The sequence below is a fragment of the Heloderma suspectum genome, chromosome 2, assembly GCF_057233095.1.
Source record: "Heloderma suspectum isolate Gila_16-S chromosome 2, 16-S_ref, whole genome shotgun sequence".
Lineage (NCBI taxonomy): Eukaryota > Metazoa > Chordata > Lepidosauria > Squamata > Helodermatidae > Heloderma > Heloderma suspectum.
The window spans coordinates 86,271,696-86,343,784 of NC_139459.1; the positions used below are offsets into that span (position 1 = coordinate 86,271,696).

General features: G+C 42.7%; 1 protein-coding gene across 1 annotated transcript; it reads left to right on the plus strand.

Annotated features, from left to right (window-relative positions):
* The first annotated feature begins 5,562 nt into the window (after window positions 1-5,562).
* Window positions 5,563-34,823, plus strand: DIRAS2 (DIRAS family GTPase 2). Its single transcript, XM_084832108.1, has 2 exons — window positions 5,563-5,893; window positions 32,770-34,823. The coding sequence occupies exon 2, from the start codon at window positions 32,809-32,811 to the stop codon at window positions 33,406-33,408; it is 600 nt and encodes a 199-aa protein (XP_084688234.1). The 5' UTR covers window positions 5,563-5,893; window positions 32,770-32,808; the 3' UTR covers window positions 33,409-34,823.
* Window positions 34,824-72,089: the final 37,266 nt, after the last annotated feature.

Consider the following 72,089-nt stretch of genomic DNA (forward strand, 5'->3'; position numbering starts at 1 on the left):
GAAACTGTTCACAAGGGACGGATGCTAGAGAAAGGAGGAATGATTTCCCATTGCTAGAGCAACTGGTCAAAGCTCCATCACATTGGGTGGGGCCAGCGTCAAGGTAGACATGGTTGGATACCTGCTGAATGCCACAGCCTAGCGGGGGCCCACTGAAAAGAACCCCCATTGCAATCTTCTTGTTCACCTGCCTCTTGCTTTGGCCTAGACAAAGGTGGTGAGAAGGAGGCATGAGCAGCTGTAGCTACTGCCTACTTGCTCACTGGCTCTCTGCCTGTCAAGCAAGCAAGCAAGCAAGCAAGCAAGCGGTAGCAGTGATGAGAAAGAGGATGAGGAGCAAGAGCTGCTGGTGACAATGGCGGTGAGAAGGTCGACTCACTGAAGGAGGAGAGCCATTGAGGGCTACTTGCCCAAGGGCCCTCAAAACCTTGGAGCTGGCACTGATATTGGGATGGACATCCAAACATGCATTCACTTGAAAAGAAGCAAAGGTAGGTCCTTGAGGCTCATCAGATCCTGCAGAGTCAGGGGTCATGTAACCTTCCTGTCTCATGAAGCTTTATCTGGATGTTCAAGATGTTTAATTTGACTGCATTTCCATAGAACATCCTGTTGTTCATATGTACTTATATTCATTGTTATGCAAGGCAGAAAACACTATTTGATAGGCTTTGTGGAGTTTACTGGTGTTGCATCACAGTTCTGCTGCAAAAAATGATGTTTGGGGGTACAAAAATCTTCACAGGAGGACCTACCTGCCACACATTTTATTCAGACGTGTTTGCATCCTTTAGTCCCCTGATCTGCTGCTGCTTTGGGGCAGGAGGGAACTCACCCCTGTTGCTGAGGCAACTGGGACCACACACTGGGATAAGCATCTTACTGCACATCCCACTGAAAATAATGCAGAGGAATTCTATCCATATTCAAAGATGACTATTTGACCATTGATTAAATTTAAATAAATATACAGGCAGGGGCAGAAATACTGGAACAAGGATAACTGTTTTGGCAGTGGGCCTCTGAACACCACCACATTGAAGTTGAAAGGAAAGACAACCAGATGGGAGCGAAGTCAGGACTTTCAGCTGTAATTCAAGGGGTTTGACAAAAGTGGGGTACTAACCATTCAGGAAGTATAGCTAGTGGCATACACCCCCCCCCCATCGTTGGTGGCTCATAAGTAATGGAACAAACCAACATCGTTTCACACTTAAGGATCGCCTTTAATACCTGGATGAAAATCCTTTGCAGTCAATGACTGCCTGAAGTCTGCAACCCATGGACAGGACCAAATGTTGAGTTTTCTCCCTCGAGATGTTTTGCCAGGCCTTTACTGCAGCTGTCTTCAGCTGCTGCTTGTTTGTGGGTCTTTCTGCCTTCAGTCTTGTCTTCAGTAAGTGAAAAGCATGCTCTATTGGGTTGAGATCAGGTGACTGACTTGGCCATTGCAGAACATCCCACTTCTTTGCCTTGAGAAACTCTTGGGTAGCTTTTGCTGTATGTTTTGGGTAGGGATGGATGAAAGTCACTTACCTGATCCCGAAGCTTGCTTCGCGGTGGGGGGGAGGCACTCCGTCCCTCCCCCTGAAATTCTGGGCAGGGGGGAGGCGCCCCGTCCCTCTCCACCGAAATTCTGGCTGAGGGGAAGGCGCCCCATCCCTCCCCGCCGAAATTCTGGCCGGGGGGAGCGCCCCGCCTCTCTGGCCGTGAAAGTTCTTCTCTTGCCGGGATATAAATGGCGGCGGCCATAGCCGCCGCCGTTTGCGTCCCTGGCCTGCAGTCAGCAGTGATAGGCTACGTAAATGTTTACGTAGCCTATCACGGCTGACTTTGGGAGAAAAAAAAAAGTGCGTACGCAAATGGCGGCGCCCATGGGCGTCGCCATTTGCATTCCTTATTTTGGCACAGGTAGTCTACATAAATATTTACGTAGACTACCCGTGCCAAAATAAGGAACGCAAATGGCGACGCCCATGGGCGCCGCCATTTGCGTACGCGCTTTTTTTTTCTCCCAAAGTCAGCCGTGATAGGCTACGTAAACATTTACGTAGCCTATCATGGTGTTTTTTGAAAATCTAGCCGTGATAGGCTATGTAAATCTTTACGTAGCCTATCACGTTTGTTGTTGTTTTTTTAAAACTTGGAAATGGCGGTGGCGGCAGAACTGCTGCCAAACCACCGCCGGGAGCTGCCGCCGCCGCCAGGGACATTCGCTGAAGGTAAGTCCCATCCCGGGGGGGGGTGGCGGACCATTTCTCCACCAATTTCGGGGGGCCGAATGCGTTGGCATTCGGCCTCCCGGAGATTCGTGGAGAAATTCTCCGACATCCCTAGTTTTGGGTCATTATCCATCTGCATTATGAAGCGGTGTCCTATCAGTTTGGCAGCGTTCGGCTGAATCTGAGCAGAACGTATAGCCCTATACACTTCAGAATTCATCCTGCTGCTTTGATCAGCAGTCAGGTCATCAATAAACATCAGTGACCCAGTTCCATTGGCAGCCATACATGCCCATGCCATAACACTGCCTCCACCATGTTTGACAGATGATGTGGTATGCTTTGGATCATAAGTTGATCCTTTCCTTCTCCATACTTTTCTGTTCCCATCATTCTGGTACAAGTTAATTTTGGTTTCATCAGTCCAAAGAATCTTATTCCAGAACTGGGCAGGCTTTTTTAGGTGTTTGCTGGCAAAGGCTAATCTGGCCTTTCTGTTCTTGAGCATAACCAGTGGTTTGCACCTTGTTGTGAAGTCTCTGTATTTACATTCATAAAGCTGTCTCTTGACTGTAGATGTTGACAATGACATGCCTACCTCCACAAGAGTGTTCTTGACCTGGCTAGATGTTGTGAAAGGGTTCCTCTTCACCATGAGCAGAATTCTGCAGTCATCCACTTTAGTTGTCTTCCGTGGTCTTCCAGGCCTTTTGCTGTTGCTGAGCTTGCCAGTTAATTCCTTCTTTTTCAGGATGTTCTAAACTGTTGCATTGGCCACTCCCACTGTTTTTGCTATCTCTCTGATGGGTTCATTTGGTTTCCTCAGCCTAATGATGGCCTCCTTCACTCGCATGGACATCTCTTTGGACCTCATGTTGGGAGTTCCAGTGAACAGCCACCAAATGCAAATGCAACACTCAGAACCACTCCCAGGCCTTTTATCTGCTTGATTGGTCATGGAGTACCCAGGAAGCAGGCCACACCTGGCCATGCAGCTGCTTGTCAGCCATTCATTCCATTACTTATGAGCCACCAACGATGGGAGGGTGTGTATGCCACTGACTGTACTTCCTGAATGGTTAGTGCCCCACTTTTGTCAAATTCCTTGAATTACAGCTGGAAGTCCTGACTTCGCTCCCATCTGAGTGTGTTTCCTTTCAACTTCAATGTGGTGGTGTACAGAGGCCAACTGCCAAAACAGCTGTCCTTGTTCCAATATTTCTGGCCCTGATTGTACATGTTATTAAAACTTTCATAGGTGCCATTTCGAAACATTGAAGAAAGAGTGATAACTTATAATTTAATAAAGAGAACTACTACTTATGGTCCCTGTTCTCATTCCCTTTTGTAGTAACACGCCAAAAACTAAAATAATCTCTAGAAAGAAGCGTATTTCCTTTACTCTCAGCCTCACCAATTAAAATTGGGAGCTTAACAATTAACCAACTAAATCTTTTTTGATTCGTTTACTAAGTAAACCAATTAAAGTTTGCAGCCCTCATGAAACAATCCTGAGCAATCTTGCTTAAGGTGTATCACAGGACAGAATTTCAGAGAATGCCAGATCAATTATCTTGTTCCCCTAGGCATACTGAACTTTCTTGCAGGTTGCTGTGCTTACATGGTGAGATTCATCCCTTTGAGCCTCTCATGTTCTATTTATGTACCTCTTGTTCTACTTATGTACATGTTGGATGTTGTTTGTGTGGGACAGAAAACAAAAGAGCTATTTTAAAATTGCACATACATTCTAAGAACATAAAAACATAAGATGAGCTATGCTGAATCAGACCAAAGGCCTATCTAACACAGCAGTCTGTTCACATAGTGGCCAACCAGCTGCCTGCCAGAAGCGCATAAGTAGGACATGCATGCAGTGGCACCCTGCGTTGTGTTCCCAGCAATGGGTATACAGAGGCATGCTGCCTTCTATAAATGCCCCCCAACCCGGTGCCCTGCAGATGTGTTGACTGCAACCTCCATCATCCCCAGCAAGCATGGTGCGACTGGCTGGGCATGACGGGAGTTGTAGTCCAACATATCTGGAAGGCCTCAGGTTGGGGAAGGCTGCTCTAGGTCATATAAGTATTACATTTGAAATTAAAACAACAACAATTCAAGCATCATATGTGAAAATGGCAGTAATGTTACCAGATCCATTTCTGTGTACATTTTATAGATTAATATTTTTGATACTGATTATTTTGATATAGATTAATATTTTTTAGATACTGAAAACTAATTTTCACTTATGGCAACATCACCAATTATGTGTTTGAGTACATGTGGGGTAATAGCAAAAACAGGAGTACTCCTGAGTATATCCAGAGTTTTTCTTCACCATTGAGAAAATAGAGCTAGCTTCCATACATCTGGGATTAAGGGGATGGATTTCCAGGTTAGAGTGTACCATTTGCATGCAGACCACAGCTCCAGTAACCTCCACTTAGTACAGTAATCACTCATAATTTAAACATAGTTTTTGCTTTTGATCGACTTTCTTATCCTGCCTTCTTTTCTGTTAAAGCTAGTCTGTGTGGTAGAGAATGACTTTAGACCACCAACATTCTTTCAGCATCACATTAATCATATTCATAGATTCTATGTAATTTTTAATAGGGGCAAGCAGAAGGAAGATCTCCTGGTAGAACTCTGGGTTATTTGTAGTAGATCACCCAGGATTTCTGACTTCCAGTTTTTAAACTATAGAAGCAACAAAATGAAAACCCCCTCTCTCTTTCACCCTCTTCCTCTCTGTCTTTCTCTCACACATGCACACACACGCACTTATCCTGCTAAAATGAAGAAAGCTTTATGTAACCAGGAAAGGATTTTTGTGCTCAAGGAAGAACTGTGAGCTCCATTCAGCTCTGGTATTTAGAATTTTTTAATCCTAATTGAATGACGTTTGCGCCCAAAGTAGAAAAGAAAAAACAAGGTAGATTCCACAGTCCTGAAGTCTGCCCACCCCTGACTGATATAGCCATGAAAGCAGCCCATAATGGACTGTGTGGAAGCTATCAGGCTAAAGATACAAAACTCCTACTGGGTGTAATTAAAGATGTGTATGGAGCATTTGTTCTAAAAAAACCAGAACACCATCGCCGCCACCAACACGTAGTTTTGAGCTACGAGAGACTAATCGCATGGCAGAAATTAGTTCCTACCTTTCTAAAGTGTCCAGAAATAAATAAAACAAGAAATCAAGACAAAACCCTAGCCCCTTCTGAAAGCTGTGAATCCCTCATTTATTCAGTAGGTGGCAGTTAAAAGCTTAGATGAGATTCGCAGTCGCCATTTAGGCACTAATAGCAGCTGAAGCAGAAGCTAAAGCTGGTCCACCACAGAGAGGAGAGAGAGAGAAAGGGAAAGAGAGTGTAACCGGAGGGCGCTTGTCACTCACTAACACACAAGCATTAACCTGACCACGGCCCAAGCACCCAAAGAGGAAAAGAGAAGGTGAGCATCCGAGAGATTGAAGCACACGTAAAACAAGGAGCATCTCAGAACAGCTGCCAACTGGACACAAAAGGAGAAGAAAAGGGAGCTGAGATATACAGCTCGGTAGAAATAAAAACAGCCAGCCCTCAGCCACAGTAGAAAAAAGGCTGTACCTTGACTACTATGACAGGCAAAAACTGAAGCATATTTATCAGACTTATCTTCCCCAGGTAAGCCTCTTCTGTTGTTTTTGTTTTAATTTATACACTCTACGTATGCATGTTGTTACATAATGAACAGGACATACATTGTAACAATGGTTGAAGGCTCTCATTTTCATCAAATTAAATGCATGTGTGAGGAATGTTTGGGTCCCATCTTCATCTTGGAAGAAGGATGTAAATAATAAATGATTTGAAAAGAAGGCGGGATGAGAATGTATTTTGGAATGAAAAGGGATGCTGGTGAGAGAGAACTTTATATTATACCTCAGCATCTTTCAGAAGGTTCAAGAAACATATTTATTATGGGCTAGATTCTGTCCCATGTGCCTTCTCTAGTTCTGAAAAGGTGATTAAACCATGGCAAATGTATTTGAACAAATTTAGAAAGTGGGGGCTTGATAAGTTTTAAACAAATAGTCTCTAACATGTTTAGAGATGGAAAACTTTAGAGATGGGCTGCTGATTGTGGGTTGATTTTCCTCATTTTAATAGCCTGAATAATTATTAGCCCCCCAATTAATTAAAATAAAGGGCTGATTGAAAACTCACAGTTGGTGATTCTTATTTTGTTTCTCATTTTTCCATAATATATTCAGCAGAATATGTTAAGAAGTTAAGTATCATATGATGTTTTCTTCATACTTTTGCATGTTTATGTACTTATTTTGAATGTAAGTGCATATATTTACATAAATGAGTATTTATGTTTGTTTTCCATATATCCACACAGTTTTCACAGTTGTTTCCTGGATTAAACTTGTTTCATTAAAAGAAAAAGAAAAAAAAGGAACATTGATTGATGTTAACATTTATCCCTGAGAATATTTCTTCCCTCCTCTTCCACCCCACAAGTAATTTGAAAGCCTTTACTGCCTTGCAATTTACTGTGCAAACCTAGAAATGTATACTCAGAAGGAATCCTTACTGTACTCAGTACAGATATAGATAGTTAAGATAGATTTTAAAAATAACAATGATGATGGTTTGGGAACTGTCATTCCTCAAATTCTGTAAAATATATAAGCCATCACATTATATAAGATTGTTAGCACATATTAGCACACATGGAGCAAAGATCAGTGGAGGCTGGTGTCTCCGATTTCAGTGGGGTTGTAGATTCATTCCGGCTTTCAGTCAGAATCAGCAAGAACTCTAAAAAAGATATCCAAGGTGCTGAAACTATTTTGGGGATAGGGTTCAGGGCCTTGGATGGCTCCTTTAGAGTTATGGCTGGTTGTGACTGAAACCAGGAATGGATACACAGCCCCACCAACATCGGAGCCACCAGCCTCCACTGGTAAGGATCCCTGGTGATGTACAGATATCAGGATGATAACTCTATTCAGCAGAGGAGGAATTGTATTTACACTGATGAATTTGATTTCAGTGCCAAAAAGGAGATAAGTCTTACCATTATTGTATTGAACTTAGCTATCCTGGCATCTGTTCTCATACTCCTGCTTAGTGTAAGACTTAGGTCCACATAAGTTATGAATGTGGCATGATTTGAAAATAAATTTGCCTGGAAAACACTGTGGTTTGAGAAATTCTACAGCTCTATCTTCTATGCTCATAAAAAATAATAACTTCTCCAGTCTTTTACCGAGCACGACCTAATAAAAGAAACACAATAATTTGTGCAAAAATAATCCAGCTTGATCATTTTTGCCGAGCCACTCACTCTGCAGAAATCTTTCCAACGGTATGAACTATTCCTGATTTCTATGGCAGTCATTAATTAATTGTATTTATTTATCATGAAGCTGCCCCACTTTCATCATAAAACAACCCCAAAGTGGAGATGGTCCTTAATGCCTCTCATTTGTATTTATTTAAAATATTTCTAAGCCACCTTTCAGGGCATGAGGCCTCCCAAGGCAGCATACAGCAATGAAATTCATAGAATAAAATGTATATCGTAAACCCCCGATGTGGTAATAAAAACAGCAAAAGTTCCAAGAAACAGCAAACACCAGCATCATACAGAACCTAGAACACAATTGCAGCTATGGAGTGGAGAAAGTGGATAGAGAGACATTTTTCTCCCTCTCTCATAATACTAGAACCCGGGGTCATCCCATGAAGCTGACTGGTGGGAAATTCTGGATAATTAAAAGGAAACACATCTTCACACATCACATAGTTAAACTAGGGAATTTGCTGCCACACGATGTAGTGATGGCCACCAATTTGGATGGCTTTAAAAGGGGATTGGACAAAATCCTGGAGGGACAGGCTATTGATGGCTACTAGTCCTGATGGCTATATACTAGTCCTGATGGCTATATATTGTCACTGATACTGGATGGCTCCAGTATCAGTGACAGTATACCAATGTGGACCAGTTGCTGGGGAACATGGGTGGGAGGGGGCTGTTGCACTCATGTCCTCTTTGTGGGTTTCCTGTGAGCAGCTGGTTTGCCACTGTGTGAACAGAATGCTGGATGAGATGGACCTCTGGTCTGATCTAGCAGCAGAGCTCCTTTTATATTCTTAACCCAGTCTGATGAAACATAATCAGGGATGTGATTCATTTAATTCACAACTGATGTGAAAGACCTCTACCCAAGACCCTGGAGCACAACTGCCAGTCAGAGCAGACAATATTGGCCTTACCTGACAAATAGTCTGACTTGGTATAGGGAGTTCCTTCATATTAGCTGCCCCCCTTCCCCTTCTCAGCCCTGGTGGGCCTCCTGATACGGAACCCGCTTTTTACTGAATATGCCTATGTCTTTCTCCCTTTCAAAAATGTGTTTTCTTTTCTTGTTCAATGGTGGTGTGGAAATATTATTTAGAGCAGCCTTCTCCAACCTGGTGCCCTCCAGACGTGTTGGATTGCAACTGCAACTTCCATCATTCCTACAATCCCACATTTCCGTTTCTGGGATTCCATTTAATTCCTTTTTAACTGAGCCTCACAAAGATAGGAATTAATGTTCCTGTAGGTTAGAAAAGTGAATCCTGTACATTGCCATGACTGCTTTTATGCACAGGGGATGCTGGAGGCTGCAGCTCAAAATGTAAGTATAATGAAGGGTACAATCTACCAGCCACCACTGCAGGGTGTAACCTCCTTTGGGTTTAATGCAGCATGCATGACTGACTTCTGGAAGCCCCACTGAAAGAAATGGAGGTCACATAGCAGGACAGCTTGACAGATAGCGCCTGATGTTGTGGACTAGTTCCAGGGGGGAAAGCCATCATGGGCACACTAGTAATGGCTACTTGAATGCAAAACAACACCCATTTCTTTCCACCTGGCCTACTGCAACATCTATGACAGTAAACTGATTCAGCAAGCAATTCTAATGATTTGGGCAAACATTTAGCTGTTTTCTAGCATCCCAATACAGCTTTCTCTGTGGGTGCATGGGTGACTGAAATTCCAATTGCTAGAAATAGTGAGTAAAAACTACTGCGTATTTAACCTAAATTGAGCCACTGCTCAATCATTTTGTTTGATCGAACAAAATCCTCAAAACCTTGAATATAGTATGAAGGGGAAAGATGGAAATCACAAGTGTGTGCAAGAGTACCATAATGCAAAGGATGATCCAGGTTTTCTTGTACCTGATGTACTTTACATTTGGAACAATGCCTCAATCAGAAGCCAAGGAATAGTAAGCATTAGTGAAATTTGGGAAGGAGATACAAGAATCCATCTTCTAAATTTCTTCACTGGGAGACAGGTCAGCACATTCTTTAAATTCTTTTAACTCAATAGAGTAGACATTGCATTAAAGCTGCAGGAAGAGATTTTATGTTCGCGTGACTAGCAAATACTACAGCGCTAGCATCCTGCCCTGTTCTTAAGATGGATGTTCTGTAAAGCAACAGCATGGGTAAAAGCACATCAATTTCCAGGTTGTATAAGGTCCTTTCCTCTAATGTTCTGCAGCTCAGACTAAAAATCAATACCAGGCAGTAATGAGACTCTGAATTGCATTGTTTCTTAATTTTTCCTCCTTAAAGGAAACTTTGCCATGGGAAAATGATGATAATTTTTGTGGTAAAACCTCACTGCACAATTTTTTTTAAAAAAATGTTCTATTCTTCAAAAGAATCAATTATGATCAAAATGAGTAGGAATATTTCACAGTTTATCACCCCCACATTCCAAGTATCTTCATTCTGAACATGAAGGAAACAAGCAATTTTTTTTTTAAAAAAAGAATAAATATTTTCTGTTTCAAAATGACAAGAAGTCCAACAAAAGCAAATTGATTTTTTTAATTTATCAAAATTAATGAATATCAAAATAAATGGATATTTATTAATAATATTTATTATTATTATATTTATTAGTAAATATTAATAAATATCAAAATTAATACAAATAATCAAAGGTGATTATTTATGAATCACCTTTCTGCCCCCAAGGCAACATAACACTTCATATATCCATTTAATAAACAGATCTGAAATTAAAGTATTTGAGGTATTTTCAAGTACATAAAAGTTATAAATAGATGGATTACAGAAAAACATTTTTGAACAATCTGAACCCTCCTTCGAAAATCCCCCTACTGTTTAGAAACCTACCAAATGTCATGGAGACCAAACACAATAGTAGCCCAGTGGTCGGTCAAGGAGTACCGGTGCTGCACTGGTATACAAACTAAGCAAATGTGCACCTGATCAGTGTGAGGATGGGAGACCGTTAGGGAATAAGACCAGTGGAGGCTGGTGGCTCCCATTTCAGTGGGGCAATAAATCCACCCAGGATTTCAGTCCGAACCAGTCAGAACTCTAAAGGAGCCACCCCACATGCTGAACTCTGTACCCAAAATGGTTTCAGCACCTTGGATAGCTCCTTCAGAGTTCTGAATAGCTCTGAGGGAAACCCAGAGCAGATCCACTGCCCCAGTGAAATAGGCATCACCAGCCTCCACTGAGTAAGACACTCCAGTGTCGGCTGTTCCATCGAGGTGGCAGATGCTGGCAGGAAGGAAGTAGCCAAGCAGAGGGATTACTGATGCAGCAGCAAGGTACTGGAGGACATACTTGTGTGTCATGCGGCCTCCCTGCACCCTCTAAAAAAGCCTGCTGACCTCCATCCCCACAGTAAGATTCATTTACCAGTCTGATTTACCAGTTCTATCTATAGAAGAGGAGAGAGACATCTTGTCCTTCCCCTCAGGTAGCATCATGTCTTGAGCCTGCTGTGTATTTATTTATTTATTTATGAGAATTTCTATATCATTTTTCATTTTTAAAAACATCCAAAGCAGTCTACAAGATAAAATCATGATAAAACATTATAAAATCAATCATACAAACAATAAAGCAGTGATAGAACAATACAATCTAATTAAAATAACCTGGTATAGCTGGCAATACTAGCAGTCAGGGAAAAGCCTGGACAAACAAACATGTCTTAAGTTGTTGGTGGAAGCACTCCACACTAGGAGCCCATCTGATCTCAATGGGGAGATCATTCCACATGGTAGTTGACACAGCTGAGAAGGCCCTCCTCATTCCATGGCCAAATGAACCTCAGTAGGCCACAGCATGGTAAGCCAGGCCTCCCCTGCAGAACCTAGATACTGTGGCATCCTATATGGGAGAAGGTGGTCTCTTAGTGTTTCAAGCCTTGGATGAATAAGATGTAAGTTCAATAAATAAAATAGGAGAATATAGTCATGTAGGTTTTATGAACTGGGTCAAGAAGAGAATTTCAAGAGGCACAATTGTGGCAGATTAAGCAAATCTTCAATATTTGCATCATCTTGAAGGCTCAATTAGGAAATTCTATAATCAAATTCCTCCAAGAGAATTCTGGAATTAAAAATGAGATTCCAATGCCTAATACCACCCGCCTAGCCTTCTGACCCAGGAGTAATAAAAATGTCTCATATCTGAGGTTTGCCAGATGAGAGACAATTGAACCAGGCCATTAGAAATACATCATTAAAAAGGTAAAGGTGTCCCCAACCAGTCGTGTCTGACTCTAGGGTGCGGTGCTCATCCCCGTTTCTAAGCCGAAGAGCCAGCGCTGTCCGAAGACACTTCCGTGGTCATGTGGCCGGCATGACTGAACACCGAGGTGCACGGAAAGCTGTCACCTTTCCCGCCGAGGCGGTACCTGTTTATCTACTTGCAATTTCTTGCTTTCGAACTGCTAGGTTGGCAGGAGCTGGGACTGAAGACGGGAGCTCACTCTGTCACGCGGCACTCGGGCCTTGAACTGCTGACCTGCTGACCTTCCAGTCTGCAGTTCAACGTCTTAACCACTAAGCCACCACGGCCCTCATTAGCACCCTTTTACTGATTAGAAAGGAATCCAGATAAAGAGGTGTCAGTGTTACATTGAGGTTATGACTTTCACTTAGCAGGGTATCATAAAAGAAGAAAGCCAGATGGACCATCAGATAAGTGACTAAGGGAACAATCCTATGGCCACTAGTCAGTGGCTAGATGGCCATAGGATATGTCAGTTTCCTACCTTCCCCCACTCCCACTCTGCCTCGCAGGCAGCTCAGAACAGCTCCGTGCTCAGAAGAGGAGTGTGGAGCGGTGAAAACGGGGTGTTCTGGGCAGCATTCCAGGGCAGGAAAGGTGCAAACGCCAGTATGACACATCTTATGTCATTCAGCAGCCGCCTCCCAACTCTGCCTTCCTGTGGCTAGACAGCCGAAATTGGCTGTCTAGCTGCAAATGCAGGGTCGCTGAAGTGTGGAGGGGACAATCCCCTCCATGCTTCTCCTGCCCTGTATTGGATAGACAGTCACCTCCGAGTTTGGAGGTGGCCACCTATCCCCATTGGATTGTGCCCTAAGAGGCCTCATTCCAGACCATAAATATGTAAGAAAAACAAGCTCACAAGACAGGATGACATCAAGGAAATATGTTTGTGTCAAAAACATACCTATAACATGTCAAAGAAAGCTAAAATGTTTGCATAAGTATGTTGGTATGTGCATTAATCTTGATAAGAAGCTTGAACATTCAATAATGTTATTTAGACATATGAAGATTTAAAGTAGAAAGGTTATCTTTTGAATTCTTGGATAAGAAATATAAACTGTAGTAAAAATAGTTTGGACATATTTTATAGCATCCAAAAAGTATATGAAGGAGACTCAGAAGATGCAACAGTGAAAGCTATCCTTTAGGATCAGCTTTCCTTAACATGTTGCCTGTAGAATCAATCTGGTAAACTTGATATTGATTACCACTGGGAACTAGCAAATGTACTTGACGCTTAGAAGCCTTGTTTAAGAATGATGCTAGATGTTTCATGTGTTTGAATTTATGCATGCACAAGCTCTTGTATTTAGTAGTACTGTGCTCATACTTTGTAGTAAAAAGACAAAAAGACAAATCTTGTCTGAGAGAGCATTTCTTAAGAAATGGAATTCTGTATCACCCATATTAAGAGTGAAGTACTGAGATTACTTTTAGGTGGGATCTGGTTTTAGGAGAAATCTGACTGTATGCACAGTAAACAGGTAATCAGAGGTTGCCAACATACTGACAATATAGTTTGAGAGAACCTCTGAACCAGAGCATATGCCACCCAGTTTGTCACATCATAATGTGAACAGCTGCTGGAATTCTATCATCTGCATAATTAGTGATGGGTGAATTCCCTTAAACTCAATTCAGAACTGAAATAAACAAGCCAGGCTATCTCCACCCCCACCCCCCCATCAATAGAAAGCTATTATTTTTTATCTCCAAGCCCAATTCTGCATTTGGGACGGGTATCATCATACTGCTGATCAGGGATGTTACTAAGTTTTTAAAAGATCCAGGCCACAGGCCCATAACACAAATTTGCATCTATCTATCTATCTATCTATCTATCTATCTATCTATCTATCATCTATCTATCTATCTATCATCTCCAAAGTCTAAGTGGACCTTGTGTGTGTGTGTGTGTGTGTGTGTGTGTGTGTTGGGTACATGTGATGCGCTTGTGTGTGTGTATGGGAGGGCTTCTGCCCTGAAAGGCGGCCAAGAAATATTTTAAATAAATAAATAAATAAATAAAATGCATGTGTCTACATTACTTACATACATACATACATACATATGCAGGGTTTACTTTCTGATTTTCTTTTAAAGGGAACTGCCAATAACATTTTCATTCCTTTGAAGAATTGGATAAAAATTTCAGGATTCATTGCCCCATCAGAGGAGATCATGTCTGCCTCATTTCAGAATGACAGGGAAGAAGCAGGCTTGTATTAAGCAGGGCTGTGCACTGCTCCGGATCTGAATTCCAAACTGAAGCAGGGTGTTTGGACCAAATCAGTCCAGATCCAAAGTGGGTCTGGATCCGTCCAAAATGGGTCGGATCAGTTTGAATCACTTCAGATTGCTTCAGATTATTCTGAAGCCCACACAGCCTGTCTGGGAAATGTAACAATTTCCTTAAGATTAGGAGGGGAAGAGGAGGAGTTGGGAGGGGGGAATTGAGCCTCTTGGCAAGTGACATCTCGCTGCCAATAGGGCTGAACTTTTAACCCAGCAGTCTCCAGTCACAGTGGGGTGACTGAGAGTGGGGTGCAATCACTCCTTGGAAAGGCTTCAATGTTTGGGCTATTTAATTTAGAAGAATCATGGCAAGTAAGAGGGAGGTTTATAAAATTATATGGAGTAGTGGAAGTGGAGCAGTGCAATAAATAAGCTGAGTTCAGTGTGACTTTCCCAGGTAACGTGTATTGCAGCCAGAGATGTTTAACTTTTTTCTTCCATTAATGAGGAGCCTCAGGGCATCCAGTGAATGTGAATAGTGGCAGATTCAGGACAGACAAAAGGAAAGTAATATTTGCACTTCAAAAAAACTACACCAGAGATTAGGGGTAGTGCCCTCATAATGGTCACCTTAAACACCTTCTGATTAGGGTCTCTAATCCCCTGTGTGGCTTGACAGTTTTTACTTTTTGTTTTAGTCTTTGAGAAAAGGAAATTTTATGCATGGCTAGCACAAAAGCCACTGGACCTAACTGTCTGAACTTTGGCAGGTTCAGTCAGCTCCATAGGGGCTGCCAGGTCCTCAAATTTCATGCACCTATGAATTAAAGACCTTGGAAAATGAAAAGGGTTTCACCTGGCATCAAAAGGAAGGAAGTCAAATGCTGTGCAAGCTGAGCATCCCTCCACACCAGGCAAAATTTCCAAAATCCGAGTCCCTTCTTTCTTGTCATCACCCACTTCCTGGGCTGGCCATACCATTAGGTAGAGTGGGGCAGCTGCTTCAAGTGGCAGATGCTTCTGGTAGGGGTGGGCGGCAGCAGCAGCAAAGCAGAGTGCTTAGTGAGCAGCAGCAAGGTGGAGGACGCAACTGGGTGTGCCACACAGCCTGACCTGCATGATCTAAGCTAACCTTCTACCTTCAGGTGCAGGAGCAGACACTGTCCCATCACCAGAGTTGAAGTAAGCCAATCGCCAGTCCAGTCAGCTTCTGTACATGGAATGGTGGGGAGGAAGAAGTGCTATCTTACCTTTTGCTTCAGGCAGCAAAATGTCTTGGGCTAGCCCTGGCCCATCATCTCTGATGGTGGCATGTCTCTGAGGAAAATCCTGAGGAGTGTCTCTGAGGAAAACCTTAATATTTCGCTTGATCAAGGTGGGACAAATGGGTATTCCCTTAAGTACATTGGACCCAAATTGGGAAAGGCTACCTGGTCAAAAGCAGAATCTTGAACTGTGTTGAGAAGTCTACAGAAAGTTAATACAAAACAAAGGCCAGTGTAATATATTCACAATGCACCACCCACATCATGTATACCAGTGGATGTGTCTAAAGCTCTGAACGTTGTTCAAGAATGAGTTCACAGATGGAAGTAAAATGAAGTGGCTTCCTTGCAATAGAAACCTCAGCTTCTTGGAAGAGAGGATAACATTTGCCTGAGCTTGTAACTAGAACACATGTTATTGTTAATGCAACATGTAAACATACTGTATAATATTTTCTTGATGCATTTAAGCATCAAATGCAGTATTTCCTATAGGATCGTGTAGGATTTTAATGTGGTTTTAAAGAGGGCAGGTTCGGATGTTGTCTTTACTAGGGATATGAATGCTTTTTCCTCTGTAATTAAACTTAGCTCAGCTGAAATTCAAAGGACCAGAACTGATTGTTCTCTGGCTGTTTAGGCCTTCAAAATAGCAAAATTAATGACTGCTCATTGAAAACATGCCAGTTCCATTGCTTAATCAGAAACATAACCTTGAGATCAATGAATGATGGACTGGCTGGCTCGGCCTCCCTGGCATTTGTATGTGGAAACACAATGTGGCTCTAAGAAAAAGCTGCTCTCAGTACTTATTGGTAAGGTTGTGATATATTTTACAGAATCAAATAAGAAGATTCTCAAAATTCACCCTCACCTCATTGTCCTGCATCAGGTCATCCTTACAACTGAGCATCCCAACAGGTGCTCCATGAGCCCTTCTTCAAAAGCCTCTAAAGGCCAAATTAGACATGATGTTAATGGCATTAATGCAAACAATACGTAGTAGATGATGATGATGATTGCATTTATGCAGTTGACTTTATGAATGCAATCAACAGGCACATTTTTGTTATGTAAATAGCAGCCATGTCTGAGAAGCCTTATGACCAAGGGGAAGGGGAAGGGAGAATTTAACTCAAATTGCCTCCTCAAAGCTGCTATTTGCTTTTCAATAGAAGCTTCCATTGCAATGCAGCTTCCCCATAGCAGGAACTTGCCTTCCCCAACCCAGCCCTATGTTCCCAAGGCAGCTACCTGATGAAAACAGTGCACGTTAATTGCATCCATGCAATTAACATCTTATCTATGTAAGGAGATTTCTCTGTAAGTGCCTTGTTGCAGGGTTGAATTATCATCTTATAGTTCAGTGTTTCGTGTAATCTTTGCTCCTTGACCTATCCTTAACAGAAAGGATGAATTGTTCTTGTCCCTCTTCTGAGAGCTGCAAAAGACCACCAGAACAGCCAGCCACTGAGGGCTGGGCAAAGCAACCTGCTTCAGGCAGCACGATGCAGGAATGTTAGATAAAGGCAGAAACTGGTGTCTGAATCATTGCATCAATGCCTTGAAAAAGCATTGGCTCTACCAAGAGAATTGATTAGGACTTTACTTCAGGCAGCAAAACATGATAGGACTCATTACAGTGTATTTGGTTCATCAATCCTATAGTAACATTTTACACTTATCCCTATTAAGTTTATTTTGGCTGCAGTGCTAAACCTGGGAGTACATCTCATTGAACTCAATGGGGCTTACTTCTGAGTAAACATGCACAGGTTTGCACTGTTAGTTACTTTCTTCCAATTATCTCAAATTTACTGAAATTATTTTGAACATTTAACCTATTCTGTAAAGTATTTGATATTCCTTCTCGTTCTATACCTTGTGCAACTGTGATCATTGGTCTTCCAGATATGCATCATTGATGAAGATATTTAACAATTAAGAAACCAAAAAAGTGACCTCACTTTGCAAATAGTGTGACCACATAGGAATCACTAAAAAGGAGAAAAGTTGACCATGATTTGTATAACATTTACATATGCTAATTTATATGTATAGATGCAAATTTAGAAATAGTTATTATAATTTAAACAGAAATACAGTACATAGTGTGGAATACTGTGGCCAGGTGACCTGTGTGCCTGCCTGCTCAGCCTGCTGTTGATGGGCAGCAGTTCTTATGGTTCTTTATCTTTAAACTTGAATTGGACAGGATATCCTTCAAATAAAGGATTGTCCTCTGTAAAAGAGGACACTTAGCCAGCCCTTTGATAGTAATTGTTTCTAGTCCACATTTCTTGAGATTCCATACAAGAGATTGTATCAAAAAGGGTCAAAATCCTTGCAGATTTTGATATACTGTATCAACTATAGTCTCCGTATCTACTTTATTCAAGGAGAAAAGGTTGGTCTTGCATGATAATTTCTTACCCTGTAAAACCATGTTGACTGCTAGCAACCACTCCATGTTCTTCTGGGGGCTTACCAGTTGATTATATTTGTTATCGTTTGATTTAACAAGGCTCAGAAGTCAAACTAACAACACTAATCCCTTGATGACCTCTATTCTTCAGTGCCATCCTGCATGTATATGTTCCTTACTTTAATCCACGTTGCCTTAAAAAGCACAGCCATTTTATGAAAATTTACAACTTGTACTTGCAGCCACTGTAAATAGCCATAAGTGATCATCATATTATGTCATATGTTGGCCCAAGAACACATTTCTACCTAAGATACCACTTTGGGCACCTTTGCAAGCATCTAAGCTGTCTTGCGCTCCTAGTTTTGAGTGTTGCCAGCCATTATATCTTTGGCTATCTATTTAAAAATGAGACGTGAGTTAGTAAAATCTCCTAACATGTTAGGTCGTGACTGTAAGTGCACCTCCAGACAGTTCCAATTTTGGAGATTGGCAGAAGCATTATGACACCCACCCCCAATTTTCTTTATAGCACTTAGAGGTATTCTGCCACAAGTCTGTACCTACATATTGAGATTACTCAGTGAGACTCTTAAAATCTAAAAGCAAGGGCTGGCCTGACTATTCTGCAATTTTTAAAAGAGAATCATTGATGCAATAAGACTAGGGGAATGTACGTTCTTTTAAAGTGCTACGCTGTCCAAAATCCATTAGGAAACGTCTGTAGAAATCTCAAGTTGACTAGCTATTTAGCACCAAACAGAACAAAATAACCATATAGCTTTAAAATTCCTCCTCAGAGTATAATGTAGCCATTGTTGCTGTACTCTGTGCTATGTAGCAAGAGATCACCACTTCTGATCTATTATAAGCACTCCTGCAAACAGCAGACATCCCTACTCTGTAGTGTCAACTTTACATCCATTCAGAGTAGCTTTAAAACTATGTGGGAAATTAACACTCTCTAATACTTATTAAATTGCTTATGAATTCACCTCTTCTAAAAATACCAAGGCAACTAGCCAGAAAAAGGAGGGGGCAATGGGAAGAACAATGCTAAGTGGAGTTGCGGGGGGAGTGAAGTGGCAGGTCGCCCGCCACCTCCAAAGCCCTGCTGCCTTGTGCCAACCAGGACAGGCACTGGGGGAGGCAGACTTCCTTTCCCACTTCCTGGTATCCCCCACCCCTCAGCTACCCATTTCCCTCCTGTTGATTCCAATTAACTTTTGCTAGCTTGCGACCAGTCAACTCTGGGGCCAGACAGGGGAATGGCAGGGACTTGGATCCAGCTGATCCAAAGCCACTCACATCCCCCAGAACACCCAATTTCAGGACAGCAGTAGATTTATGCCTGCGGAGCTTTCTGTGAGCCTATCAGTCATCTTCTTGGCAGATGTAACTCCTTCCCACTGCTGGCGGAGTTCTTCTCTGCCAGTGGAGGGGCGTCCTAGCCCTGCTTGGATGAACAAGGAAGGTTAGGACCACACTGAAGGGACCTTATTAAAGAAGGTGCAGTGTGGAGCAGAAAAGAGGTTAAAAAAAATGGTTTTCTCAGGAAAGAACTCAGAGGAGAATTTTTGTTACATTTCATTAAATCTGTCACCTTGTGCTCCACAGCTAAATTTGTGCTCCAGGACTGTACTTAAAATGATTCAGAAAATTGTTTTTGAATTATTAATCCTCCTGACTGAAATTCCAGTTGAACATGCAGCTCCTTTACTTCAAAATATAAAAATGGCAAAAGATCCACAAGCTAGAACCTCACAGATATATGTCTGTTTACACAGCAAAAGCTATGCTTTGCTTATTGCATTCTAAATCTCCTATGTCTTTTAGCCTTGGGATGGGCACAATTGATCCATGATGGAAATGCAAGGATCAGTGTTTTCCTATCAGGTGAGAAGTGGTCCTCTGTGGTTTCTACTCAGTACAGGTAGATCTCTTCTTCAGTAAGCCCACAACAGGGCTGCAATGTTTAATTTATTACATTGGTAAGATTAATAATTAAAATCTTTTAAACTAATAAAAATGTCCCCTTGTTATTATGGCAACAATTTAAAAAAATATTTTAAATACAAGTACTTATTAAAAAATGCAAATGGTAAACACCATCGAAAAACAGGCAAGGCTCTTTACACTCACATAGGAAGGAATGCCTAACCTAAAATTATTCCTTCTGTAATGCTACATGTGCATTATTAAAAATTAAAGTCTGCTTCTCAATTTTTAAATATTATTGTCCATATTCAAACTTAATTGATAGATTAATCAATTAAATGACTAAAACTCATATGATAGAAAGATGACAACCCCTTTGATACTGCTGTTTCCAGTATAATTGACAATTGCAAAGATTGTAGGACTAGAGCACTCGACTGATGGTCCCTTGAAAGGAATCTGGTGGGATTGGGCCCACCAGATTAGCTGTTAGATTTAAGGGATTAGACCTGATAGACAGAGTGCCTGAGGAACTATGGACGGAGGTCCGTAACATTGTTCAGGAGGCAGCAACTCAATCCATCCCAAAGAAAAAGAAATGCAAGAAAGCAAAGTGGCTGTCTGATGAGGCTTTACAAGTAGCTGAGGAAAGAAGGGAAGTGAAAAGCAAGGGAGAAAGGGGAAGATATACGCAACTGAATGCAGATTTCCAGAGAATAGCAAGGAGAGACAAGAAGGCCTTCTTAAATGAACAGTGCAAAGAAATTGAAGAAAACAATAGAATGGGAAAGACTAAAGATCTCGTCAAGAAAATCGGAGATATCAAGGGAACGTTTTGTGCAAAGATGGGCATGATAAAGGACAAAGAAGGCAGGGATTTAACAGAAGCAGATGAGATTAAGAAGAGGTGGCAAGAATACACAGAAGAACTATACAGGAAAGATCTTAATGTCCCTGACAGCCATGATAGTGCGGTCACTGAACTTGAGCCGGACATCCTCGAGAGTGAAGTCAAGTGGGCCTTAGGAAGCATTAGTAACAACAAAGCTAGCAGAGATGACAGTATTCCAGCTGAGCTATTTAAGATCCTAAAAGATGATGCTGTTAAAGTGCTGCACTCAATATGCCAACAAACTTGGAATACTCAGCATTAGCCACAAGACTGGAAAAGGTCAGTTTACATTCCAATTCCAAAGAAGGGCAACGCCAAAGAGTGTTCAAACTACCGTACAATTGTGCTCATTTCACATGCCAGCAAGGTGATGCTCAAAATCCTACAAGCTAGGCTTCAGCAGTATGTGAACCGAGAACTACCGGAAGTACAAGCTGGGTTTCGAAGAGACAGAGGAACTAGAGATCAAATCACCAACATTCGCTGGATCATGGAGAAAGCAAGAGAATTCCAGAAAAATGTCTATTTCTGCTTCATTGACTATGCTAAAGCCTTTGATTGTGTGGATCACAACAAACTGTGGCAAATTCTTAATGAGATGGGAGCACCAGACCACCTTACCTGTCTCCTGAGAAACCTGTACGAGGGTCAAGAAGCAACAGTAAGAACCGGACATGGAACAACCAATTGGTTCAAAATTGGGAAAGGAGTATGACAAGGTCTCATCTGGTCCAGGGACTACAGAAGCAGGCAAGCTCCCAGAGAGCGAGCGAACAGGGGGAGCAAACAGGAGTTGGCCAGGGGAGTTCAGCAGGGGAGGTCAAGGGGGAGGCCCCTAACATTTTTTTTTATTTTTTTTTACTAACTTTTTTTCATTTATTTGTCTTGTAACACACACTTCCACACCAGTGGGACTCTGCTTTTAACCTCTACTGAGTAGAGGAGCAGGCACAGGCTAGTCTAGAACAATCACAAAGCTAGACACAAAAAGGGAAAAGAGGCTATGGAAGGACAAGACTCTCCAGTGGTGGTGACCTGCAAGGTGTGTGCAATGTTTGTTTTCTTGCCTGAGAACAACATGGCCTACACCTGCAACAAGTGCAAGTTGATCATGCTGCTGGAGGAAAAAGTAAGTGGACTGGAGCGGCGACTGTCAACCCTCCGGGGAATAAGAGAACACGAAGAGTTCTTGGACAGAATGGGGGAACTACAGCAGCAAAGGGCAGACCAGAAGCTTGAAGAGCAACAGCAAGATGAGGCAGAAGTGGGAAATGCTGAGGAGAAGAAAAATGGAGTAGAGGATACTCCTTGGAAAACGGTGACAGTTAGGAGAAGAAGAACTAGACGCCACTCTGCACCAGTGGAAGCGGTGGAGCTGTGGAACCGATTCCAGGTACTTGCAGATGAGACTGGAGGACAGCCTGCAGAGGAAGAATCACAGGGGAACCTGCATGAGAGTGAGCAAGAGGCTAAAGGTCAGTCAAACAGAGGCGATGAAACCCAGGCCTACAAGAAGAAGAAGAGAAGAGTGGTAGTAGTGGGAGACTCCTTGCTGCGTGGGATCGAGACCCAAGTATGTCGCGAAGTCCCGTGGACTCGCCAGGTATGTTGTCTCCCGGGAGGACAGATTAGAGACGTGACTGAAAGGTTGCCTGCACTCATAAAGCCCACTGACAGGTATCCCTTTCTTCTCATCCATGTGGGAACAAATGATACCGCCAAGCGGAGCTACGAAGAGATCACGTCAGACTTTGAAGCTTTGGGAAGGAAACTCAAGAACTCTGGGGCCCAGATAGTTTTCTCATCCATCCTTCCAGTAGTTAGAAGAGGGATAGAAAGGGAACGAAAAATACTCCGGGTGAATGACTGGCTACGAAGGTGGTGCCGACGAGAGAGATTTGGATTCTGGGACCACGGGCTATACTTCCTGGAAGATGGGCTGTTGGCTAGGGATGGGTTGCACCTCACAAAGGCTGGGAAGAATGTGTTTGGCCACAGCATGAAGAACTTCATCAGGAGGGCTTTAAACTGAATCCTACGGGGAAGGGAGATGTAATGTTGGGGGTAACAATGGACGTAGGCGCATGCACTGCAATGGAGAGAACAGCTCTGATAGCGCCCAATAATAGTCTTCAGACACAGGTAGGAAGAAAGCCAGACTATGAAGCACATGGTCTTCGATGTCTATATACTAATGCCCAGAGTATGGGAAACAAACAGAACGAACTTGAACTCTTAATACAGGAGGGAAATTATGACTTGATAGGTATAACTGAGACTTGGTGGGATGACTCTCATGACTGGAATACAGCAGTTGAAGGATATAACTTGTTCAAAAAGAACAGGAGGAACAGAAAGGGAGGCGGGGTTGCACTGTATGTGAAAAATACATATCTCTGCACAGAATTACAGGAGGAGGAGCTTGGTAGCCCCATCGAGAGCATCTGGGTTGAAATAAATGGAGCAAAGAATAAAAGGAACCTGGTGGTCGGAGTCTACTACCGGCCACCCAATCAAGGAGAAGACAAGGATGAAACTTTTGAAAAGCAAATAGCCAATGTTTTAAGGAAGCATGATGTAGTAGTAATGGGGGACTTCAATTTCCCCGATATTTGTTGGGAGACAAATTCTGCAAAACATGGCCCCTCCAGGAAATTCCTGACTTGTGTGGCGGATAACTTCCTCCTACAGAAAGTAGAGGAAGGAACTAGAGGATCGGCTATCCTTGACTTGATCCTAACCAACAGAGATGACTTAGTGGATAAAGTAGCAGTTACAGGAACTCTGGGGGAAAGCGACCATGTTGTACTTGAGTTCTTGGTTCTAAGGGAAGCAAAAGCCGAGTGTACTCAAATGCGTACCCTGGATTTTAGGAAAGCTGATTTTAATAAACTCAGAACAATGATCAGTAAGGTCCCATGGCAAGCAATGCTAGCGAGAAAAGGAGTCCAAGATGGGTGGGAACTTTTAAAAAAGGAAATTCTCAAGGCACAATCACAAACAATTCCAACAAGAAGAAAAGGTGGAAGACAACAGAAGAAGCCAATGTGGCTTCACAAAAAGCTTAGGGATGACCTGAAAACAAAAAAGGACACATATAGGAAGTGGAAAGAAGGCCAAGTAACAAAGGAAGAGTACAGGCAGGTAGCACAGAATTGCAGGGATGGCGTCAGGAAGGCTAAAGCGGAGAACGAGGTGAGGTTAGCGAGGGATGCTAAAAACAACAAAAAGGCTTTCTTCAGCTACGTGCATAGTAAAAGGCAGAGGAAAGAAATGGTGGTTCAGCTATTAAATAAGGATGGCAAAATGATAACAGAGGACAAAGAAAAGGCAGAGGTGCTCAATTCCTACTTTGGCTCAGTCTTCTCCCAAAAGAGGGTCTATGACCCCCCTGGCAAAGGCGAAGTACAGGCTGAAGGGGCAGGATTGCAGCTTGAGATCGACAGGCATATGGTCAAGGAACACCTCATTTCTTTGAATGAGTTCAAATCTCCAGGGCCAGATGAACTGCATCCTAGAGTCATAAAGGAACTGGCAGAAGAACTCTCAGAACCGCTGTCTATTCTCTTTGAGAAATCATGGAGGACCGGGGAAGTGCCAGATGACTGGAGGAGGGCTAACGTTGTCCCTATCTTCAAAAAGGGTAAAAAGGAGGAACCTGGAAACTACAGACCAGTCAGTCTGACATCAATTCCTGGGAAAATTCTGGAGCAGATCATAAAGCAATCCATCTGGAAGCACCTTGACAACAATGCAGTGATGACTCGAAGCCAACATGGATTTGTCAAAAACAAGTCCTGCCAGACAAATCTGATCTCATTTTTTGATCAAGTCACCTCCCTTGTAGACCGTGGGAATGCTGTAGACATCATATACCTCGACTTCAGCAAAGCTTCCGACAAAGTGCCCCATGATATCCTGATGAGCAAACTAGCTCGAAGTGGGCTAAATGAAACAACGATCATGTGGATCCACAGTTGGCTACAGAATCGGACTCAAAGAGTGCTTATCAATGGGACCTTCTCAAGCTGGGGAGAGGTAACGAGTGGGGTACCGCAGGGCTCAGTCCTGGGCCCGGTGCTCTTCAACATTTTTATTAATGACTTGGAGGAGGAGGTGCAGGGAATGCTGATCAAATTTGCAGATGACACAAAATTGGGAGGGATAGCTAATACTTTGGAAGACAGAAACAAAATTCAAAGTGATCTGGATAGACTGGAGTGCTGGGCAGAAAACAACAGAATGGCATTTAATAGGGACAAATGCCAAGTTCTGCACCTAGGAAAAAGAAACCAAATGCACAGTTACAAGATGGGGGATACGTGGCTCAACCACACTACGAGCGAGAAGGATCTTGGAATTGTCGTCGATCACAAGCTGAATATGAGCCAACAATGTGATGTGGCTGCAAAAAAGGCAAATGCTCTTTTGGGCTGCATTCATAGAAGCATCGCTTCCAAATCCCGGGAAGTACTAGTTCCCCTCTACTCAGCACTGGTTAGGCCTCATCTGGAGTACTGTGTCCAGTTCTGGGCACCACACTTTAAGAAGGATGCAGACAAGCTGGAGAGGGTTCAAAGGAGGGCAACAAAGATGATCAGGGGACTGGAAACAAAGCCCTATGAAGAGAGACTGAAAGAACTGGGCATGTTTAGCCTTGAGAAGAGAAGACTGAGGGGAGATATGATAGCACTCTTCAAGTACTTGAAAGGTTGTCACAGAGAAGAAGGCCAGGATCTCTTCTTGATCATCCCAGAGTGCAGGACACGGAATAATGGGCTCAAGTTACAGGAAGCCAGATTCCGACTGAACATCAGGAAAAACTTCCTGAGTGTCAGAGCAATACGGCAATGGAACCAATTACCTGGGGAGGTGGTGGGCTCTCCCACACTGGAGGCCTTCAAGACGAGGCTGGACAGCCATTTGTCAGGGATGCTCTGACTTGGATTCCTGCATTGAGCAGGGGGTTGGACTCGATGGCCTTGTAGGCCCCTTCCAACCCTACTATTCTATGATTCTATGAAGGCTGTATATTGTCGCCCTGCTTATTTAATTTATATGCAGACTACATCATGGGAAACGCCAGGTTGGATGAATCACAGGTAGGGATGGCGGAGAATTTCTCCACGAATCTCAGGGAGGCTGAATGCCAACACATTCAGCCCCCCGAAATTGGTGGTGAAATTCTCTGCCCCCCCCCCGGGATGGGACTTACCTCCCTTGAATGTCCCTCTCGGCGGCGGGTCCCGGCAGTGGTTTGGCAGTGGTTCGGCGGGGGCAGCAGCCGGTCTTCCGACCGGCTGCCGCCACCACCATTACAAAGTGAATGTAAAACAACAACAACACACACATGTGATAGGCTACGTAACGATTTACGTAGCCTATCACGGCTAGATTTCCAAAGTCAGCCGTGATAGGCCACGTAAATCATTACGTAGCCTATCACGTGTGTGTGTGTGTGTTTTTTAACATTCACTTTTTTATTTCATGGCTGGGGAGACGGGGCGCTTCTCCCCGGCCTGAATTTCAGCCGGGCGAGGCGGGGCGCCTCCCCCCCCCGGCCTGAGCTTTGGGGGGAGAACCGAAGCGCCTCCCCCCACTGCGAAGCAAGCTGCGGGACCAGGTAAGTGACTTTCGTACATCCCTTATCACAGGTCAGAATTAAGATCGCCAGGAGAATTATCAACAACCTCAGATACGCAGATGATACCACCCTAATAGCAGAAAGTGAAGAGGATCTAAAGAGCCTCTTGTTGAGGGTGAAAGTGGAGAGTGCAAAAGCTGGTTTGAAACTCAACATTAAAAAAACTAAGATCATGGCATCTGGCCCCATCACTTCCTGGCATATAGAAGGGGAAGAAATGGAAGCAGTGACAGATTTTACTTTCTTTGGCTCCAAGATCACCGCAGACGGTTTCTGTAGCCATGAAATTAAAAGACGCTTGCTCCTTGGGAGGAAAGCTATGGCAAACCTAGACAGCATAGTAAGAAGCAGAGATATCACATTGCCGACAAAGGTTTGTATAATCAAAGCTATGGTTACCCAGCAGCAACGTATGGCTGTGAGAGCTGGACTATAAGGAAGGCTGACCGCCCAAGAATCGATGCTTTCGAACTGTGGTGCTGGAGAAGACTCTTACGAGTCCCCTGGACTGCAAGGAGGTCAAATCAGTCAATCCTAAAGGAAATCAACCCTGAGTGCTCATTGGAAGGACAGATCCTGAAGCTGAAGCTCAAATATTTTGGCCACCTAATGCGAAGAGAAAACTCCCTGGAAAAGTCCCTGATGCTGGGAAAAATTGAAAGCAAAAGGAGAAGGGGACGGCAGAGGATGAGATGGCTAGATAGCATCACCGATGCAATGAATATGGACTTGAGCACACTCTGGGAGAGAGCGCAGGACAGGAAGGCCTGGCATGCTATGGTCCATGGGGTCACGAAGAGTCGGACACGACTGAACGACTGAACAAGAACAACAAATGAAGTGGGTTTTTGTTGTAGGCCTTCAGTTGTATAAGTTGCCTCTTAGCCTTGGTACGTGCATTTGGACCTGGAGAATTACATCTCTGTATGCCCATTTCCACACTTTATCTTAATGCTGTAAACCTGCTGTACCCAGTTTTGTTGAGGTATGGAGATTTATTTATTTATTTTATTTAACACATTTCGTGGCCGCCTTTCAGGCCAGAAGGCCCCCCAAGCAGTAGCGTAGTGGCAAATCCAGAAGTGCAGGGTCCCTTCGTGACAGTCACAGCCACGTCCCCTCACAGTCACGCCCCTTCTAAGATTGTACAACCTTGTAAGATACACAGCCTTTAACTGGAATCCAAAAACAGTGCAGCTGAGAGTAAGGAAGGTATTTCAATTGGATGTCTGAGAAATGTCTCACTCAAACACAAACATTTTAGGTTTTCAGAATATGATACTCTGTGGAAGCTTCACCCTCTCAACTTAGCCCTCATGGACAGATCCCTTCTCATTTAAACAACCCCCTTGCACACTCCCTTAGCGCCCCAACATTACCCATTAGCCTTTCCTAAGCTCCTTCATTATATCTCTCCCATCCCTCAACAGAAGTCCACACACTCAGCTGGATTGAACCACACACACACACACACACACACACACACACACCTATCTTCTTTCTCCTCTCCCCCCAAGTGATTTTTTTCTGTTTCCCTTCCCTCCACCAAGGTTTCTTTGCCCAGATACATGCCAACCTTGTACCAAAAAGTGTAGCTGACAGAGCAGGTTGCATTTGGCAATTCCGCTTACTGTAGAAATTAATCATGTTCAAGAATTAACAGTGCAATCCAATGGGTGCTTATTTCAAATTAAATTTACAGAGATCTTGGGAAGGCAGCTAAAGCTGCAGTCCTGCGTACACTTACCTGGGAGAAAGCCCAATTGGCAATTGAGCATAGTGGGACTGACTTCAGAGTAAACTTGCATAGGATTGTGTGATAAATCCTAAAAACTGGCACAAACCAGCCACCTGCCCTGCCCCATAAGTAAATAATGGTGACAGCCCCCCCCCCCCCCGCTGCTGCTGTGGCCAGCAGCAGCAGGCCTGAATGGGTGGGTGGCCGGTATTGCAGGAGGTGATGGCAGCACCGGGCGCACAGGCACGGAGCAGGGACGAGTTGAGAAGCCAAGAGCTGAGGAGGAGAAGGGAGGTGAGAGGAGGCTGCAGAGCTCCCTCAGGCTCCCTCTCTTGCTCGCTCCCTTTGTCTGGCTGGCTCTGCAGAGTAGAAGCAGCCAAGAGGCAGCCGCCCACACTCCCTCTGCTCCCTCCGCCTTCCCTAGCAGACTGAGACCCGGCTGGGAGCTGGCTAGTGGCTTCAAAAAAAGTGCCGGAGCAAAGCCCCGGCACAACCTGCAACCACTACACCGCTGCTCCCAAGGTGGCATACAACAATAAAATACATAAGAACAGTAAAATATTAAAAGTGACAAAACATTAAAAATTACAATAAAAATGGCAGTAAAAGCCAACCATAAACCAGCACAACCAACAACAGCAATAACAGCAACTGTTCCATCTGCCTTGTTCTTTTAGTTATAATCCTGACTACAACATTAATAGTCCTCACAGTTGTTATTTCCTGCTCTGTCTAAACCAGAAACTTGGTAAGCAGCTGTCTCATGGGTTTAGTCAGTGTTATCTTCTTGGGGAAATGTCTTTCTAACTGCCTCCGGTCTTGTTTCTTCCTGTAGGCTGCGTCGTGACATGAACTAGACGCCTACATTCTCTTTGCCTTCTAGAGTCTTTCTTATACTCTCTTAGCATTTTCTCAGCCCACTCATCTGTAAAATACTCCAGGGAGTTCACACTTCTATTGGAAATGAGAAACTATAATGCCATCCCTGGTTCTCCACATTACGTTGCGCTGTAGTCCCACTCCAGTGGCGCAACTAGGCAGCATGTTGCCATTTAGTGTCCACTTAGCTTCCAGCCCAGAAGCCCCTCCCCCCAATACCTGGCAGCTTTTCTTTGGATGGGTAGTGACAGCATGTTCTTATCTGGAAAGTAGGGATGGAAGGATCAACTCGCCTCCCCCGCATGCTGTTACTTTATTATTCCATGGATTCTATCTGCATTCTACTTCTCCTGAATTCTGGTTAATTTGGAGAATTTCTAAAATTAAAGACAGCATTGGAGCATGTGCAGTCTGCTGCTGTTTCAGTTCCTTCATTTTATTTGCATGTGTTCCCCACCCCACCCCCATGTTATCAACATGCATGTGTGCATGGATCAAGCACTGCAATAAAGGAATGCTTAATGTGGCCATAACTATTTCTGTTTGTGTGGTATTTTTTCTGGTGCACACATGTGCTCTTGTGCATTAGTATAACCACACACACACACACACACACACACTTGATACAACCATACATACAGTCATATGAAATGTGCTTTTTGGGGTGGCATTTAATGCACTTAAATGCACACAGGCTTTTTGCGGTGCTTTCTCAATGTGCACACTGGCATCAGTAATGGAGAGGTGGGGAAAGAAACAAATGGACTGAAGGAACTGAAGCTGCAGCAAACTGCACATTCACTTTTTCTGTACAAATTTCAGGAATGAATATATATATATATATATATATATATTACTGATGCATTTGGAAATATACACACACACACACACACACACACACCCCTAATGCATCAGTTCCACTTCAGAAAGAGAATCAGATAATTCACAACTCCAAAATCTGGGGAGAAATTTAGCTGAGAATTTCAGAAGCATCACTGATGACAAGTTCACCAAATCCTGCTAAGATCAAAGGCAACATCATATTGCATTTTCTTAAAAAGGTTGCGTAAGATAGCTTCAGCTATTGGGTGGTATAGAAATGAAAATAAATAAACAAACAAACAAATAAATAAATAAATATTGTGATTATATTTAGAAGGTTGCCCAAGAGAAGAAAGGCAGTGAACTTCAGCATTCTAAAGCCCTTGTTTCAGGCACGTGGCCTCCCTGGCCTTTTGTGTACCCTCCCCCACTGCTCCCCATTGCCACCAAATTTGCTACAGTGGTAACAAAAAAACATTGGCAATTTTGCTGTAAAAACAAGGCATGTGGGAAGTATGTTTTAAAGTAAAATTGCACGCCCAGAAACCTCCAGAAAGCATAACTTTGCTTTAAAACTAGGTGCACACTCCCCACAGATCTTGTTTTATAGCAAAATTGGGGTGGGAGGAGTTGCTACCACCATCCTGTGATGCCAAATTTCAGCAGCAGATTCTGTGGTGAGGCAGCGGAGGGTAGGGATGTGGCCCCTGGTGGATCCAGGGGGGAACTGGCCCTCTGATCCACAGAAGTTGCCTAACTCATCCTTATTTACAAACCATCTCTGAATTACAGCAAATGTGATGCCATGTGTTTGGCTTTAAACAGATACCATAAATTGTATTAGAACGTGTCTGAAACTAGGATAGTATTAACAGTGCAAACCTATACATGTCTACTCAGAAGTAAGCCCTGTTGAGCTCAATGAGACTTACTCCTAGGTAAGTGTGTATAGGATTGCAACCTAAAGAAGATAGTGAACATGTCATAACACACACATACCCACAACTACCCATAATCCTCAGTAGGCTGGTCTAGTTATTAGAATCAGGCATCCATTATTACTTCTTCCTTACCAGATTTGTTTGGTTGTAAAATATTTACATGGTAAGCCTGAAAAGTCCGCTTTTTATCATTCCTATAAAAATGCATATATAATCTAATTTTGACAAATGGCTCATTTCTCCATGGCAATATTTGTTTGATGTACTACCTAAAAAACTACATATTTCACAGAGCTAAATATATTCAGTCAATAAACAGTGTTTCTCAAAATGAAAATAAAAATGTGGGAGTAAAGAACAAGGAAAAACATACAGCAATGTATAACTTCTAAAAAGGATATTCTGTACAGTGGAACATCAGAGCAAAAGAAGATCCCTTGTGGATCAGACCAAGGGTCCATCTAGTTCAGTATCCTTTTTCCAAAAGTGGTCAGGTAAATGCTTTTGAGAAGTCCACACCCAGGGTAAGGATGGCTCAAGCCCCACCCTGCTCAGCTCTGTGACATCAGGGCTGTGCAAGCATGTTCTTTGAGCACCCACAAAGAACTTAGGTGGTTTGCTGGATGCTCAACAGGCATGCTCAGAAAATCCTGATGGGTTTGTGATCCCTCCCTTCTCTCGCCAATTTTTTTTTTAAAAAAAGCTTGCTGAGTATACTGTATTTTTAATGGTTTTTAATCTTTGTTAATCTTTGTAAACCGCCCAGAGAGTTTCAACTATGGGGTGGTAAAGAAATGTTATAAATGAATAAAAGTAATAATACAGATCACCATTAGGGATGGATGAATTGGTCTCCAGCAAATGATTTTCAATAAGTTCTTTCCATCCCAAATATGAAGAAATTTGCAAATTTTGACAAATTCTTATTAAAACTGAACTGAAATGAAATTCTCACCCATCTGCACTGGCCAGATTCAATAGGTACAGCTATTTCCAACATGGAGAGGGCCTTGTTGTACTGGCCTGCCATATAGCATTTAACAATGAGGAGCCTGTTTAAAAAAAAAGAGGTGGCAACCCTAATTCAGCAGTGCCACAAACATGTCTGAATAAACAGAGATATAAACCTAGGCATTTAAGAACTATGTACTCAAAGCCCTGTGCCTGGATGGACGAATTTTGGGTTCTCTCACATTTTTAGAATCTCAAGTTCTTCCTATACCAAATATGAAGAAATGTGTGCATTTCAGTAAATTCTTATTGACAACAAACTGAAATGAAATGCTGACTCATTCCTATCCACTACACTGCCTGGGCATATGATATGGGGCAGCCATCCCACAGCACCACCACCTGGCAGTCTCTGGTCTTTCCATTATCATGTTGCCCAGAAGGATACCACTGTTAACAGTAGAAAGCAGGAGCAAGGTTCAGGACAATCAACAGGTCACACTCCCCCTGACCATCTCCCAGTGTAAGCTTGTCTACTAGGCAACCAAGATGGGTTAAGTTCCCAAAACCGGGCCTAAAGCCAGATTGCTATCCTTTCCTAGGGCACTCATATAGTCCTGTTTCCAAAAGAAAGAAAGAAAGAAAGAAAGAAAGAAAGAAAAAGAAAAGACAGAGAAGACAGAAAAGAAAAAGATATACAACACTAGCACAGCTCTCTCCTAGTATGGTTATTAACCTATATTATGAGGTGTCAGAATAATGCACAGCAATAGCTTAGGGATAGAAGGAATATAATGTTATGGATAAAGACAGGTTCTTCTGTAATTCATCTGCCATTTCTATAAAACATGGATGGTGCCTGTAGAATATTCTTGAATATTTGAAGGGACTATTTCTGTTTCCTGTGTAGATGCCTAGTTTTCTCAGTATGAATTTGGTCAATAATGACCCAGTATATTTCACATAGGTCCCGGAATCAAGTTATTACAATAATTTATACTTATTTACTGATCTGTTTAGGATTGGGATATGGACATTAAAATGGAGGTGCAAGAGTCTTTCTCATCTGCAGTTTTCACATGGTACAATAATGTATCATGTAATATTCTTCACATTTCTCTCACCGTGAATTTCTTTTGAACCATTTCCCAACAAACTGTTGTCCATATTTGCCCCTCACAGGTTTTCTTTCCTCGTTGACCATCACATACCTTGAACAACATGCCTGAACAAAGCAATGATTACAGGGTGGTGGTGTTCGGAGCAGGAGGAGTTGGCAAAAGTTCACTGGTCCTGAGGTTCGTTAAAGGCACTTTCAGAGACAGTTACATCCCTACCATTGAAGACACCTACAGGCAGGTGATCAGCTGTGATAAAAGCATATGCACTTTGCAGATTACCGACACAACAGGGAGTCATCAGTTCCCTGCCATGCAGCGTTTGTCTATTTCCAAAGGACATGCTTTCATTTTGGTCTATTCTGTCACCAGCCGACAGTCCTTGGAGGAACTCAAACCTATCTATGAACAGATATGTCAGATCAAAGGGGATATAGACAGCATTCCAATCATGCTGGTGGGGAATAAGAATGATGAGGACCACAACCGAGAGGTGCAGACCAGTGACGGAGAAGCCATGGCCAAAAAATGGAAGTGCGCCTTTATGGAGACCTCTGCCAAGATGAACCACAATGTGAAGGAGTTGTTCCAAGAGCTGCTGAACTTGGAGAAACGTAGGACTGTGAGTTTACAGATTGATGGCAAAAAAAGCAAGCAACAGAAAAGGAAAGAGAAGCTGAAAGGCAAGTGTGTTGTCATGTGAAAACAGCATTGTCCCAGAGCAATCATCTAAACTCATTCTTTGGACTGTACCAGGTTTTGGACCTATACACAATGGGAAAAATATGTGAGACTATTTTATTAATAGCTGTTTTGAAAGAAATATACTAGAATGAAACACAAATAGTTGTGTGGAGTAACAGTACTACAGCCCTTTCTAGAAGTTATCCTTTTATAAATTAGCCATTAGCTACAGCAAAAATAGTCCCAAAGAACCAGTGGTACCTAATTTCAGGATCATAGTCAATCAAACATTCATTATTAAGAACTCCCACCAGCATCACTATTATCATGTAAGGACTGGGAGTCAGTCATTTTAAGATTTATGCTAACGCTATGTGTAGAATTATGAAAGATGTATTTATCTACACATGCACACGCACACACACACACACACACACACACATATATGGAACTAGATTTAGGATTAAGGTAAAATGGCTTTCCTGGATTACAAGTTTCTCATCTTCCATTATGCTGACCTGGTTTGCACATAATGCTAACCCATGGTTTATTTAACCCATCGGTTGTTGAGTTTGGGATTGTCATGATGTGCAAACACAGTTGTACTAACAAATCATGTTTTATTAACCATGAATGACCCAGAAAGAGAACTCAGAGTTTGTTGTTGGGTTGTGAACTCTGGTTTGTTTAAACCATAGATTGCTATTTTATGTGAACCCAGAACCGTGGGTTGCTAATGAGTTTTTATACCAGGCTACAGAAGCAGCAGGTAAGGGCGCAATCCTATCTAGATAGGCAGCTGACTCCGAACCTGGAGGTGACTGCAGGAGAAGCACGGGGGGGGGGGAATAATTCCCTCCATGCCTCTCGTGCCCTGCTTTTTCTGCTAGACAGCCGTTTTCGGCTGTCTAGCCATGGGGGGCCCGTGCAGGAGAGGAGGCTGCTGTGCGACCCATAGGATGTGTCGTACAGGCAGATCTCCTCTCTCTGCCCTGGAACGTCCCCAGCCCTGCCCCTTTGCAGCTGCTCTACACTCCTCTTCCAAGTGACGAGGACGGGGCTTCTCCACCCTGCCTCCGAGGTGTGGGGAGATCAGTTTTCCAGGAACTGAGCCCACGTTCCAAGGTCAGTTCCCAGAAAACAGCATATCCTATGGCTGTCTAGCTGCTGTCTAGCGGCCATAGGATTGCTCCCAAAGAGTGGTAAAAAAACAAAAACAAGGACCTGCCACTCTACATGACAGTATTACAGTGCTGCAAAGGCATTTGGGATACAGGGAGGGAGCAAGCAAAGGATAAGGGGGACAAACAACCCAGGGATTGAGAAAACAAACCATGGTTTAACTGTCTGCCAGACAAATCCTGCATAGGGCAACAAATCATGGGTTAACCATGGGTTAAATAAATCATGGGTTAGCATTATGTGTGAACCAGCTCTCTGTGTCCTATTCTTACACACATCCCTTATAAGGCTGATGAACAGTGTTTGAACTAAGTGGAGTGTATCTCACCTGTATCTCTGTACCCTGTATCTGAGGGATGCTTTGACTTAGATTCCTGCATTGAGCAGGGGGTTGGACTAGATGGTCTTATAGGCCCCTTCCAACCCCACTAGTCTATTATTCACCTTTGTGACTCATCTAGCACATCAGAGGAAGTGCTGGCATTATTCACAGGCCTCATGTAGCTCTAAATATTTTTCTATGGAATACATCATGAGATCTCCTTCCCTTCGCAAGTAGTTCAGTTCAGACATTACTGATCAGCAGTCCAGGTTAGCATGAATATGGACAGGAATGAAAATGCATGGGAAGAGGAAATAGTTTTGACCAAAGGGTGAAATTTGCAGGGCAAGTTTCGATAATACTTGCTATATATTTGTTTTTACCTTACAAAACAGAACTAATGTATTGTCCTAGACTAATGATGTAATGTTATCCAAAGGGATTCTACATTCTAGTATACATGGATATCAGCTCAATTATTGTCATGAACTGTAAGGCCACTTTTTCTCATTTTTACTCATAGCAAAATCACACTGGCTAGGAGAAACTGGGTATTTGCGTTAGGGAGCAATCCTATACTTACCCAGAGGCCAGGTGAAGGGCCAGGATTTTTCGGATCCTAAATTGGGCAGAGAGCCTGCACGGATAGAGGAGGCTTTCTGCTGCAGACCACCAGGCGATGAAGGAATGATGATGGATGGGGCAGAGCTAGCCTGCTCACCCCCTTCCCCATTACAATGGCTTGCAGATCTTGAATGAACTGATAAAACCGCTCTGCAGAAATCCACTTACATTGCAGTATACGAGTCAGAGCAGATTTCTAAAATTATTACTCAACACTATTATTGTGAGGAGAATAAGCTACTCTGAAAGAGAACACATTAATGTTTTGGCAAGTGTTTATATGAAAAGCTGGAAAATGCAGTTAAGTGCTCATAAAAATAGCACACATGTTGCATTTTAAATGTCACTGAAGAGCTGCTCAAATGCATCCTTCACTTTTGAATGCACATTGCTCTTGAAGACATTAATGCTGTGTGAACCCTCTAATCTCAGCAGCCCTTTGCATGAAGACCGAGAATTGCAGACAAACAACTGCCTGCAGGATAAGGCCTCAGCTCTTTCCTATTTGCCTTCCATCCCCCAATTGGAAGTAGAAACATTTACCATTTTTCAGGATAGCAGAAACTTAAAGAGACTGATAGCCCAAGGGTGAAAACAGAAGCCCTTTACAGAAGTTTCACCTTGGTAGAACATATATGTGTGGGGAAGGAATAGCATCATGGCAGCAGGCTCCATCCTTGACCTACACATGTTCATTTGAACATCTAGAGAGAGCCTTGGTCCTCCTCTCGCTCCCACCGCCATCAGAGACACATTTGGTGAGGACTCAAGAGAGGGCTTTCTCAGTGGCCACTCCCAGGCTCTGGAACTCCCTGCTGAGAGGCTAGGTTGGTCCTATCTCTGTTGCCTTTCTGCCAGCAGGCAAAAATGTTTTTATTCAGGCAAGCCTTTGGCATATAAGCTGGTCTGTTGCTGAAGGGGGTATTACTGTTGTGTTTTGAATTGCGTTTCTAATTTTGTTTTTAATGTTATATTTAATCTGTGTTTTATTTTTATCCATCTTGAGCACCATGTTTTGGTGGAAAGGTGGGATATAAATAAAAAAACAAATATGCATGTACTTGTACATGCATAGCTGCCCTTCCAGTGTTCAAACAAACACAAAGTAGGTTGGGGTGGAGCCTGTTGCTATGATGATACTCCTCCAAATTGAAAGTCGGAGAGAGGTAATGATACATTCTAGAGTGTGGTAGAGGTGGTTTCAACCTCCCCCATTCATTGCATTCTGAAGCATTGGGTCTCAGGGTAGCAAAGTCTATGGAATCCACTTCCACTACACTTAGACTGCATGGGCTGTATCCAACGTGTTCCTTCCTCTGAAGAAAACCATTGGGTATAACCCTATCTAGTTCTTCACCCAAGGAACGCTCACAATCTAGACATCTCATAAACTAGATTATCTCTCATTTTCAACTTTTCTCTTGATCTCGCCGCATCATAATTGCTCTTAGAAACAATGAATTGTAAGTGCATTTGTAAACTTCTGCAGGATTTTTTTTGGTATAGTTTTCTATTGAGTGAATTTTCTTTCTAAATGGCAGAAAATGCAACCGCATTTAGCAAGACAATAATTCAATATGTAACCACATAATTGGTTTGCACTGTTTGTAAGTCAATGCTTCAGTAAAGGTTTTCATCATTTCCATTTGGGACTCCATTAAGAAAAGTGACAAACCAAAAGACAGAAATGTGATTTGGAACTTCATCTTGCAGCCGGTTATGAAAATGACAGGCCATATGTATATAGCATTTGTTTATAAGCAGTGAATGAGTATCCCTAATAAGAACCTCAGGGCCAACTTGTGAAAGATGTCAGAACTGCAGAGGGTTACATGTGGTTCTCTGTTGCCTTCCACCTGATGCTTCAGTCATCCATACATTCTGCTAACTTCTTCCCCCTGAATTTCTTTCTAAGGGTTGGGGAAGCTGAATGGACTGGTTCCAACACATAGGAACATAGGATCAGGGGAGGCTGATGGGGCTGTGATTCTATTCTGGCTTTTAGTCAGAACCAGCCAGAACTCTAAAGGAGCTATCTGCGGTGCTGAACCCTATCCACAAAATAGGTTCATCACCTTGGATAGCTCCTTTAGAGTTTTAGCTGGTTCTGACTAAAACGCAGAATGGATTGACAGCCCCACTAAAATAGGAGCCACCAGCCTCCACTGCATAGGACCTTAGGACCAATCAGATCATTGGTCTATCTACCCAGTGTTTTGACACTGACTGGCAGTGGCTCTCCAGGATTTTAGGCAGCGGGGTTTCTGTCCTACCTGGTGATGCCAGGGATTGAATCTGGGGGCACTTGCATGCAAAGCATGAAGTCCACCACTGTGCTACAGCTCCTTTGACATGTGTGGGGCCTTTCCTTGGAAACATGCTACACAGAGGGTCGGGGGACCCTGCTGAATGGGTTGAATCTGCCTTTCATGAATGGAAGGGCTCCACTCCCATTCAGTAGGGTACCCCTATCCTCTGTGTAGCATTTTCAGGGGAGGGGGAGGGGAAGTCCAGCCCAGTTGCAGTTACATCTGGATCCAACCCATTTAATCTCTGTATCACAAGCCATAAATAGGCATGGACACAGATTCAGCCAGCCAGCCAGCTGAATTAAGTCTCCATGGCTTTCTGAAACTACATATGCCCCAATTGTCCCTTATTACCAGGGGTCAGTCCCTATATTCTGGTACCTGTCTCATGTTATTCAATATCCCTATTTTGGATTTGGAGTGTGGTTTTAGTGTGAGTTGCTATACTTGTTCAGCTGCCTTCCCACAGTCTCTAGAACGTTGGGCTGCCCTTGAAGATGACTCAGAAGTTGTAGCTAGTGCAAAATGCAGCAGCTAGACTGTTGACTGGAACATCACGTAAAGATCACATAACACCAGACTTAAAGGAATTGCACTGGCTGCTAATACATTTCTGGTCAGAATTCAAGGTGCTAGTGATAACACTGAAAGCCATAAGTGGCTTGGGACCTCGATATTTGAGGGAATGCCTCCCCCTATATATGTCTGCCCAAGGATTGAGATATGTTGGAGGAGCTCTCCTCTGCGTCCCACCAGTGTGAGACATATACACTATGGTGGGACGTGGGAGAGGGCTTTTTCTGTTGTGGTACCCCAGTTGGGGAATGCCTTCCCCTTGGAGGCCTGATTGCCAGAGACACTGGTTTCATTTCTGTGCCAAGTTAAAACATGGCTTTTGCTTTTTGCCATTTAAATTATTTATTGTTTTCCACTGTTGAAATTGATTTTAGCTGTATGCCGTCCTGAGATCCTAATGATATAGGGCGGGATGCAAATGTTTTAAATAAACAAACAAACAAATAAATACAAGTAAACAAATCATGGTGTGGGGAGTAGATGCATGGGGCTGGATCCAGACATAGTCATGCTTAGAGTAGACCCAGTGAAATCAATGGGATTTAAATTAGTTATGACTAAAGTAATTCCCACTGATTTCAGTGGGTCTACTCTATGCATGACAAAGTCTGGATCCAGCCATGGTGTCTAATGGCAATGCATGATGCACATGAGCATTAAGGCACCGTGCAGGGCTCAGCGTACCAATGCACACACTGCTGCTGCGGCTGCAGTATCTTTTGAGCTGTTGATATTGTAGAAGAAAAGAATAGTTGTCCTACATCTTTAATCAAACAAACAACCTTTAGGTTTTAAATTGGTTTGAGGAAGAAGGTAAAGTAGAGCCTCCAGCAATGTGTACTAGTATGTTCGGGTGCATGAAAGAAGGCAGTGATCCTTAGTGCAACAATTGGGGTGTTACAAAAATGCCCCTATTTTCATCATCAAAATGTAACTAAGAACAACCCTGCACTATATTTTTGTCCCAGAAGGGCCATTCATACACTTCTCTTAAAAACTCATAGCATCCCTGAAGAAGAATCTCATACAAATCCTTCTTAACTTAATTGCAGTTTATATTATATAATGTGAAAAAAGGTTTGCCTAATCTCCAGATGCTGCCAGTAATTGCAATCCTAATCCATTAGCACCAATGAAACCTAAAGAATCACATTTACACATCTAACTGGCCTATTTAAAAGCTATTTCAGTTCATTTTGCCCATAAGGCTCTGTCAAAGAAGCCATCCCTTGAAAATAACTGTTAAATGTAAGGATCATATCCCTTTGTTCCTTGTTGATCCCACTCTTGTAACAATATAATAAGCCATGATTGTGTTTTATGGCCTTGCATTTATCAATGCAGGACTAGTATAGAAGCAATATTTATTCCTGGACCAGTAAATCTAAGGAGAATATATTTTATATAATACCCTTCTGTTGTCCTTGTAATTTATAACACATTTTACATATAAGTATCTTTATCAAAATATTTGTTTTGCTATTATTGGTATAAGGATTTCTTTTTTGACAGTTGAAGGAAACCTTAGGGAAAAATAGCTATACAGCTTTATTATACTTCGTGGTTTATTTCCAAGTGTGATAGTAATAGACACAAGACCTTTAAAAATGTACACAAGAAAGGTTGACTTGTTTAAAACTTTCAAAGAATCTCAGCATAATGGAAGCATAACATGGACAAGTATGCTGTTCACGAAGCATGACTTTTATATATGTGTGCAAGCTGTTATGATATATAGTTATCGTTCAGGTGTATTTATTGTTGCAGTTTCATTATCTGATATTTTATTCAGCAGCAGCAGTTATCATGTAATTGTGCGTACAAGTTGCTGTGTTTCCTGTGATACTCTGTACATAAGATATACAAAATAAACAGTTTAAATTACAACTATTAGCATTTTCTTTTACTGGTTGGAATATCTGGCACAGCTTGCGGTGTAGGCAGTGGAGGACTGTGGCTCTGATGTCAGTGGGGCAGTGAATCTGCTTCAGGTTTCAATCAGAATCCTAAGGGAGCTATCCAAGTTGCGAATTCACTGCCCCACTGACATCAGAGTCACCAGCCTCTGCTGGAGGACGGTATCTGAAGAACAGACTGCTCCCACATGAGATCATCGCCAGAGACTCTTCTCCAGGAATCCCACCATCTGAGGTAGGGAAGGTGGTGACTGGGGAAAGGGTCTTCTCAGTGGCATGGTGTAATGCCTGCCTCTAAGGGGGTTGGAATGGGGGCTGTGTAAAGTGGGAGGGGCATGGAATGGGGGCAGGAGAGAGCAAAATGCCAGACTGGAAGGGAAGCCGGTTGGTGCAGAGAAGCGGAGGAGGCTGGAGGAAATTCAGGAATTCAGGAAACTCAGGAATTTCCTCCTGAGCTAAGGAGGAAATTCGGGGAAATCAGCAGCGAGGGAAAGAGAAAGGAACAGATAAAGCAGCCCTCATCTAGAAGAAGAGTGAACCTCCACAAAAGGGACTGCCAACAGAAGAATAAAGGAACTGGGACAAGCAGCTGTTGTTGGTCTAGCAACAGTAACGCTGCGCTTTACACTGAACTGTGGCTTAAAGTTAAGAGTTGTTCTTATTTGGTTCTAGAAATCATTTTCTTAATATTGTCATTCACCAAACATTCTGAAGTTAAGTAAATACTGTTAGATCTATTTGTTTGTCTCTGAAGTGATTGCAATCTGCCCCTCCATGTCCTAGTTATGGAAACCTGAAACATTACAAAGGTACTAACAGGGCTGCTTGCCAGGTGCCTGGCCTGATGGATTTTAGGTGCCAGGCCAAAACCGTCCTATATGCTCAGGCTTTTAATGCTCAATCAAGTTGCTGCTTCTAGGTTTTGGGTGGGGTGGGGTGGGGGTACATCCGAGTGCTACTGCTGCTGTGATTACTGCTGTTTTATTAGGCACCTTTGTTCGTAGATGAATTATTTTAACTTATTGGGTTAAATTCAATGTCATGCTAACAGAAGTCTGCTACCACAATGGGATTTTCTCCTTCACTCCTCCCCGCTGCCCCAAACTCTTCTTTGGGGGGCTCCCAGCCTTCCAAGAGCACATTTTGAAGGTGAGCAGGAGGCTACAGGAGGGAGGGGAATTCCACTCTCAGTTCTGCTGACAGAATGACACCACTGGAGCCAACCAATTGTTTTAATTGTTTGTTCTTAGTTTTATTGTTAGCTGCCTTTAAACTGGCATGTGGAAAGGCAGGAAATAAGACTTTCAAACCCATAGATAAATGTACTTTAATTTTATGTATCTGTTTCATCAATGATTGATTTTAAGCATTTATATACTCCCTTTCCTCAAAGTTCAAGGCAGACAACAACAACAACAACAAACAAAGGGAAAGAAAAGGGAAAAATAAAATAAAAATACAAGGGGAAAAGTTATACAAATTACAAATACATTAAAATCACAAAAAACACAATTTATATATTCCTTCTAAATAGAGAACTGGAAAAGAGATTAGACTAGACTAAACTTCCCCAACCCTGTGCCTCTAGATATTTTGGATATTATCTCCCATCATCCCCAGCCAACATGGTCAATGGTCAGGAATGCTGGGGGTTGTAGTCCAAAATATCTGGAGGGCACCAGGTTGGGGAAAGCTGGACTAGACACTCAAGATCAAGTTAGGTTGCAGTCCTATGCATGACTAGACAGAAAAAAGTCCTACAACAACCAGCATCCCACGCTGGCCAGGGGACTCTGGGAAGTGTAGGATTTTTTTCTGCCCAAAGATTCATAGGATTGTGTCCTTAGTGGCAACCATCCTCATAGAAATAGGCTTCCTTTTCTTCACCTGACTTGTCCCTGCCATGTCAGATGCCATTTTTCTATGCATTAAGGCCCAAAATACACAATAAGGGAAGACTGATGGGCGCTGCCAACTCATGTCTACCTGGTGAAATGGGGGACCGTTTATTTATTTATTTATTTATTTATAACTTTCCCAATAACAAATATTCTCTGGGTGTATGACAAACATAATTGCATTCATGTTCTCCAGCAAGCAATTGAAGTGCTCCCAGCAATCATCAGCCATTGAAGTGGAATGCATAGAAACACTAATTTTTAGGGATGGATGAATCTTTCCATTTTGGTTTCTTTCAGTTTCTCGCTTTTCCAGTCTTACGTTCAAGTCATCCTGAGCTTTGAGAATGCATTTCTATAGGTTAGCATGAAAATTCATAAGCATTTTTGTGTACATTTCTCCTAATACATGCATTATGTGTGCATTTTTGCCTGATATACAAATTTTTGCAGGCATTTTTTTTAGCAATATAACACAGATTTGAATATTTTCTCCCCTAATACACACATTTAAGCATTCTTAACTGGAGAACTCCATTGTAAAATCTGGAGAACTGCAAACTTTGAATGATAACTGAGTTTCAGTTCACTTCGTTTTTCAAAACTGCAAAGCTGCATTAAGATGTGAACTAAACGAATCCCCCTCCCAATATGTGGGGATATCACCATAAGGATCAACTTTGGAAAAAACACGTTTGCACACTGGAAGAGACACCAGTGAGACAAAGGATATATCTTTGTTGCCATGAAGTAATTTCTGTGTTTACCTGACAGCCATTTGCTTGAGCTAAATGTGAATCTCCAAGGGAAAGAACTGCAACCTATTGCAGCATTATGTAGGACAGATAATTATGCAGGGACAACATTTGCCCTATGAACAACGTGACAAAAAACCTAATTGCTCCATTCTATAAAGTGTAGAGTGCAACAGCACTCATGCAGCCTCCTTCTAAATGACCGGAGAACTCTATCACTTTAATTGCGGGTGCACAGCTTGCTGCTGCTCCTCTGCAGAAGAAAGGAACAAGCCAAGAGAAGTGTGAATGCCGTCCAGAGACTGCTAGATATGGGGGGAAGATTGCCTCCCCACCTCCAAAGCATTGTGCACATATGGTGAGACCAATGTAGGCTAGATCAGGAGTAATTTCTCTCAATATTTTGATCATTTGATATACAAATAGTTTCTTCCATGATTTAGCCCAACCATAGACTTTAAGATCTGCAATGTATCATCCCTTCAACAAGAAAAAGTATATTCCTTGTGCCAGAACTGAACAGGTGGTGTTTCAAAAGCAAGCAACAAGTGTTAACAGCTTAATCTCAAAAACAACATCTTTAAAAGAGCATCCCTACCTATATCCAACATTTCCCTGAAAACTGATTGGGAATGGGGAGAGAGAGAATAGCAAAATGGTAGACTGGGCAATTGTCTTTCATTGCTATCACAGACGATTTCTGCCAATGCCATGAGATTACAAATAGGCTCTGCTTATTTGTATCAAAAGAGCAGTCTACTGGAACTATAATCGTTAACTGGGTTTTTAAACACTGGGCATCAACAGGCATCAACAAAAATAAAATGTTATACACAGAGAGATGGTCTGATCCACAGCTCTTTGCATTCAGAAGTTGCATACATGCTGCCATATGTGAGAATCTCCACAAATGTATCCACCAAACAGATAGTTACTATTCTCTTATTGGTGAGGGAGACTCCTCCCCAACATGACAACCATCCTTTAGGGCAGAAGTTCTCAAATATCTTTTTTGCAGTCCACTTGAAAATTGCTCATCGGACAATATTTTTGTTGTTCTAGAAATAAAAGCACATACAATAATTCACCTTTTAATAACTTTTTTTTCCTTCAGTGCTGGCATCATCATCAAAACCAGTGCTGTATTATGAAAATCATGGGTCCTATGTCAAGCTTCTGAAAGGGCCACTTTAACTGGTACATTTAAGGGGGGAAATCAGTAGATTGAACCAGTGATGTATTACGAGAACCAAGTCCCCTAAACTAGGGACTTGTTAACCTGCTGGATAAATCAGGACCTGGTCAAAACAGCCTGGATCTCTGTCACCAGAAAAAGATAAATTGAGTGCATGGCCAAGTACAGATATTCTCAACTGTTCTGCAATCTTTCCATGGACCACCTGAATGGAGGTCATGGATCACAGTATGACAACTTCTTTAGGCTTAATCTTGTCATAGTACTGGGAGTGCACTGTAGTGGTTAGAGTATCAGATTAAATCTGAAGAGAGCCAGATTCAAATCCCCACTCAGTATGAAGCTCCTTGGGTGACCTTGAGCCAGTCACACACACTCAATCTAACATACCAGATATGGTGCTGCGCTGAATCCTGCCCTCTACTTGGGGGGATTTTTCTCTCTCCCTGCAAAACAGGCATTGTTTTTTCTGCTTCTTTCAAAGGGAGGGGGAGAATTTTGGAGAATTTTCTCCTTGGGGAGGGGGACCGGGTTTCCACATACATTATTAAGTTTGGGAAATGGCTGACGGATCTTCTTTCTATATATATATTTTTTTTACTCCAAAAATACCCCCAACACCAGACTCTTCAAAGAGAGGCTTCTCTAGCCCAGCAGAACTTCTTGAATTCCCAAGAGACCACGTGACCTCTCCCTCTCCAATAGGCATTCAGGAAGAATTTCTGGGCTGCAGAAGCTTTGAAAAGAGTCCAGGGCTCTTGCAAACAAGAACAAATTGAACTTTTGGAGCTTTAGAAAAAACTTTTCTTGCTTGCTCTATGTTGCTGCAAGGAAGAGAATTTTTCTAAAGCTCTAATAGCCCCATTTGTTTTTGCTTTGCAGAGCTTCTGCAGCCTTAAAGCCCTTCCTCAATGCCTATAGGAGAGGGTGTGGTCATGTGGTCTCCTGTAAGTTCAGAAAGAGCTGCCAGGTGTGAGAAGCTTCTCTCTAAAGAGTCCTGGGCAGCTGCAAGCGTGTGCGTGTGGATTTTTAAAGTAAAATAAAAATAGAAAGAAGTTCCTCAGCCACCACCTACACTTAAACAGTTAAGCAGCAATCCTCTCCTTTTCCCCAAGGAGAAAGTTACTTGAAATTCTCACCCCCCAGCCTCTTTTGCCAGAGTTTTCATTCCTACCCACCGACCCCCACAAAATGCCAAATATGGAAGAAGCTAAATTTTTGGCACTGCAGTAACCCTGAAAGTTTTGTTGTGAAGAGAAAATGGCGGAGAAGGGAAAACTATACATGGTGCCTTCAGTTTCTTAGAGGAAAGAGATATAAATGAAACAACAACAACACCTATTCTACTCCTTGGACCAGCCCCTTAAATTATGGCTAATAAATTGTATTTCAGCAAAGTTTAGTTATTCCAGCTTTATCACTAGAACTAAACCCTTGATAAAATAGGCTATAAATCAATAGCTGCTATCACCTTCTAGATTCTTTCTTTCTTTCTTTCTTTCTTTCTTTCTTTCTTTCTGACTCTGGCCTATGATTACTTAAAAAAAAAAAAAATGTTGGTTTTCCAAACTCAACTCCCATTGCTTATGATGCTGCTATCATGGGTAAAAAGCCAGGCAGAATCCACTCAGATCAGAACACACACTCACTTAAACAAGGAAGATGTGTATTTGGTTCATATACATAGCAAAATGTAGATCTGCAATTTTATAAGATGATAAAAGTAAAAAAGTAAAATTGTCTGCATATTATAGCCATGATTTTTAGGCAAGTCAGTATCTAGGAGATACTTGCCTAAGATTCAAGGCTATAATATGCAGATAATTTACAATCAAGCTCCATCAGTTTGTGGAGTTAGAAATTAAACGTCTTCTCCACCTCAGTGGCTAAAATGTGGCCTGGAAACTCAAGATAGTGAGCTAATGCAATTGATGACCTATAGACCTTCAGTTAGCATAGGTCCCACTAAATGAAGACAGGCTATAGCAGCTTTATTTCAACTTTTATATAAAGAGCTTACCTGGAGCTCTTGGGGGTGGGGAAGGGAGCGCTTTGATTCAAAACATAAAGATAGGTGGAATGGGAGAAGCTAGATCACTTCTCTGTTGGAGGCTGCCTCTGTAGTTAAGCATGCTAATGGACAACAATATCCCAAGCTGAGAAGTCTTGTACCAACAGGGAGACATATCTTCAGGCTTGAAAGGGTCTTTGAAACAACAGCAAGGGAAATTAATTCCCTGTGCAATCATATGCATGGCTACTCATAAACCCCACTGAGCTCATTGAGACTTTCTCTCAGGTAAATGTGTACATTATTATAGCAGGAATAATGTACATATATAATGTATAGGATTGCAGCCCAAATTTCTTTTTGTTAGTAAAGAGCAATTAGGAGAAAGAGGTAAGTATTACATCCATACAGGCCCAAACCTAATAGCACAGTACCCTAAATTAGAGTAACAAGAACATAAGAAGAGTCCTGCTGGATCATACCAAAGGCCTGTCTAGTGACTAGTCGAGCTTTCTGTTCCTACAGTGGCCAACCAGATGCCTCTGGGAAGCCCACAAGCAGGACGTCAGGGCAATAGTCCTTTCCCACTATTGCTCCCCCCAACACCTGGTATTTAGAGCCATACTGTCTTGGATACTGGAGGTAATAATATAGCCATCGTGACTAATAGCCCCTGATAGCCTTATCATCCATTACTTTGTCAGCCATCACTGCATCTTGTCCTGTGAGGACATCTACCACTTTTGGGGTGAATTTCTTAATTTCTTTCTGTCATGATGGGGTCTACCACATGTGGGGAGGAAATTAGACTCAGAAGGAGCATTTTTTCCAAGGCTTTATCCTATTTCCATATAACATGTCCCAACTTGTCTAGGTGTATTTCACCCCAGCCAAGATACACTTTAATTTATAAGTTTTGTGCTTCTTTGAGTATATTATGTTTTCATTGTACATTGTGTGTTGCCTTAAATTAATCATGGAAAGGTCAGTCATAAATTCATAGATATATCTTTATAAATATACAGACTGACAGCTAGATTCCTCAGGCTCTGTCCAGTCACAAATATCCCCAAAACTAGACTGAATATCAGGCGGAACATTTTTCCAAGTTCATATTTTTTTTGTCCTCTACAGTCACTTTCTTGCCAAAATTATGATTCCAAGGAAACCCACAACAAGTAGTTCTGCCAGGTGATCCCCTTATAGCCAAAAGTTAACACCCACTAAGTGCTATCATCTTGTTTGTAATAAGCAAAACAACTACAGTAAATGCTGTAATGGTAAGGGGTCATGAAATAGTCTGAGTAAGCATATGTCAGCAAAAAAAAATCTCTGATGTCAGCATTAAAAATCTTTAGCCTTCTTGAAAATGAGGTTCTGACTTTGCCCCAAATGGAACCAGAACTGACCTAAGGCTATTTAACATGTTAATATATTTGAAAATATACTTTTAAAACTCAAACAGAAAAGCAGTGACTGCTTTTTAACTTGTGAAAATTGAAAACATGCCACACAGGAAATATTAAGATAGAAAAGATTTATAGAGAAAAGTAAATGCAAAAGAATGTCACACAGAGAAGTAAAATGTGAAACATAAGGATTACAGAGAAAATAGAATTGAAACCATGAACCGCAAAGCGGTGTGACTGTTACATGCAAAGATTACAACATGCAAAATAAACTATGGGTTGACTCTTGCTGAGGCCTATGAGGAAAACATTATTAGGAAAATTGTATTAGAGCATCAAATGGGAAAAAAACCCTATGGTATGTAAAAGTTATAGTAGACCAAACTAGCACCAGTTTGAATTGTTAGCTCCACTTAAATTCCCACCAGTCCAGACTAGTTAAATGCAATGCAACTAGTAATGTAACTTAAATGCAATGTAACTTCCAACTATATACTCCCACTAGTCCAAACTACTGCTGTGCCAAAAATTTCTCCCACATTTTTTTCAACCATTCTTATTCAATCTGATAGAAAAGAAATTGCTTTCGAAAAGAAATTCAAAGGAAGCATTCCTCAAATGATGGTTATAATTTGCACAAATTACAGCTGTAATTTGCAGAACAATGCAGTTCCTCAAAAGGGGGGAAAGTTCCCAGATTTTGGGAACAAACCCCTGGCTCAGTTTGCAAAGGCCCGAGCCAGGGGCATCATGGGTGTCCGTCGAGCCTAAAATGGGCTGGATTCCACAGAGACAGACATGTCTAATGGCTACCTATCCCAGACCAAGAACTCAGAAACACACTCCTGTAGACCCAGGTGAAGATTGGAGGAGACATCTCCCAGTGTCCAAGCTATTATACCCAGAAATGTTCAGATAGGAAAATCGATCCAGATAGGAGGTGGAGAAAATGTTTTAAAATGGAAAAGGGTGTTGAAGTCTGACCCTCACTAGTGAATAAAATAAATAGTGGGGAAAAACTGAACCAAGCTGCCCAGAAGTTATGTATCTAGCCCCAAAAGACTAGTTCAGAAAAGATGGCCAGCAGCAGCCTCAAAAACTGAAGAAGGAACATGGTCAAAGTAAGAAATCCCTTCTTCTCTTTTAAAAAGAGAAAGGCAAACATGCAAACTACAGCTCAAAAGGCCCCCAAACAAGCAAAAGTCTGTTAGCAAAAACTGGAGCTATACAGAAATAAGAAATTCAATAAAACAAAAGAAATGTGACGCCCCTCTGCCAGAGTGCAGTTACTGTTTGACTCACTGACCCTCCTAAATTGTCTTGCCTTTCTGTTGCCAACTAGAAATTCATTTCTGGACTGAGTGGGGAAAAACCTACAAATTCAGGTTTCCATTCTTTTAGGCAGCTGATATTACCCTAGGCTTTATCAGGATCCAGGGGAACACATTACAGGTGCATGGAGCTGCTAGTCACAGAGAGTGTTGTATGTTGTAACTTCTTATACTGGTCCATTGTTACATGGCTTGACACTGCTTTGTCAGCATCCCTGCAGACTCCAGGCAGAAAAAACATTACACCCTCAAGGAAAGACACGCCTGTCTGTGAACCAAAGTATTATTCACATTCCATCCCATGGCTCCCTCCTAAGCCCTCTCTCCCCAACACCTGAACCTGCAGAAAGGATTTGGTTAACACTGGTATCATGATCATTCCCTTCAGAGTCCTGGATTGTTCTGTCTGAAAACCAGAGCATATTCACAACCCCACTGACATTGGAGCCACCAGCCTCCACTGGCCCTAGCCATGTCAGTGAGAAGAACCCTGACCATAACTGGCTGACCAGTGACCAGTGGGAGAGGAGGTTGCTTTTAGCCAGAGAGGGAAGGGAGGGGTGGGATAGTTTTCTCCTGACAGGTGCCATGGCTGGTCCCCCCCGCCCCCGCTCCTTCTGACTCAGGAAAGGGCAGGGAAGTCTTCCTCGCTGGTGCTGAGGCTCCAACAACCTTGTGAGGCAGGAGATCAGCAACCTGGTTGCCAGTGAGAGAGATTTTTCTACCATTTTCCTGGCTTAGAATGAAATATTCCGTAATGGTGCTACCTGAGCCTGTAGATCAACTGCAGTTCTACTACTGCACTGGAACATTAGACTTTCCCCTCTAATTTAACAATAGGCAGCTGATCAGTAGGTTAGCATGTCTATATTCTTTAGAGAATGCAAGTAGTGATCATATTAGTATCAAAGAAATAACTAAAAGGCCCTGCCTGAGAAGACAGAAAGAAAGAAACCACATTAAATGGAATCAAGATGAAAAGGTGTGCTACGTTGGTAGCAGTTTTCTGTGTGGCTTTCCTGTTTATTTTCATGTTGTTCTTGGGAAATCCATGTTTAGTTACTGACTTAATCTGAACTCAGGTAAATTTATGGTTGGTTATTATTTATTTTCTCATGCTCAGCCCTGCTGTGTCACAGAGCAAACTTGTCTTATGAGGTGTTGGATTATCCCACTCAACCTCAGCTACTGATATAATTGAAGCTAAGTAGCTAATATCTAAGATCATCCTCAGCGGTCCTTCACCAGGAGCCCCTGCCAAAGGAAGTGAGGTGGGTGGCTACCAGGAAGTGGGCCTTTTCTGCTGTGGCACCCCGGCTGTCGAATGAGCTCCCTAGAGGGGTTTGCCTGGCACCTACATTGTACTCCTTCCCGTGCCCGGTGAAGACCTTTTTATTCTCCCAGTTTTCACTTCCTAGTCTTTTAGCTTTGGTGTTTAAAATCTGTATTGTAAATCTCTGCATTGCTGCTAGGTTTTATTCCGGTTGTACTATTATACTGTGGTTTTAAGCTTTCATATTTTATATTGTTTTATGCCGCATTCTATGGTTTTACTTTTTGTGAACTGGTCAGAGAGCTTTAGCTATTGGGCAGTATAGAAATGAAATAAATAAATAAATATTTTCCGAGTGGAGTAGATGATCATCCAAGGATGGACTTACACAGCCTGATAAAATCTGGCACTCCTCAAAACTATTTCCTCCCCCCCCCCCACTCCTAGAACTATTTGGTTTTTATGTCATTGCAGGACAAACTGATATGCTTAGCACAATTTCTATTTCAAGCTTTGTGTAGGGACTGTTTTCTAACCTATTTTATTTTTATTTAAGTTCCATGTATGGGGAAGGGGAGAAAAATCTCCACCTGGCAACAGTGGTTGCCATGGTAACAAAGGTAGCACATCGTGTTGTTATGCTTGAGTTCACTGCATGCAGAGAAAAAATGCATTTGGCCTAAGGTTACCTTTTAAGTCTTTTTGTTATCATGTTTTGTGGGGTCCAAAGAAGGAGGAAGGAAGAAGATCTTAGTTACTGAATATGAAATTGTTTCACAAGAGTCAGTAGCAGGCCTGCCTTAGAAGACTTCACAGCTTTCACTTTTTTAAAAAAAAAAGAGGAGGAGGGCGTTTCTCAACACAGACAGAGAAGAATCTGAAAAACCTGTAAGTAAGATGGGGTGTGTGTGCGTTAAAGATGCAGGATATATTTCAAATAACAAGCAAAACAAGAACAAACTTAGAAAAATAGGAACTCATCAGTCAAACTTCATATGCTTATATTACATTCATGCTTAGAGTCACAGTTTCTCCACAAATGGAGTATTAAAAGGATATGCAACTTTGTACCTACTTAATAGCTGAATAAGTGAATTAGTTCTTCTTTTGGTTATATATATGAAGGGTTTACAGATAGTATTTGACCCATACTGATTTCAGGAAGTTACAATTTTAGATTAAGTAGATAGTTTCTGCCAGTACATATGTACTTTATGACAATGTATCTGAACTAGAGTTCCTTAATGATCATATTGTAACAGTATATCACAGCTCTTCCTGAACTGTTGGAGATCTGTAGTCCTCCCCTGGAGAATATTCAGCAAAATGGCCTCTCCAATTTTGCCATCCACAAATAGGGTGGAGAATCTCAGGTGAAACTGTGGACCCAGTTTTAAGATGGTTGATTATTATTTTGATATTGTTGAAGGAAATAAGGGATTTGGCCCCTACTCCTTCCAGTCCACCTCTCTTTGCCCATTGTTTCCGTCATCCATCAATTCACCCAAACAAAAGGCTGGTTAGTTGGGTGGACACTTTGATTAAAAGTTACCCTCTATAAATTTCTGTGCATGCAGAATCATGCAATCACTAGCTTTATGCAGCTGGTCTGCTGAATGCTGATCACGCATTGAAGAATCCTATTTAACATTCCAAGATAGAGAAGAAATCTGGGGAGAATGGTGCTTGATTCATACTACAACTGAACAATATGATGGGATAAATTCATATGCCAAATCAGAGAATTATGGGGATAAAGATGCATTTTTATTACTGTGGTTGCATTCCCCTTGCTTTAGTCAATTAATTATAGACAAATTTATTCTATCAGCAGCACAACCTTATGCTTCTTGACTCAGAATTAAGTCCTGTTGGGCTCACTGGGATTTATTCCCAGGAAAGTGTGTACAGGATTGCAGCCCAAGGCACAGAATCAATGAGAAGACAAGGCTTCAAGAGTAAGCTGCTGGTATACTTTTAATGCTAATCATAACATTCTAAAAGTTCATGTGTAAGTTTATTATAATGGATGGAACCAACGTTTGTAACAGAATTTACCATTATTTTCAATTAACTGATTATTCCATCCACTCTCTTTTTTGAGACTGTTAATCATGTTGGATGGCAAGACCTTGTATAAATGGAAGCATAATATTGGCACAGTCAATTCATTCTTTATTCCAGGTAAAGCATTTTTCAAATGCTTATTGCCCAGAAAAGTAATAGATTGCACAGTTTTGCTTTTCATTGATGTCCAGATACACTGCTAAAGATGCTGACAAGATATTTGTAATTCAAAAATTGCCAGTTCATAAGACACTTTCAGCCTAGGTTAAAATCCATCATTTCTAAGTTTGCAATATTTCAGCATATCTCAGTTTCTGCAGAGGCATACGCAACATTACTGGGAAATGTCATCTTAATTTTGAAAATGCCTTGAAAAAATGAGTTCCTATATTTCTTTTTAGGATTGTTTGAAGGAAAGAAACAAGAACACAACCCACAAGCCCTGCTAAAAGGAACTATAAGTACAGACTGGATTACAGTATACCCTCTATTTGGGGCTGCCTTTAAAGATCATTCAGAAACTTCAAATGGTACAAAATGCAGCTGGTTGAGTACTTGTAAATGCTATGTAGTCAGATCATGTAACACCTATATTGTATGAGTCACACTAGTTGCCAGTGCATTTCTGGGCCCAATTGAAAGTGTGGGTACTTGCCTTTAAAGCCTTAAATTATTTGGGTCCAGGCTACATGAAGGATCACCTTTGCTCAAGCATGAGGGATGGGGCCTTCTTGGTAATGGCTCCCTGCTTGTGGGTGTCTGTTCTAAATTATGTCTGCTCGGTCCCATCATTACAGGTCTTTAAGTAAGCCCCAAAGGCTCACCTATTTACCTTGACTTATAATTGACTTAAGACTCTTTGGGGGCTGTTTTGTATCTGGTGCTATGTGCTTTTAAATGTGAATTGTGAAGATATCATTGTTTGTATTATTGTTTTATTATGTTCTATGGTTTTATGTTTTGTTGTATGCTGCCTTGGGAAGATTTGCCTGAAAAGGTGGCATAAATCTTTTAAATTAATATGTCATCTTGTAAAACTCCCATTCATTTCAGTGGGGCTGAGGGTCAAAGTAGGCATGATAGGGCAGCCCCTTGTACTTATTCGTATCTGTCCCATTCACATATGATGCAGGGAGTGGCCATGTGTCTTTTTTTGACATTCAGTGGAGTGCACGGGTGAGGGGAGTGAAACCCTCCTACTCCCCCATCACCTTGCTGTGCTCCATTGCCTGATGCAGTTTTCTTCCAACCCATTTTCAAGGTGGGAGCCAGGCGGGGACAAAATTGCTTGAAGCAATGGAGCGCAGTGAGATAATAGGCAGGTTCGCACATCACACTAAGTCACCCTGAGAATGAGCCACGGTGGGTGGATTGTTCACAGAACAATGTACAATACAACCAACAGATGATCAGGCTTGCTGTGGCTTGTTCTCACTCCTGTTCCTTCCCTGTCAGTCCTCAAGTTGGCTCCGGCACATATCCTACGTGCCATTGTTGGCTCTGGCATATATCCCAGGTGCCTCATCCCAGCCCAGTTGCTACCCCTTTTTGTTCCTGGCTTTAAACAAAATTCAGTGGGTCATAATTTCTTTTTAATTGGGGGGTTGGTCTTTAGCAAGTGCACAAGTTCATAATTATGGCTGTCTGATATATGTAGTCTTGCCTGGCCAATGTCCTTGTATGTTTCAACTGTCAAAGAGAACAGCATAATGGAGTAGGCAACATACAAGGAAATTGACAAGATGAAGCTGGATATAGGCTAATTTGCACACAGTTGTGAAGGACCAGGGGAGAAATAACATGAAGAGAAAGGAGGAACCCAGTAGTGCAATTCAGAAGCAGCAAAATGTGCTGGGGGGAAATGGAGCAAGTGCCCCTAAAGGGGTAGGGACAATATCTCCCCCTTGGTGATGTGATCCTCTTGCTTTTAAGTGTTGAACTGACACTTCTCAATGTTCTCTGCCCTTTCAACACTTCCCCGAGTCTCCAGCTACTCCAGAAATTGGAGTTATTAACCCCTCCACCTTTTTGCATCTCCTTTCCAGAGCAATTACTGTGCTTCAGTGGATGTGCACAAATCACCCTGACAGCAAATGGAGGGGAAATTTTCACACTTGCAGTTATGGAGCAGTTACTTTAGGTGTGCAAATTTACCTTCCATTTATTTCCCAACCCTTAAAGTTGGGCAAAAATTCCTGTCAGCTAAAAAAAAAAAAAAAAAGGCAACACATTTACAGGGTGGCTGAACAGGACAGAGCAAACAGGGTGCCTACACCAGCAGTATTTACAACCCCGTCCCCCATGGGACCCCATTCACTCGGTCCCATACAGCTGCCTTCTTTTAAAAAAACTGTCAGGAAGATTTGTGCACATCCTCTGAAGTACAGTAACTGCTCTGAAAAGGAGAAGCAAAAATGGGGCAGGAGTTAATATTTCTCCTTTTGAGTACCAGGGTAGTGTTGAACAGGAGAAGGACACTGAAGGGATGACATTGCCAAGTGGGAGATATTGTGTGTGTCCCCCCCCCCAAAGGGGGGCCTTTGGTGCACTTCATTAGCATTTTTTTTTCTATTTCAGTGCTTCTGAATTGTGCAGATGGGTTCTTTCTTTCTCTTAGTATTATTTTCCCCTGGTCCTTCACAACTGTGTGTAAATTAGCCTATGTGTAGCCTTGCCTTGTCAATTTCCTTGTATGTTACCTACCCCACTTCATTGTTCTCTTTGACAGCTGAATCATACAAGGAAATTAACAAGGTGAGACTGCACGTATCAGACAGCTGAATCTGTGCTCTTCCACACTTGTGAAGGACGGAGGTGGGGGAAATAATAATAATTTTAAAAACCCTGTTTGTGTACTCCCAAAGCACTTAAAAAAAGGGGGGGACTAACAAATTATGGTCCTTCCAAAGTGCTGTTTTGGCGTTGGTGGAGGAGCAGTCACTGGCAAGGGAGGCTGGAGGCAGCACTGGTGATATCATGAAGAGAGGCATGAGCTTTTTTGTCACTCTTGCCAAGTGGTTCTGCAGCTGCTTGCTTGGCACAAGCTATGGTGCCAGGTTTGAATGTGGTGTAGTGGTGAGAGCGTTGGACTGGGAGCCAGGAGATCCGGGTTCTCGTCCCCACTTGGCCATGGAAGCTCACTGGGTGACTTTGGGCCAGTCACAGTCTCTCAGCCCAACCTACCTCACAGGTATGTTGTTGTGAGGATAAAGTGGAGAGAAGGAGGATAATGTAAGCTGCCTTGGGTTCCTTGCAAGAGGAAAAAAGGTGGGATATAAATGCAATAAATAAATAAATAAATAAATAAATAAGACAAGCCCCCCTGAGAACAAGCTATCCTCAACAACCCCACTACAAGCCATGGGATCTCAGGGTGGCTTGTTGCTGAAAAACAACCCATGCTGAAATGCCTGTGCTGGGTTCAGACATCACAACAAGCCGCACTGACACTAACATGGCTCATAAACTACTGTGGCTTATTGTGACATGTGAACCCAGTCAATATTTTGGCCTTCATTGCTTCTGCCATAATAGTCATGATCATATATATATTGGGGTACAATATATATTAGTGCTGCTACTTCATTTTTTCTCCTTAACAGATTTTATGTGGAAAGAAACAAGATGGAAGAAGTGGTGCATAAACATGGGAGGGTTACAAATGGAAGATGATGACACCTGGATCCCTTGCTGAATTCTGTGAAAGAGGCAGGGTGAGTGGACAATAAAAACCTCATCTGGAACAGCTCAGAATTCAAGCTGCTGGGTTTGAATATCATCTTTTCATATAGTACCTTATATTTTAATATGCAGAGACTTGAGATAGCTATACCGTCCCTTTTTGTAGATTATACTGATGTGTTGTTTCTTTTTTCTTTCTTTATATGGTTCTTTATGTTTTCTACTGTGTTTTTATGCAAAAGATATGTTTGGGCCATGCCCTTGGTCCCCCTCAAGAATCACTGAATGCGTGAAGGAGACACAGGACCATATGAGGGTTCCTGATCATGTGGAGAAGTTGTACATGTGTAGAACCTCTTCATGCTAATGCTAAATGTGTGGGTATTGTAGCTGTAGCCAGAGGGCATGGTCTCAATTCCCCCACACGCTTTTGCTGTTATCAAATGAAATCCAGAGACTCTAAAACTGCAGCTCCCCTTCCCCCAATCATATTTTTAAATGGAAGCTTTTCATATTATTCATTCTTTCCTTGCTTCTACTACCTTGGCAGCAGCCCAATAGATTCATGTACAATATTTTACCCTAGGCTATTACTGTTCTCACTTAAACTACAAAATTGTAACTGGGTAGATTTTAACCAATTAGACTATGCTGCAGGCATGTGCATATAATCTGTTGCTTTTCATTATAATAATTAAGCAATATCTTATTCTGGATTAATTGATGTAATTGCTAAACAGGGCACGAGTCTTTATACTTTATTCCATCTCAGTGGGAACTGAAAAAACAAAATGTCATTTTATCTAGGAATGATACAGTCCATCTATAAAAAATTGCTTTCAACTTTTCATGTATCATGAGAGAAAACATTTTTTCCAGGTTTGGATGTACATTTCAATACTTTATGTTTTATCTTCTCTGTCGATGCATCTCCATTTTAGAAAACACTTACATTTTTTTCAGTGATTCCCCAGAACTTTTTGGAAGTGTTCAATTGATATCAGATGACATACCACCCAAAGTGTTCTGCCTTGCATAGTGACATCAAGATGTTTTGGGCTGCTGATATAATGTTTGGAGATCTAAAAGTCAAACTAGAAGACAATGAGGAAAAGCAGGGTGCCCCTTGTTTCCTTCATAATATTAATGCAGGGGTTACGGGCACTTTAAAGCACAATTGGTGGTGGGAGGAAGATGCATAAACCCTGCCCACACACCGATTCTCCCAAAACTGAAAGAAAGCCCAGCTGGTGGGTGCAGTGGGAAATACACAGCAGGGGTGCATTTGGTTATGCGTGCTGTCAAGAAATCCATTTTCTTGTTCAGATTTAGCTGCTTGGAAAGAAGCTCCGTTTCATGAGGAGGGGCCTACATGCATTCGTTAAAACACCTGCATGTGTTATCACATGGTATCGCAGTCGATAAAACACCTGCGTCTGTTATCACATGTTGTTCTAGTCTCCAGGCCTGTCAAGGCCAGAGTGGAACTCTTGCCAAATTAGACTGAATAATGTCAGCTGGGCTGTGTTGAGAGCTTTTCACTCCTCCCCTCCCCTCCCCTCCTGGAAGCTGAGGAAGTTATCCAGCCCAATAGTGATTGGCTAAAGAGGCTTGCCTCAGCGGCAGCGGCGGTAAGGGGGAGGACTATTCTTCTGGCCAGGGATTGGCTAAGGAGGCTCACCTCACATTTGCCAAGGGCCTGGGGGGTGTATAAAACAAGGGGGACTACTGTTGCCATTGGGTCTTCATCTTGTCTCCATCTGCCTAGGCTAACTGGCTTTTGGGCCTGTGAACTTTTGGATCCTGAATTGGGCCCGATGTCAGGGGTGTTTCTGAGTGCAGGGAGTGGGACAGCAGTTCAGATTGGGAAGGAGAACCATCAGACATGGGGGAGACGTTTTCCGAAGCTAGTCCAGATATGAGTAGGCCTGCTTCTCAGGTTACAAATGTCCAGATGGCTGAGCTTGAGGGACCCTCCTCACCCCAGCCCCCAGCCCCGTGAGAGGCAGCAAACAGGAGGAGGACCTAATAGATGCCAGATGCAGGCACAGAGAAAAGAGAGAGAAGGCAGGGGCGGAACTTAGTCTATCTGATTGGCCTTGCATGGAAAGCTGCGCTTAGAGGATCATGTGTTTAGATATTATCTAGTTTGGACCTCAGAGATGGAAGCAGCATAGGCTGTTTGGGGAAGCCTTGTAGCTCAGTTGAAGAGCACATGCTTTGCAAGCAACAGGCCCAGCATCTCCAGGTAGGGCTGGGAAAGACTCCTTTCTGAAATCCCACAGTGATGTTGCCAGTCAGTGTAGACAATACTGAGTTAGATGGACGAATGGTCTGACTCCATATAAGTCAGCTTCCTAGGTTCCTATAAGCAGCAAAGTGTGCTTCAGTGACAAAGAGTAGTGAGCCAGCATTTGTACAACATTACAAGGAGCCAGTGAGGCAAGGAGCCTCTTTACACCAGCCTAAAATCCCCCATTTAAACTGGGGCTTTCTGCTTCTGTTTTAAATGCAGGATCACCTTTTACACATGCTTCCTTCCCACCCACCCCGTTCCCCGTCCTTCTCCCCCTTATCAGAGTCTTCCATATGTTTCATTGATCTCGCTCCTCCTCTTGCAACGTTTCCTTTTTCACGGAGGGAAGTGAAGCAGAACACAAGTGGAATAATTTGATAGGTCATTATCTCCGATCTATTTAAAAATGGAATGCCAGTCATTTAGTGCAGGAGACGCCCTGGAGGTTCACGACGTCATCTAAAGGGCCTGCAAACTTCTGTGAGTGAGCAATCTCAATAGCAGGATAAAAGTTCCATGTGAAGAAGCCCAGAGTGTACTACTGAATTGATGATGGATAGCAGCTCAACTGAAAACAGTCCACAATAGGAATTTGTAGGGACTAATGCAAGAGACTAGATTTCATTTTCCAACACTTACACCATATTTCTACAGAATTCTGCTCTGTTCAATGTGGCATTTCTACACCAAAACGTGACAGCAGTATTTAGAGCACTCCTACTTCAAACTGCAAGTGAGGCTTTATCTTATAAGCTTGCAGGTGGCTGCTTGTTAAATCCAGATGGACAGAAAATCTACTGTATATCTGATCACAAAACCCCCGAAATTAAGAACTTCATAGGCAGTAATTTCTACTAAAGATTAATTTGATTCAGTTAAGCCTAAGATACATAAGAGACCTTTTACAAGAGGATATTGAGGAGGAGAAATAAATATTAGATGACAATATGATTTATTATTTCCAAATATTATTGTTAAGTTAGTCATGGTTCAGTAGTATCACAGAAATTTATACATTACTTTGGGAGCCATTTATTCTAACCAAGGAATGAGCTAAAAAAAGGGGAGTATTAGAAAGGTATTCAGACTGGATAATTGGAGTGGATGTGCCTGCATGTGCCTTGGGCTCCCATACTTAGCCTTCTCTTTCCTCTGTTACAGCCATGAGGATGTGGTCAGAAGCAATTGCCTCCACTTTTAAACAAACCACAAATTTGGGGAATTGTGGTTTTTTGTTTTTTGTTTTAAACTCGGTAAGACAAGCTGGGATCTCAACAACTGCAGGATTGTTCGAGATATTGATTTTCCCTTGCCAACTAGAGTGCCCCAAGTTCAGATGTAATGGGGAACTATGTTTCTCCTTGCAGTTGCAAAAGAGTGGGGAGGGGGAGTACATGCAGGCTCATTGACATAGCAGGAAACCATGGTTTCCCATTATTAACCATGGTTTCCCATTATGTCTGAACTGGGGCATGCTGTCCCATAGTTCCACAAAATAAGACTGTAAGTTATTAGTCCATTTTAAGTTTTCCCATCCAGCTTCTCAGTACACAAGATAGCAAGTCATGGTTTTATTCAACTTGGCACTTATTTTTTGTATAAAGTATTTAATGGTTTTCCAGTTAAACAAAGTCCAACAATGCAGCATGAAGAACCATCACCAGAGCATAACACAAACGGTATACAGGCAAGACTGTTCCATAATTACCAGAGAAAAATGCTTTTCATACTTAATATTTATGATCAGATGGCTCAAGTAAGTCCTTCAAATGTATTAAGGAACTTCCATCTGCCTCAAAAAGTACAAGCAAAATACAAACTACTGTTGGATCCAGATTTAGGCATGTGCAACTGGGCTGGTGGCAGCAGACTTCCCCATTCCGTCTTCCACAGGGCAGCCACTCCAGTCCTCTGAACATGCTAGACCAAAGCTCAGGGGACCCTGCTGAATGGGGTGAGCTGTGGTGTGTGTGGGGGGATCCCCGCAAATCAGGTGGATGCACCTTCTGTGAGTGAAGCCCTTCCACCAACAGAAGGCAGTATCTAGAATCACAGAATAGTAGGGTTGGAAGAGGCCTACAAGGCCATCAAGTCCAACCCCCTGCTCAATGCAGTCTTTTTTTCTTTTTCTTTTTAAATTATAAGTGTGTAAAAAAATTATTCACAGCTAGATCCAACCCTACATGTTTAGTGTAGAATAAGTATATAAATCTTTGCATCTACAGTAGACCATAGAAATTAGTCTTCCACAGTTCTGAAAGTTGGACGCCATCTTCCAACACTAATATGCATTTCTGAACTCCTTACTGTCCCTCATTCAAGCAGGGATTTCCTGTCTTCTGCAAAACTGCATGACAAAAATATGTTGAATTAAAACAGCTTCTACTGAATAAAAAATCACCCATCGTAAACATGTGCAGCTCTTTTCTCATTCCTTTGCTAGCACTAAGAGTTAGGAAACAGAGATGAAGGGTTTTGCCAGAGGGTCCACGAGAGGAGGAAGAAAACGAGGGCCTTTCCTCTTCTATTTCTCTTGAGGTTTTTGGCTGCCATACAAAAAATATAGAGGGCAGGGAAGCCCTTTGTGATGTCTAAGAAGTGTGCAATCTATGATTTCCTTTCAGCACTAAGGAAAGGAAAGGTTCCTCCTGTGCAAGCACCGGGTCATTACTGACCCCTAGAGGGACGCCGCTTGTGCTGGCGTTTTCATGGCAGACTATAGCGGGGTGGTTTGCCATTGCCTTCCCGAGTCATGACTACCTCTCCCCCAGCAAGCTGGGTCCTCATTTTACCGACCTCAGAAGGATGGAGGGCTGAGTCGACCTGAGCTGGCTACCTGGAACCCAGCTTCCACTGGGATCGAACTCAGGTCATGGGGAGAGTTTCAGTTGCAATACTGCCGCCTACCACTCTGCGCCACACAAGGAAAAACTTCAACTATTGGCCACTCTGGAGGAAAAGGTCAGACATTAGGGAGAGTACCAGCCACAGGTATGTATCCGCTATGACAGAGTGGAGAGACAGACTTGAGGCATGCTGAATGAAAAAGCACACAGGTGATATGGTCCTTTCTTAATTAATTATTTCTAGTTACAGCTCCCAGTTAAAAGCACCATCTGTCGCAAATGCCACCCATTCCTCAGTAGTACGTTTCTCATGTTTCTCTTGTCTCTCCATGGGCAACTACACAACCATTTTACACACAGAGGAAAGGCTATTCCTGACTTGCCCTGTAGCATGCTGACTACAAGCAAGACCTCCAATAACAGCAGTGACCAGTTGTGTTGGCAATCTTTTTGTTCAAGTGGGTCTCCTGTACTTTTGGAAGTGGCTTGACAGACATTAATGTACCCATTAGGGCCTGGTTAGGTCACTGGGTTGCCTACTTCCTTTTCTTTTCTTTTTAGCAGGTGATGGGAAAGACCTGAAACCCTAGAGTTCTCCTGCTGTCAGAGGAGGTAATTTCTCTCAGTTTCTCTCCCACTTCCAGTCTGGGAACAATAAATTATAATACTAGGTTACTTGAAAAGTAGAAGAATGGAAGAATGTGTATTAGATTTTCAACTAGGGATGGCCTATACCACACTGCACATTTTGTAGAAAAAATGCATATAATCATATCCAGATTCTATCTATAACCACAATTTTTTATAGGGCCGCGGTGGCTTAGTGGTTAAGACACTGAACTGCAGACCGGAAGGTCAGCAGGTCAGCAGTTCGAGACCCGAGTGCTGCGTGACGGAGTGAGCTCCCGTCTTCAGTCCCAGCTCCTGCCAACCTAGCAGTTCGAAAGCAACAAATTGCAAGTAGATAAATAGGTACCGCTTCAGCAGGAAAGGTAACAGCGTTCCATGTACCTCGGTGTTCAGTCATGCCGGCCACATGACCACAGAAGCGTCTTCGGACAGCGCTGGCTCTTCGGCTTAGAAATGGAGATGAGCACCACACCCTAGAGTCGGACATGACTGGTTGAGGACACCTTTACCTTTTACAGTTTTTTTAATGCCATTTAAGTGGATAGAGATACTTCTCCAACTGAATGTGGATCCCTCCCACCCCACCAAAAAGGCAAACAACTGGTACAAGAATGGACATATTTACTATGACTAACAAAAATCAGCAAATAAAGAAAAATTAAAGCAATATGTACCTTTCAAAATGCACAAACAAAATAGTTTTCATGTCTCATGCTTTATTAACTTCTTTTAATACCAAACCCTAGAGAGCCTGTTAAAACAGAGATAAAATGAAGAGCAAATGAATACACCACCCCAGTGGCAGGAAAATTACCAAAGACCCCTGCAGTGGTACAACATGTTATCACTCTCTAGGTTTTCTCTTTACTACTTGATGGTGCTCATATATTTTGGCTCCCTTTTGACTCAAGGAAATTAAGAACCCTATCACGCTTAGCATTCCTTCCATCTTTTCATTTAAAGAAGACGGATCCTAGGATCACTTTCTAAAAGTATTAGACTTGTTGCTGGAATTTTCTACTTCGTTGAGCTTCCAGATAAACTGGCAGAAAGCATGGGTGTTCTTTATTAGGGACCTACAAGAGACTATGCAATTGTAATGCATATCAGTTAGTAGTTACTTTAAGTTAATAAATTTTAGAGTAGAAATCTATCTAGGTATAGCTGGTTATGGCAAAGTTTGATACTTAAAGACATGCAATCAGATTTAGAAACATGGTTTCCATTCCAGTTATGATTGTGGAATAAAACAAACATCACTGAAATTATATTATATTAGCATTATTGATGATTTAGCTGGACTGCCTGCCAGTTAGGATCCTCAGTAAGCATTATACAAAATCTGATCATAGAATAGTAGTAGGGTTGGAAGGGGCCTACAAGGCCATCAGAGAGCTTTGGCTATTGGGCCGTATAGAAATAAATAAATAAATAAATAAATGCTTTCATTAGGGATATGATGACTGACCAGCAATCAGATAGTCAGAATTGAAGCTACCACATTTGGGTTTTAATTTTTCCTAAATAAGGTCCTATCATCTATCTTTCTTGAGTGCAGAGGGTTTAAGCTGGTCTTATTTAGTAGGAGTGAACATATCCCATTAAGTGCAATGTGATTTTTCAAGTGCAAGTCTTGAACCTTCATTAGGCTAAGGATTATTGTTCACTGACATTAGGTGTGTTCAGATGTACACCTTCACATGTTGAGGTGTGGAGAAGGTTGCTCCCATCAGCCTGGCCTCCCACCACTACAGTGCCTGCTGGCCACAACCCCTGTTAGCCATGTTCTGGGAACCATGACAAGTGGCCCTACTTGTGTGGCCCATATGGGGACCTCTTCCATAGAAGGGGAGATCCAGAGCCAGGCAGGATCCCCCCACCATGTGGAGTAGCTCACGATGTCTATTGGTGCACATTTAGCAGGGCATGGCTGACAAGTGCATTGGCAGAAGAGGGCAGGGCTATGCAATGTGACTCCATGACCCTTGCACTCATTCATTCATCATGTTATTAAGTGATCCCCCATATATGAACTCCTTTCGGAGCTCATTGATTGCCATAATGGAAGCATGGAATGTTGAATCCTATGCCTGTTTACTTGAAAGTAAAACTTCCATGTTCAGTGAAACATGCTCCCAGGTACAGAAGTATGGATTGTATAAAATCCGTTCCATCTGTGTTTCATGGATTGTCAGGCACCTTTTGTTCCACCGTCCACCCATCGACAGAATTCAGGTTTTGTTTCCAAATTTGCACAAATTCACACATGCAGAAATGCACAAATCCCCCCCAATGCTCATTTTCACACTTTAGCCTGTGAGGGAAATGCATATCTTTGGCTGTTTTTGTTTTTGCATATTTTTCTTTGATGAAATTCGTGCAACATTCAGGAAAGCTAGAAAACTGGTCCACAAGTACACAGAATCCACCCAACAGGGGAAAAGCCAGTCCGCTGCAGAATCTGCAGGTTGGATTCATGAAATCCAAACTGATTTCTCTGACATCCCTGCTCCCAGGTAAATAGAAATAGTACACTGCACCATGCCATGGAAGACAGTGACCAGGTGACCTGTGTGCCTGCTCAGTCTGCTATCCCAATGCTAAATGTTGATGGGCAACTTCAAGGACCCTGCTGCTCTCCTTTCTTATGGCTTTTTAAAATTTATACTGGACTTGGGCCAAGCAGCCCTTCAAATAGAGGATGTCTTCAAATTGAGGACTGTCCTCTGTAAAGTAGGACACACGGAGACCCCAAAGATAAGAGATAATGGGCTGCACTGAGGGTTAGGCAGCAGCATTAAGAACCTGATTTATATGCAACTTTACTGTAAAGTAAATCACATGGAGTTCAGTGAGGCTTACTCCCAAGTCAGTGATTGTAGAATTATAGCTGAAATAGCCTTTATGGCCGGAAATGTACTGATCCTTTTTCATTATGGGCCACGATCAACTAAAGAGGGATGTGAAAAAGGACATTCAACTAAGTATCATTAACTTTAGCAATTTCCTAGATGTTCTTTAAAAGCAGCAACATTGATGGTAGTAAAATCCACATGTTTTCATTTCACTTTCAAAACTGGCACATACTTCTAGAATCATTTTATCTACAAGCGAAGCTTCAGATTTCTCAAACGGAGTGAAAGAGGGGATTATGTAACAGTCTGGAAACAATTGGCTATGCTGCAGGCCTGCAGCTCTCCATGAAAGCATTTGCATCAGCCTCGTGCAGCAGAAGCAAAACTGGTGGCTTCTGCCCACGGAAGCAGAGTGTATCATGTAGCAAAGGAAAGGGCTCTGCTGACAACCCTTCGATGGAGATTACTTCGTTCACCTTTCCTATGATAGCTTTGAGCCCATTTTGGTGTCCCATTTGGATTTTCCGGCTTTGCTGGAAAGGTGGGTACTGGAAAGGTGTATCTTTGGCTTTCCAGAATGATTCAATACAGGACACAGTGTTTGCTCCTCTTAATCCCAGCTGTATATCACACCATTCCTGAACAAGCTCAGGGTCGTAACATGGGGTTATATCATTTTATCTTTACAACAACCTTGTGAGGTAGGTCCAGCTAAGAGATGATAACCTGCCTTTGGCTACCCGGTATACGTCATGGTTGAGCAGAGTTTTCAATGTAGGGGGTTGTCCTACTTAGAGTAGACCCATTGACATGAATGGGGCCCCAGTTAGACTAACATTGGCTGCAACCCTCGGTCTCCATGGTTCAGTGCCGACATTCTAGCCCAGGGACAGAGAACCTCTTTCAGCCAGAGGACCAAATTCAGTTTGGGAGAAGCTCTTGCGGCTACATTCCAGTGGTGGGCAGAGCCAAAATCTAAAAAAGAAAAAAAAAAAGTGGGGGCAAAAATACCAGCATATTGTAGCTTAAAGCAGTTACTGCCAATAATTAAGCCTTAGGACCAAAATTTCAACCTTTTGGAAGGGGGGGGGGAGGTGCAAAAGCCAGGAAACCATCAAATGGCAGGGAAGGGAGCATCTGGGGAAACCTAGAGGGCCAGACTGGGATCTCTGGAGGAACTGATTTGGTGCCCAGGCCTGAGGTTCCCTTCCCTTGCCCTAGCCATTAGAGCACACTGCTTTGCTATTGCACAAGGCAGACATAAGATGAGCACAGGAGCCTTGTATGGAATATGGCAATTATGGCGAAGTCTCTCTTTTTATATAATTCCACATATAAGAAGTGTGAATGCATGGAAGACCCACATTCTACTATGCATTATAAGCAGTGGCATAGTAGTGAAACATCTAAGCAGGATTGAAACACAGAAACTTGCAGTCTAAAGCTATTTTAAAATGCAAGCACTCGAATTTTACAAGCTAACAAATGGATGGCTGCTTCATTCCTTTTCAAAGCAGGGATACACTATCACTGTAGCATACAGGGTGGCCATTTACATGTAGCCAAAAAAGGGGAAATGCATTACGGAAAAAGTGGATACAGATTTGCATAGAATGTGCACCTGCTAATTTATATGCACAGATGCAATTTAGAAATAATTACTGTAGTAAAAACAAAAACAAAGATAGCCATGAGGGGAGGAAATACAAAATCCACAGTTGAGCAATAGCTTTATTATAACAAACCAAAATTCCACAAAAGCGTAAACACTTCGGAGGTCCCCCAAACAATTCATTAACTCTTCGAAAAGCAGGGGATGAGGGGAAGAAACAGAAAAGTTCCCCCAAACTGATCAGATATTATGGCCATTAGGTCTTCAATTTAGGTAGACCTAGTCTCAAAATGGAGATTTTCAGTCTGAATAAATGAGTCAGTGATAGGTGTTGCAGGTATCAGATTACACCTAGCAAGGCATTTTGGGGTAGAGAAGCTATGGCTGATCTCCATTTCTGAAAACACAAAGGTCAGATCTAACTCTAATCTGCCTCTTACCTTGGGCAAAATTTAATTGAATACAGTACGTATCAACATAGTGGGAAAGACTGTGACCAGGTGACCCATGTGTCTGCTCAGTCTGCTATCCAGGTGCTAGCTGTTGATGGACATCTTCAAGGCCCCTGATCTCCCTTCTTTATATCCAAACTAGACTTGGATGGAGCAGCCCTTCAAACAGAGGACTGTCCTCTGACAAACCTTCAAACAGAGGACTGTTCTCTGTAAAGAAGACACATGGCTACCCCAGCAGCATATATTCAAAATATCTTGGATTCTGTATGCTTGCTAGGAGGAACCAAAAGACAACTGCTGATTCAGACCTCTCCCATGAGATATCACTAAGTAAACATTAGCCTATTTCTACATCCCTTCCTTAATCACAGTGTAGGTTCACTAAATAACAAGCTTATTTGAGCCAAGCAAACCTCCCATTCCCCTTAAGAAAATGGAGATATGAGAAATACTACATTTAGGATTGAGAAGAAACTCTGTGTGCAAGCCAACCCCACAGCCAAATGTGCTTCCAGATAGAGGAAGGCTTCTAGCACTAACAATCAGAAGTTGTTCTACCATTTCTTCCTTAATGTTTTTTTTTTTCTTCTGGTAAGAAAAAGGATGAAAGAACTGGTGGGAAAACATGGGACAGTTATGAGTGGAAGATGATTTCATCTGGACCCCCCATAAAATTCTGTGAATGAAGCAGTACAATTTCCCAATCAAAGCCTCATCTGGAAGCACCCCAAGTCATCCAGAGGAAATGCTTGACACCTCACATCCCTGCTTTGTGGAATTTTCTCCTGTCTCGGGGTATGATCAACCTGCCTGTAGTAGTGAGTATGGTCAACCCGCCATGACATTTCTTAAAGAAACACACAACTATGAATAAATCCAGGATACGACCAAGCCAGCGGGCCTCGTATCTAGGAACTTGACTTGGAGGCCAAAAGAAGAACACTCAGATGTTCTTTTATTGTCAACATCTTGGAACATGATGTTTCTTTTGTCTAATGAGTAATTATGACATGCTTCCATTCCATATCTAGGTGTCTGAAAGTCAGGAGAAATAACACTGATCACAGAGTAGGCCCAGTGGAAATTACAGTGATCAAAGAAAAAGGGGGAAAATGCAGGTTTCAGTAGGGAATAGATGCTGGGTAATTTGTTTACTCCATGGGATGTTAACTAAATAATTAACTAAATCCTGCTGTGTGTTTAAAAGCCTTTGTGTTTCTTCAAAGCAATGAGCTGGTTCATTTAAAGCAAAATGAAAAACTAGAAATCATAGTGAGAAATTAGAAAGCAGAACTGCCAAATGTTCAGATTTCGGGGTTTCAAAGAGCCAGTTCTGTGCCCTCTCCTGCACCTTTCACCATTTAAAATGTTTTAACAGCGTCTCCCTCACTGTGACCATGAGTTGCAGAAGAAAAGGCTGAGTCACAATTAGTGGCAAGTGTGGCTATCAGCAAAAGGTGAATAGGCTTTACTTAGTCCTAGGGTTGCCTCCACTCCCAAAGGCCTCTTATGTCTTCAGCAGCTGCCTGATGGAGAAATTCATCAGTGCCTTTTCTTTCTTCTTTCCTTCTTTCACTTTTATACCTCTTAATATATTAAAATCCCGAAGCAGTTCACATTAAAATACAACATAACAACATTTTCCTAGCATGGAATTGCAGTCATGGGAAAAGGCCTTCCCGGTGTTGTCAGGGTGGACACTGAGCCCATAGAATCCCAGAGTAGTTCTGATTCGGAGGAAGAGCAGTCGCTCCTGGGAGAGGAGTGCGCCCCTTTTTCCCAGGGCCCGCAGCTGACAGAGATTCCTCCCACCAACATTCCTAGATTAGAAAGTAGTCCAGGGAGTGACCCAGCACCGATAGCAGACTGGTTGGATGTGCAGCACAGACGCAGAGAGCGGCGCCAAATGGAGAGCGCGGAAAGGAGGCGTAGCGCCCGGTTGGCGCTCAAAGAACGGTTGCGCCCAGAGGGTCCAAGGGAAAACGGGAGGGATTCTCCCTAGTCCTTATATTCAGGGGTCTGCCAGTAATTGCCTTTCAAACGGGGACCAACTGTTCCAACTTAGGGCATAGGGATGCTGCTGCTCAGATCTAGTTGCTACCTGTAGAGTTATTAAGTTGTAAAAGAAGAATAAAGCTTTGAAAAGAATCCCTTTGTCTGTGTCTGGACTTGGCTACTGGATTAGACTGAGAGAGCCCTCCAAGGAGCCCTTAACAGGTGTAAAGCTGTTATAGCTGCATAGAAGACTGAATATCCCTACATGTTGGAAAGAAATCCAGGTTACATTTATTTGCTTCAGGGCACCTGGAGGCTGAGCTGCTTCTGTTATGTTTTTCTGTCCACCCTGCACAGCTGGATTTGCCAAATTGCTTATAAGTCAAGCTCAGCTGGGGTCTCAGAACCTGAAGCTGCTTCCAGAGAAGGGGAACAGGAAGCTAGTCAATAACTCTGCAAAGGTCTAGCCTTCCTGCTCCTCCATCCAGTTTTCACCTCCCTTTGTTATTCATTATATACTTCAGCCTTGTCAGTCTGCCTTTGTCCAGCAAGTGTTCCCAGGCTTCCACACCCTCTTAGACAGGCTAGGCTGGAGACCCAGGGGAAGAGGAACTCAGAGGTGGTTCTGTATCACATCAGATAGAGAGGAGTCACATCAGGTAAAGCAGGGTCCCAACAATAGAATGGTCAGCACTGCAAGAGATACTGGCTGGAATATTCCCTCATAAAGAGAGCTGTTGTCCCAGCAAGGGGCTGGAGGCAATGGAAGCTTTGAAAAGGCTGGAAGTCCAGGACTGTCAGAGCCTCAGACCCTGCTAGATGCATTTGATAAAAGGTCCATGATTATTTCTGTAGCCTTGTGCTCTTGTGTGGCCGAGACACAGGAGATGCATGTGTGTGGAGGGCAGGGGAGTCATCCTCAGAGTCTGAAGCTGAGGGAAGAGCTATGTCCTCAGGCCAGGAAGGTATATAAGAGGATGCCAAGGGTTATGCCTGAAGTGGGGTAACCAGAAGCTTTTTGGAGTTGGAGTCTTCCTTGGGATTATGCTGCACCTCCAAGCCAGGGACACGACACCTCTATCTTTGGGATGCTTAAGCCCTCTGCAGGCATTCACATGAAGGAGCCAGTGGGAATGTGGGGGCTAATCCCGGTCCCTTTGCTGCCACCCAACGCACTGGCCATGCCCCTCTGCTGACATGTGAGCAGCATCAGCCTGGGGGGTCTGTGCACTTAGGGCTTCCTCCACAGTGATGGGAATCCTGATTGAGCAGGGTCTCTATCCCCTTGGAAATCCTATGCACATAGAAAGTGACCCTCTTCAGAATGAGTGGGAGCCATCACAGGGCTAGCCCTGTGCTGTGTGTTCCTGCTTGCCTCCTCATGTGGGCTTTGATGTGATATTGAGTCTCTTGGAATATTTCTCAGCTTATCAAAAACATTTCTCTCTGGCCATGATCCTGCTGGGTGCTTCTCATTTAAGCATTTTCTATGGATCTAATTTTGCATCAGTCCTGATGTTGCCAGTACCCAAAGCACCACTTACAGTAAGTTTGGTTCGTATCGCACCTTTCTGCAAAAGCAGCTTACAACAAAATAGAAAAACACATGAGGACAACAAAAGCATTAAAACCAATGGATAACAATAAGACAGCAGCGACTAAAATATTAACACACAGCAGTACAAACCTAAAAATTCCTAACATGTCTCAGCAGGTATTATGGGTTGCTTGAAGTGGTGTCTTTATGTAATACTGCTGGAGAACAGCAGCCTGATAACGCTATTTATGTGCAATATTCATAGCATTGGTGGGAGATTCAAGACAGACAAAAGGAAGTACCTTTTCACATAGCAGATAGTCAACTTATTTATTTTATTTGTGGCCTTTATATACTGGTGAATATAATAAAATATCTCAGCAGTTCACAATATTAAAATCAAATAGAAATCTGAGGTATTCACTACCTCTACAAGATGTGGCGATGGCCATCAACCCAGATGGATTTTAAAAGGGGGTTGTACAAGTTAATGGAGGGTAATCAAGGGCTACTAGTCAAGGGGACTATATGCAGCCTGAAATATAAGTTCTGTCTTCTGATGAAGTGGACAAGGTGCTTTTATCTGTAACACCAACCACCTGCTTACTTGATCTTTGCCCATCTTGGCTCATTATGGGCTGCAGAGAGAGACTGGGTGAGGGGATCAGGGCGGTGGTGAATGCCTCCATTGAGGAGAGAGTGATGCCATCAGCCCTCAAGGAGGCAGTGATAAGACCGCTCTTAAAGAAGCCCTCCTTGGATCCCCAAATTTTGAACAACTTTTGCCCAGTCTCAAATCTGTCAGTTTTGGGCAAGATAATTGAGTGGGTGGTGGTGATGCAGTTGAAGGCACACTTGGAAGAAGCTGATTATCTAGATCCATTTCAATTGGGCTTCAGGCCTGGGCATGGGACAGAAACGGCCTTGGTCACCTTGGAGGAGGGCTTTGGATAGGGGTGAATGCTCCTTCCTTGTTCTCCTCGACCTCTCAGTGGCTTTTGATACCGTTGACCACGGTATCCTCCTGGACCGCCTGGAGAGGTTGGGCATTGGAGACATTGTATTACGGTGGTTCCGGTCCTTCCTCTCCGGCAGGTATCAGAGGGTAGCACTGGGAAAGGAGGTTTTAGACCCGTGGCTGCTCACTTGTGGGGTGCCACAGGGTTCCAGCCTCTTCCTGATGCTATTTAACATCTATGTGAAGCCGCTGGGGGCTATCATCAGGAGGTTAGGGGTGCAGTGTCATCAATATGTGGATGACACGCAGCTCTACCTCTCATTCAAATCTTCACCAAGGTTGGTCATAGAATCCCTGTCCAAATGTCTAGAGATGGTGAGTGGCTGGATGGGGAGGAATAAGCTGAAGCTGAACCCCGACAAGACCAAGGTACTTTTGGTGGGAGACAAGAGGAGGTTGGGGGATGTTGACCTAGTGTTGAATGGGGTATGGCTACCCTTGAAAGACCAGGTCCGCAGCCTGGGGATCATTTCAGACTCCCAGCTGTCCATGGGGGCTCAGGTGTCAGCTGTGAGCCGGACAGCACTGTACCAACTCCATCTGATATGGCAGCTGTGCCCCTACCTTCCCAACCATCTGCTCCCATCAGTACATGCTCTGGTCTCCTTTCATCTAGACTACTGTAATGTGCTCTTCAAGGTTACTCTTGAAGACGGTTCGGAAGCTGCAGCTGGTACAGAATGTAGCGGCTCACCTGATTAAAGGCAGCTGCCGGTGAGATCACATCACTCCAGTGCTGAAGGAGTTGCACTGGCTACCAGTTGTTTTCTGGGCCAAATTCAAGGTGTTGGGTTTGACCTTTAAAACCCTATACAGTTCTGGCCCAGCCTATCTCAAGGAGCACCTCCAGCAACACCAGACAGGCCGCTCAACAAGATCAGCCTCAGATGGCCTTCTCCCTGTCCCA

Excerpts from the sequence above, each read along its gene's own strand:
- DIRAS2 (XM_084832108.1), top strand. The coding sequence starts at position 32,809 with ATGCCTGAACAAAGCAATGATTACAGGGTGGTGGTGTTCGGAGCAGGA.